Source organism: Pogoniulus pusillus, chromosome 1 (assembly GCF_015220805.1).
Source record: "Pogoniulus pusillus isolate bPogPus1 chromosome 1, bPogPus1.pri, whole genome shotgun sequence".
Lineage (NCBI taxonomy): Eukaryota > Metazoa > Chordata > Aves > Piciformes > Lybiidae > Pogoniulus > Pogoniulus pusillus.
In genome coordinates this window covers 14,683,118-14,755,206 of record NC_087264.1, presented here as the reverse complement: position 1 = coordinate 14,755,206, position 72,089 = coordinate 14,683,118, and positions in this window count along the sequence as shown.

Here is a 72,089-nt window from a genome sequence, read left to right as displayed (position 1 = left end):
TTATTTTGAAACTCATTACTGTGGTGCTGGAAACAGAGCACAAAGACCTACTTTTCTTAAGCCATTGCAGCAGTCAGGAGACAAGAAAACCTTAAATGCAGTAAAATAGAACATAATAGTCAGAGTAAAGCAAAGAATATAAAAAAATGAAATTAACTTTGACAAAAATTTCTGTAAACATCTCTAGCAGAAGTTAGCTGTCATGTAACAGACAGATTCCTCATACTGAGCACAGGATATTCTCATCCTCATGCTGAGCACAGGCGATTCTCATCCTGCATTGGAAGATGCTTTGTAAAAATTAAGAGAGAATAGGAGATAGAAACAATAAAATATGATGAATACATATAAGTAACAAAAACAAAAATTCAAGTGCAACACATTAGATTACTATTTGTCTGTTGACTTGTACTTCTTGTGATTTGAAGTAATTGTAGTATTTTTATATACTGGAATGGTAATATCTGAATAATTTCAAGTTATCACTGACAGGAAATGTATATATATATATACATATATATGTATATATATGTAGCCTTATTAAAAAATAAAATGTTAGTGTTATTTCATCAAAATGATCAAACACTTTGGAGATGCAAATAATTTATGTCAGTTTTCACAGCATAATTTCAAGAAATCAAGTGAAACAGTTTAAATTTTATTTCAAACTTAAGGCAAAGTCTGAGTTGACTGAAGGCTGGATACCTTGTAAACCTTTCTCATGTGAAGAACATAGACGATTCCTGTGTAGTTTTCTGGTACAAACATTTTTTTTTTCATCTGTCTACAAAATAGCTGCACCATTTACAATGGGATATGGAAAAATAATTTGTCAGGCTTTTTTTTTTTTTTTATGTTATTTTCCCAAAGGCTGAAATTTAGATGCAGACTAGTACAAATACATACTTTACTGCTGATCAGTGTAAATCCAGAATGATTGAAAGAATTTGGACCACTTAAATTTAAAACTACCAAATGATTATTTCTAGTTTTCGCATAGAAAAGTCTTTTGAAGTGCTGTGTGAATCAACTTTCTCTCTCTCTCAAGAAAAAAAACCCAACCAAAAAACAATGTAAAAGCAAAGTTATCTGTTCCTCAGAAAAAAAAAAAAACAGAAGAGTACATGGCTGTCATAAATAACAATGCTATTTACACGACTTGCTTTTCCTCCAGTCAACTCTAGCATCTTTAGAATTATTTCCTACTTCTCTAGTTACTCTTTCAGCAATGTTTACCAAATTCATTGCAAAATGAGCATATGAGACAAAAGCCTCAAAGACATTAGGTAGTAATAAGTTGTTTAGTGGCCGTAGGGATTTTCTTTCCTTACATGTTTAAATATGTCCAGAACAGTCTCACGCCTACAAGCTGAGTTCTACTGTTTTTTTAACTTAAAAAAAAAAAAAAAGAAAGAAAGAAAAAAAAAGCTTCTGATAGGTGAGCCACAGCAGGGCAATTAAGATGATACAGCAGAGGTAGACATCTGCTCCTAGACAGATACAGTTCCACTGATGCTATCTATAGTTACAATCCTTCCGAGAGATAAACAATGTTCAAGAGCAACGCACAGAGGATGTGCCACACTAAGAAGGTGGTGATCATGTGGCCCCTGTGGTCTGAGAAAGAGAGAGAGGTAGCAAAAGAAAAAAGGAGAGAGAGGTGGTATGTGGGACCTGTACCAGACACACGCAGGTGATAGAAGTCATAGGGCAGATGCTCATCAAGATGCAAAGCTGGGAGATGTGTGAGAACTGACTCTGGAGGGGAGTGGAATCACAGTAAAGATAAGAGGCACAACATGACCAAGAAAGAGAGATAGAAACATCCTCTCTAAGCCCTATGCATAAAATTACAGTTAATAGATGCTAAAATGTAAAATAACTAACTAACTAACTAATCATTAATGGATGATTTATTCTTTGAGAGTTTGAGGCCTGGAGGCTTTCTCAGAATTTTGAAGATCACAATTACATTACTCACTAGTGAAAGTTGTACTATGCTACTCAAAGTCGAGTATATCGCTCTTTCATGTTACTCTCATAGCAATGCTTAGACACAACAGAAATAGGGAAGACCTTCATATCAGGTGCAGATGAAATCCAAATGAGGACCTAGTATCTACTCCATATGACTTTGAATCCAAGGGTTGACCCTGTTTAGTTTAGTCAAGATCTGAAGCAACACACTAGCTTATGAGTCCATTAGATACAAATTTTCTAAAGGTAAGACATGTTACCTCTGACAATCACTGGCAACACCACTTTTTCCTCTTGCTTCCTTGTGAAGAGTATTTGATTGCTCTCCTCTGATGCAGTGGTACAGAGTCCCCCCAAAACTGAGGGACCATCCTTCCTTCGTACATGTAAGAGCAAATATTTCTTTCTGAGACATGTATGCTGGAAAAAATTGACACTGTGAGTACTTGCAAGAAGTGAAAAAGTATGAAGTGTAGAATTCTAACATATATGACTGAATTGTCACATATAAGTGTGAAACCAGGTAACTGCTTTATTAAAATTCACCAAGATCTATATAAAAACATCAAAACATGAACAAAGAAAAATATACTTCTACTACTGTGTCTGTTATTAGTGTATTACTTCTGTTATTACAATGCAATTCATTCTGCATAACCAATAAATTCAGTTATTTAGAAGCACTAAGAAAAGGTCTGATTGGTCAAGATAGTAAAAAAAAATCTATCCTATTGGACAATATGGTTTCCTCTTTTGGAATCTCAACAGCATCTACCTATCCACAGAAAATGCAGTTTCCTAAGTTAGCAACCCTAATGGTCAGCAGAGTGCAATAATTTCTGGATGTTACAGGTGGTAATATAGCTTTGTTATTCCCATCTATTAACTCCTGGGGACTTTGACTGGCAAATGTGGAACACATTCTGTATACTTCATCCTGCAATATATACTTGATTGATAACTATGTTGATTTCATTACCCTACGTCCCTGCTTTTTAAAGTGTGGTCCTAAAAAGCTGAATTTTGTGAAAATTTTGGAGTTTTACTATGGCAAAGATGTTTCTTAATGTAGAAATAGATGTGATTTTTAAAAAGACAGTAGACATGTCTAATGTAAGAAAAAAATGTTTCACTGTATATTTTTTTTTACATTATTTGATTCTAACCCAATATGCTGCTGTTAGGTGGCAGATTGTGTTACGACTGTACTTTGTGTTTTCTCTCGATTCTGCCACTTTAAGATTGTCCCTACCCCATTCCAGCTTTGCTTTGCAAGCTTTTTTATCTTTTCTACCTTGCTTGAGGCATTATTAGGGCAGTTCACCTTTGACCAAATGGGCAGACGAACATTCATCCTCTGGAGCCACTACTAGTGCTGTATGGTAGATCAGCTCTCAAATGGTACTGAACTGTGACCTCTTCTTCTGTTCAAAGACTAAATACATAAACTTGAGTTTCCATTGGTGCCAAGCCTGGGAACCTGAGTTGCTCCCTAATCCCAGGTCTTGCAGTCAGCAGCACAATGGGAGCTCATCATGCCAGCCGGCCAGCCTGAAAGAATGTCTTTATTCTCTCTTCCTCAACAAATTGCTTATTGTTTGGCCCACAGGCTGCTAGATCTTGTGAGCTCCTCTTTTGCCTTTGATTTTGTTTATAAATAAAAAACTAACAATTTCTATTTTCATTACTTAGTAATATAATCTTAAAAGATGACTGCTACTTTTAGTCTTTTTTTTCAGAGTATATCTGCCTTTTGAAATCCTGTAAGAACCACAGAAATAATACAAGACTTAAAGGTTTAGACTCCTTATAAAAAGGTCTGTGGAAATGTTGTTACAATAATGCAACACTTAATGTTAGTTAGAGAAAAATGAAACAGAATTCTTAAGAATATTCCAGAGTTTCTACAGATACACACTGTTTCTCTGCTCTTGACCTCGTCTTCATTGTGGCTGTACTGTGCCCATTGTGCAGAGAGTGAGTGTAGGACAGAATATTTATCTTAGAACCCTCCATTATGGAGGTGTCCTGGGGTAGTAATCTTCAGAATAAGTCAAAGTAGATTGTCTGGATTTGTCAACTATTTACCTCTTGAACAATCTCTGGGAGCACTTTTTGTCTTCAGCAGAAGCGTCTGGGAGTGTTGCTCCAAGACCATCCTTGTGAATATTAGAGTTAGGCAGCATATCATTGAGATAAAGTTGATATTGCAATATTCAGCCAGATAACCCATGGGAAAAGAGCACAACATGTGAAGAGTACACAATTGTTCCTCATGAACACGGACAAAAACACAGGACACTTCTTCAGTTACCTCAATAATTCTGTGTTGAGACAGGTTCATGTGTTTAGCAGGGGACCTTGTCCTTGTTTGGAGACAGGGAACATTTTCTCTGTCTGGAATTGGGGAACTAGGAAAGGAATATCCTTGTGAACAGCAAAATAGGTTCTCATCACATGCACCTCTCAAGCATTTTTGGCACACATTGTTTAGAGAAGCACACAGTTTTCTGGAGCCATATGTGATCTAAGAATAACAGAAACTTCTAAAAAGTGTATGCACGTGTGTGCATGTGTGTTTATATGCATATATAATTTAATACCTTTTCAAGTATGAGAAAGACAGCACAAGAGTAGAACTGCAAAAATGAAATGTTCACATTAAGCTGATGCATAGCACATACCAGATGATATATATACCATCTTATTGTTCAGTTGCATCTTGGGAAGCTAAATGCATAATTTAAGATATGTGTATAGTCTAAGGGTCAAATGCTGTCAGTTACACAAGTGTAAATCAAGAGCAATTGCACCAAAGTGACTGAAGTTGCAGTACCCTGGATTTACACAAGTGTTGCTGAAAGCAGAATATGAGTCAATACATGCCATCAATACAGCTGAGTTAGTGGTACTGAGGGAATTTTATGACATGCATGCACCTAAATCCTTCACTTCTTTTTTTTTTTTTTTTTTCATTTTTTGTAATATTACATTTTGTGTTTCTGGTTTTGTCTTTTTTAAAAGGAATAAGAGATTCAAATCCTGATTCTGTAAGTGAAGTATCCACCTCCCTCATTTACCAAACTTTCTCAACATCAGTTCATAATGTCATGACAAACATGTCAGAATTGAAGAAAGCTTATTTTCCCAGTTTATGTTTACAGAAAACCTTAATTCACAAAAATGCATAACAGCCTCAAGTTGTTCCAGGGGAAGTGTAGGCTGGGTGTTAGGAGGAAGTTCTTCCCAGAGAGAGTGATCTGCCATTGGAATGGGCTGCCCAGGAAGGTGGTGGAGTTGCATCCCTGAAGATGTTCAAAACAAGCCTGGATGAGGCACTTAGTGCCATGGTTTAGTTGACTGGCTAGGGCTGGGTGCTAGGTTGGACTGGATGATCTTGGAGGTCTCTTCCAACCTGGTTGATTCTATGATTCTATGTTTCTAAACCTCAGGGAGGATACTGCTAGGCTCTCTGTCTGACAGCATGGAGCAATGTATGCTTGATGGTCAGAGGTTTGCATGGTTCCATTAGGGATTGTACAGGCTGCAATGAGGGAGTCAGGAAACCATTTCTTAAAACCTGTAGGAGAGCAAGATTTAAATGCAGAAGGAAAGGCTGTGGACCTAGATGGTGTGAGTATATAGATGGCAGCTGAAAATAAGCTCCAGTGAAAGATCACAGGATGATTTACTTAGCTGATGCTTCCTGGGTTTGCTGTTGAGAGGCTAAAGGGAAAAAGGAGTATGGCTTTACATGGGACATTGATTGCAAGATCCAAATTTACAGCACAAAACAAAAACGTGTAAAACCTCATAATCTGCTGAGAGACTAGCAGAGTACCTGTCAGATATACCTGCCCTTCAATGGCCTTGTTTTGCATGGAGAAAGAATGTATGATTTTCTGGGTTGAGAGGAGGCTTTTAATTCTGAAAGAAGGTTATATGTTAAATATATGGTAGCACTCTACTCAATAATGGAAGTCAAATCCCTCACTTGTGGAGGCAGAATCATATAAAATAATGCCATTATTTCTTAAGATAATTTTAAATTGAATGTATCATTGCAAAATAACTTTTTATTATATTCTTGAATATCAGAAAAAAAGCTCAAAAGTGTCTAATATTAATGCATCAAAAATGGATAAATGACTTTGGGAATACCAAAAAAAATCCCAAAAAACCTTCACAATCATCAGCTGAGAAGACCTACTGCTTCAAAAGAAACAGAATAAATGTGTCACTAGTGGTGTGCCCCAGGGATCAGTGTTGGGCCCAGTCCTGTTCAATATCTTTATTGATGATCTGGACAAGGAGATTGAGTCCAGCATCAGTAAGTTTGCAGATGACACCAAGCTAGGAGCAGCTGTTGATCTATTGGAAGGTAGGAGAGCCCTGCAGAGGGACCTGGACAGTCTGGATGGGTGGACAGAGGCCAAAGGGATGAGATTTAACAAGGCCAAGTGCAGGGTTCTGCACTTTGGCCACAGTAACCCCAAGCAGCGCTACAGGCTGGGGACAGAGTGTCTGGAGAGCAGCCAGGCAGAAAGGGACCTGGGGGTACTGGTGGATAGCAGGCTGAAGATGAGCCAGCAGTGTGCCCAGGTGGCAGGAGAGCCAATGGCATCCTGGCCTGTATCAGGAACAGTGTGGCCAGTAGGGCAAGGGAGGTCCAACCAGGTTGGAAGAGAACTCCAAGATCATCCAGTCCAACCTAGCACCGAGCCCTACTGAATCAACTAGACCATGGTACTAAGTGCCTCATCCAGTCTTTTCTTGAACACTTCCAGGGACAGCAACTCCACCACCTCCCTGGGCAGCCCATTCCAAAGCCAATCACTCTCTCTGGCAAGAACTTCCCCCTAATGTCCAGCCTATACCTCCCCTAGCACAACTTGAAACTGTGTCACTTTGTTCTGTTGCTGGTTGCCTGGGAGAAGAGGCCAATCCCCACCTGGCTACAACCTCCCTTCAGGTAGCTGTAGAGAGCAATGAGGCCAGCCCTGAGCCTCCTCTTCTTCAGGCTAAACAACCCCAGATCCCTCAGCCTCTCCTCATGGGGTTTGTGTTCCAGGCCTTTCACCAATTAAATTTCAGTGCCGTGTTGATAATTACAGTTAGATTACAATTTCTAAAATTTAAAAAAAAAAAAAGACAACAATAATGAATTGTGACTGGTTTAATAAGATGAAGACAAATTTATATGTTGTGTGGATATATTTATACAGAAATAAATGAATAAAGATCTAAGATTTAATTTTTGAAAGAAAATATACATCCATATATATGCTCAACACACATAGATACCTCAAGCCAGGTAAAATACTGTGTAGGTAAAGATTTGCCAGGACTGTTCCCAAAAGTATTCATAAAGAAAAAACTCCTTCTCTTTCAGGGAAATCATTTCTCTGGAGACTGATGGTGATGACACAATAGACTGGAGCAGTTATTATTAAAAAAAAACACCAAAAAAACCTACTTTTTCTGCCCATGGTTTGTTTTTTTTTCACCAGTGGGATTCTGATTCCAGACATTCTACCAGCCTGACATCCACTGGGAAAGTGATGACACTGTAAATTATTTAAGGGTTTGAAAACCTCAAGAACTACTGCATATAACCAGATTGGATTGACTTTTAAACTCTTTTGATTAATAATACATAAAGCCTCAGATAGGTGAATTGGTGAAGTGCTAACCTGTTAACAAAAGGAGGAGAAGAGATGAATTCTAACATTCCTCATAAGTTATTCCACTTTGCACACTGGCCAAATGAAACGAACAAATGGAGTGCTCTGCCTTAGTCTTATACTTTCAATGCACCATCAATATTTGATGACTACCTAATATCTCTATATATCTGGCTATAGATGGTATTTTGATCATCTGGCTTGCCAATTCCAAGCTGCCCTGCTTTCTCCTCCATTCTTCAAAACATTCAATACCCTGGAGGGTTTTTTTTCCTGTGATTTTATTTTTAACAACATTAACTACTCAGAAGAGAAAAAAAATGTATTTCTGTATTTATCAACAAGGAAGGGCTAGAATTTCCCAGCTTGTGACATTTTGTGCTCTCCATCAAGATAGAAGTAGATACGTATGCCTCTTCAAAATGATGTCATGTTCTACCCTTATGCTGCTGACTATTTTAATTATTCCCTGGTTTTGTAAGTCTTGTTCTTTTACATGCTGCTTTGAGAGGAGCTCAAAGAAAATAAATGTTCTGTCTTTCCTCCTTAGGCACAGATGAAGATGCATGGGACAGCTTGCAGTTATGAGCAACAAGAAAAACTCTGCTGGAGACCATTTTGCTTCTAGGTAGCCTAACTGATGCTTCAGTAGACAGAATATCCATGGTGATTTGATATGATGTATTAGTTTACAATAACTACTACTGGTTTTTAATGTGAAATAGGCAGCTACTATCCTTCTGGATTATTTTCTGCTATCCCAACTGAAGCTTGATTCCTTTACATGTAGGAGCAATACATAATCTTTCTTTATGTATTTTGCTTTAATCATTTCTGTGCACACCAATGTGCATGTATTCATACAATGTGCATGTATCCATGTAATGAACTTCCTTCTGTGCCAGATACTGATTCCCCACTCAACCTGCAGAGTGTCCAGTCACAGTAATTCTGACCAATTAATTTTGCCTCCTGGCATGTCTATGAAGCCATTCTTACTTAGTCTCTTTAATGACAAATGTCTGTGGCTGCCTTTGGTCCACTTTCATATCTTTCAAAGTTTCTTTATTAACAGACCATCTATCTGTCTTTTCAATGATAAATATCTTGCTGTTTCCTAATAACACTGAATAAATGACATTGCACATTGCTAAATGATCCTGAACACTGGAAATGATTAATAGAATAGAATCAACCAGGATGGAAGAGACCTTCAAGATCATCCAGTCCAACCTAGCACCCAGCCCTAGCCAGTCAACTAGACCATGGCACTAAGTCCCTTAGCCAGGCATTTCTTGAACACCTCCAGGGATGGTGACTTCACCACCTCCCTGGGCAGCTCATTCCAATGGCAAATCACTCTCTCTTTGAAGAACTTCCTCCTAACATCCAGCCTATACCTCCCACGTGCCCCAGCACAACTTGAGACTGTGTGTCCTGGAGTCCTGTACCCCTAAATTCCTCTCCTGCCCGGACTTCGGGGGGGAAGGGGAAAAGCCGCCTGGTTTCCCCCCCCCTCGCCTGCCCTGCAGCCGTGAAGGGGGCGGGGACTGCCCCGTGAGTTCCCGCGCTGGAGCCAGGCTGGGATTGGCCGTGCGCTTTCGCGCCTAAAGTGTGGTAACTCTGCCCTTTGTCTAGCGAAGGGTATAAATATTGGGGGTCTTCCCGCCTTTGGGGTTCCCGCTTTGGATTTTGCCTGTGCCTGGACGAGTTCGCTCACTCTCCTGTGCCTGCACTGCAGAGAGACCAAAGGACTTGCCTTGGTGTTAGGCACACCTTTGTCTGCCTAACGACCCTTAACGACTCTTAACGACTCCTGTAGCCGCTGGAGGAGGAAGACCGACTGCACGAGCCAGCCTGAGTGAGTTATTTGGCTTAGCTTAATTTAGTAAGAAACCGCTATTAATTAATAGCTAAAGCCTTTTCCAAAAACTGACTTCCAAATATATATAGTCAGATTATTAATGGTATCCTCGTAGAATTCTCATGCAACTTAACCTGTTTATCAAACGAAATTAATCTTTGTATATATAGTTGTGGGGGCGGGTTTTGTAAAAATAAAAAATATCTATTTTTGATAAATTTTCTTCTCGGCCACGAATTATTACTGCCCTCCGCAACATTATGGCGCAGTGTATGCTGGGTAGTTCAATCATAGAATTTCTACAAGAAAAGGGATGCCTAATCACAGGTCTTGATTTAATTTGGGCTCAGAAAAATTGTAAAAATCCGGAGAAAATCCTGGAGAAATTAGCTGAGCGCTCAGACCCTGTGATTTCTGAGTCTCCAACGGAGCATTTCTCTGTTGTTCTGGGGTCAGTCGTGACCCAGACTCTGGCCGAATTTGAAAATTATGAAAAAAGAATTCAGGCCTTGGAAAAGGATTTATTAGCCGAAAAAGCTAAATGCCAAAGTATATGGGAAAGCATGCTGGCGCAGACAAAGAGCCTGACCGCGGCACTGACTGCCCGGATGAAAGAAAGGCTTGTAACGCCTGCAGACACCACCTCTTCGGTCTCCGTGTCTGAATTTGAATGGAGTGATTCGCGGGAATCAGGGAGAAAGGCAGAGAATGCCCCGAGGGGCTCTTTGGGGGAGAGGAGTTCCCCGAAACCAGGCACAAAAGACTCTGCCAGAGACTCAGAGAATTCCTCTGCACATGCCTCTGCGCGGCAGAAAGCCTCAAAGCCACGCAGAAAGCGCAGGTCCCGACCGGACTCCCCCGTAGACAGCGGTGAAGAGAGCTCCGGTGAGGAGGGCGCCGCGGTGCACAAGCACGTGTTGCCTGTGATCAGGACTGAGTCCGTGAAGGGCAGAAAAGGCGGTGCAGGGACCACCGTGATCAAAAAACAGTTTACAGATGCACAGCTCAGTGACTTACAAGTCAAATATGCGAGAGATCCTGGGGACTCAGTCGCTGACTATGTGTATCGAGTGTCCCGAGCCGGTGGGGACCGGGTCCTTCTAGACTCGCAGGAAGCTGCTGGAGACTGGGGGGACGATGTGTTCCTGACACGTGAACCCGAGGGGACACACAGCCTCACCGCTCGGATAGCCTACTGGGCAAGCAGTGTCCGCCCAGCCTACCGGGGGGAGCCGACGGAACTAAAGGTCACCAGCTCCTCTGAGCTCATCACTGCTCTCCGCAGACTTGCCTGTGTCCAGGCTATCTATGATAAGGGACATTACGATTGCCCGTTTTATGCCCCTGTGGACCCGGAGAGACTGCACCCTATTATGAAGGGTTTGCCAGCAACTCTGCAAATCCAACTAATGAAGAATGTTGAGAAAATTGAACGTGTGCTTGGAGAAAATGCAGAGAACGATGGTGCTAAAGAGCACGTAATGACTTGGGCTGAACTGTTAACTGACTTGAATGCCCACGGGCTGCAGTTTGGGTTTGGGTCTCCTGAAGGAAAAGGGGCTGGGGAGAGACAGTCTCGTGCTTCTCCCCCAGAAAATCCCAGGACTCTGCGCAGGCAGGTCCGGCCAGTGCAGGACTGCCCCCCCAGGGGGACCGGTCCTTCAGGCTTCTCCCCGAGGGAAAGGGGCAGAGACCAACAGAGTGACTGGAGACCCAGAGAAAAGAACAGTTGGTATAGACAAGCCCTGACTTTAGGGGTACCAAAAACTGTTTTAAGGCAGCTGGCAGACTGGCAGCTGAAGGATCTAGTGCGGTGCCTTCAGAAATCGGCTGCAAAATCCAGAGGCAGCCGCGAGAAGCTCAGGGCCAGCAAAAGCGGCTCGCCCAGCGGTGGTTCCCAGAGCGGCTCGCCCAGAAGCGGCAGCCCCCCCGCTGGGAACTGCAGCTCGTCCCCAGACAGAAAGGTTAACCCTTTCTCGTCTCCCACACGGGAGGCAAAACACTGAATTACCGTAATAGTGGCTCGGCAGCTTTTAATGGTCAGCAGTCACGGGGAGAGCTACAGAAGCCCCCAGAATAAAGACCTGCTGCCTAGGTGAGCCACGTGGTCACTGACCACCTGCCCCAGTACAAAAGGCCACCGGATTAGTGCACGGTGGATCGTCCCAAAATATTAATTGTCAAGCCTGGCCTTTATAGGCCGAGGCAGGTTTTATCTCCTTACAGGTTAAGGTCGAGGCAGAGGACCAGTTCCTGACCACCTGACCAGCACCTGGGAAGGGGAGAGCCGGCTACACGAGAGATGGAGTCATATCACCGGGGTGGCCAGTGGATGATGGCATCCGGACCCACGGACTGTGACCTCCAGCCATGGACTCAGAGCATCTAAGGCTCTGCCATGAACTTGGTTGCTCTACCAGGAACAGAGCAATCTTCAAATGGACTGTGTAGCTTTATTAATACTGTTTGGGCTATTGTTAAGCCTTGTTAAGTATTGTTAAATATTGTTGGGGCGATTAATGTATTGTTAATGTTGGAAAAGGCTAAGCCATATATATATATTAATAGGTTCCTAAATTGAAGGGGGATCACCTCTCACTCAAGTTCTAGACAAAGATGCTCATTACCACCGGGGTGGGATGTCCTGGAGTCCTGTACCCCTAAATTCCTCTCCTGCCCGGACTTCGGGGGGGAAGGGGAAAAGCCGCCTGGTTTCCCCCCCCCTCGCCTGCCCTGCAGCCGTGAAGGGGGCGGGGACTGCCCCGTGAGTTCCCGCGCTGGAGCCAGGCTGGGATTGGCCGTGCGCTTTCGCGCCTAAAGTGTGGTAACTCTGCCCTTTGTCTAGCGAAGGGTATAAATATTGGGGGTCTTCCCGCCTTTGGGGTTCCCGCTTTGGATTTTGCCTGTGCCTGGACGAGTTCGCTCACTCTCCTGTGCCTGCACTGCAGAGAGACCAAAGGACTTGCCTTGGTGTTAGGCACACCTTTGTCTGCCTAACGACCCTTAACGACTCTTAACGACTCCTGTAGCCGCTGGAGGAGGAAGACCGACTGCACGAGCCAGCCTGAGTGAGTTATTTGGCTTAGCTTAATTTAGTAAGAAACCGCTATTAATTAATAGCTAAAGCCTTTTCCAAAAACTGACTTCCAAATATATATAGTCAGATTATTAATGGTATCCTCGTAGAATTCTCATGCAACTTAACCTGTTTATCAAACGAAATTAATCTTTGTATATATAGTTGTGGGGGCGGGTTTTGTAAAAATAAAAAATATCTATTTTTGATAAATTTTCTTCTCGGCCACGAATTATTACTGCCCTCCGCAACACTGTGTCCCCTTGTTCTGGTGCTGGTTGCCTGGGAGAAGAGACCAACCCCCACCTGGCTACAGCCTCCCTTCAAGTAGTTGTAGTCAGTAATGAGGTTCCTCCTGAGCCTCCTCCATGCTAAACAATCCCACCTCCCTCAGTCTCTCCTCACAGGGTTGTGTTCCAGGCCTCTCACCAGCTTTGTTGCCCTTCTCTGGACACGTTCCAGCACCTCAACATCTCTCTTGAATTGAGGGGCCCAGAACTGGACACAGGACTCAAGGTGCTGTGTACAGGGGAAGAATAACCTCCCTTGACCTACTGGCCACACTGTTCCTGATGCAGGCCAGGATATCATTGGCTCTCCTGCCCACCTGGGCACACTGCTGGCTCATCTTCAGCCTACTATCTACCAGTACCCCCAGGTCTTTTTGTTCCTGGCTGCTCTCCAGACACTCTGTCCCCAGCCTGTAGCACTGCTTGGGGTTGTTGTGGCCAAAGTGCAGAACCCTGCATTTGGCCTTGTTAAATCTCATCCCACTGACCTCTGCCCACCCATCCAGCCTGTCCAGGTCCCTCTGCAGGGCTCTCCTACCTTCCAACAGATCAACATCTGCTCCTAGCTTGGTGTCATCTGCAAACTTACTGATGCTGGACTCAATCCCCTCGTCCAGATCATCAATAAAGATATTGAACAGGACTGGGCCCAACACTGATTCCTGGGGCACACCACTAGTGACAGCTGCCAACTGGATGTGACACCATTCACCACCACTCTCTGGGCCCAGCCCTCCATCCAGTTCTTCACCCATACCAGAGTGAATCTGTCCAAGCCACAAGCTGCCAGCTTTGCCAGGAGCTTGTTGTGGCAGATGGTGTCAAAGGCTTTGCTGAAGTCCAGGAAGGCTACATCCACAGCCTTCCCCACATTCACCAGGCTGGTAACCTGATCATAGAAAATCACCCCTGGGAAGTTCATGTAACAGCTGAGATAAAAAGTTGTCCCCCATACACTGTAGGAACCTTCTATACTGCCTCTTCTCTGCAGTGTTAAAGTCCCAGCAGATGTCTGGCATGTTAAAGTCATCCACAAGAACAAGGGCAAGTGATCTCTCCTGAACCACCAAATAATTCCTCACTAAATATTTTTTAAAGCTTAAATTCAATGAGATTAATCTCTGTAAAAAGAAAGAAATGTTTCAACTCAAAGACACACCCTACAATTATTGTGAGTCCATCTTCCGATGAGGACAGACTGAAAGAGTTGAGGCTGTTCAGTCTAGAGAAGAGGAGGCTCCCAGGTGACCTTATTGTGGCCTTTCAGTATCTGAAGGGAGCCTACAATTAAGCTGGGGAGGGACTTTTTAGGATATCAGGTCTAAGATAGGACCAGGGGGAATGGAGCAAAGCTGGAGGTGGGGAGACTCAGACTGGCCATGAGGAGGAAGTCTTTCACCATGAGAGTGGTGAGAGGCTGGAATGGGTTGCCCAGGGGGGTGGTTGAGGTCTCATCCCTGGAGGTGTTTAAGGCCAGGCTGGATGAGGCTCTGGCCAGCCTGATCTACGGTAGGGTGTCTGTGCCCATGGCAGGGGGGCTGGAACTAGATGATCCTTGTAGTTCCTTCCAGCTTGACTGATTCTATGAATTTATGATTCTTCAATCTGATCAGCTATTCTGGTGTTAATTTCTACTTGATGTCACTAGGAAGTAAAATGAATTTGTTACAATATGAGCAGAATCAGAATAGCGTCCCACGTATGAAGAAGAAATGAGGTTCAGTTTCTAACTAGAATACAAGTTTCAGAAAACTGTAAGAGCCCACAAATTAACCTGAATTGAGTTTCACTTCTAACACCTATCATAATTATAAATTATTTATCAGCATTTATTAAACATTAATGATCCCCATCACCTAACTTTCGTAGTAAGTAATTACTCTGTGGCATCTGTTGTCAGCTTCTGTTTCTCTTTCTTACTCCAAATATCCTCCAATTTGTTCATAGCTCCCCAAAAAATAATAGAAGTACTTTCACATTCTATTAAAAATAATAAGAACCTCACATACATTTAATTCATATGCACATCTGTTTTTTTTTACTTATATGCCTGCCATATCAATTGCAGTAGGCACATTACATTGCTAGCTGTTGTGGTTATACACATCACTTCAACAATGCATGCCTGTTCTACATAAAATTCTATCTACAGTGTTATTTTTACACATTTTCTTACTGCATTTTAAGGCTTAGCCAGGTGACTGAGACCAGCATTTGACTTTACCAGAATAGCAAGTATCTTTCCCATAGAATCTTTCAACTGTCATTTATAAAAATAAAGCAGTATTTGTTTTCTTTTCCATCTGGGATTATGTGACAAAATGATCTCCTGCATCTCATAAATTATTTTTTTCTATATCTTTTGTATTTTTCTGCAGAACTATTTGCAAGTATAACAGAAAGATCCTTGAGAGATAATCTGGTGATTATTACAAATTCAACCTTGGGCACTGCAGGCATTAAAAGATGAAAATTGCCTGAAGTCCACTGTTGTAAAACAAATCTGTACCTCTGGACTTCTGTCTTGAGGTGAAAATACAAAGCAGAGAGATATTTATAATCATTTTGACAGTTCATAAAATTAAACAGGGATTAGGGATTCTCCCAGAAATAAATAAAAAAAAATATAGTGCCACGGGGCCTGAATGATGTTAATCACATTTCCTTGCAACAGGTATTACTGTAAGCAACTTTAAGGAAGAAAAAGAAGTCATAATTGACTTAACATGCATGATGCCAGTTGAAAAATCTGAGCATGTGAGTTTAACATTTTAATATATGCATACATACAGACATACATATATATGCAGACACATATGTCCACACACACAACTAATGTATAAAGGATTCAGTAATTTGAAGTTTATACAGTTAATGATTCATACAGAAATGTTGTATATATTGTGCATTCTATTTTCTTCTCAATTTTATGCATTAGCCCTGATAATACAAATACTTTAATGTCAGGCTGGATGGGGCTCTGGCCAGCCTGATCTAGGGTAGGGTGTCCCTGCCCATGGCAGGGGGATTGGAACTAAATGATCCTTGTGGTGCCTTCCAACCCTGACTGATTCTAAGATTCTATGATTCTATGATATGATTAACTTTACATAGTGAGAACATCTTGCAGGTTTTAGCATAACTTTCAATCAACATGAATTGAAGCAGAAGTCTAAGAGTCTACTGGGAATGTAACCTATGATGCCAATCATTTGAAACACACATTTAATAAGACAATAATTGACAAAACTACACTAGGCATAGATGACTTTGATCCCTGTTGTGTTTGCATGATAGGCGTACATCATAGTTCCATACACCTCTCACACTGATTTCTTCACTTATAGAATCAACCAGGTTGGAAGAGACCTCCAAGGTCATCCAGGCCAACCTAGCACCCAGCCCTAGCCAGTCAACTAGACCATGGCACCAAGTGCCTCAGCCAGTCTTTTCTTGAACACTTCCAGGGACAGTGACTCCACCACCTCCCTGGGCAGCCCATTCCAATGGCATCTGGGGTAAGGTTTGAGGTTTACAGTCTCCCTTACCAGATTTCCCTATCCATCTTACAAAGTTTTCAGTATGACTCAAAATGCTTCCTTTCTTAGCCCAAGCCAAAAGGCAACATTTCGATAGTAAGCAACATCAGGCTGCTTACAAGAGCATGCATTCTTTCCTTTCTCAATAAACTAACTCTAATGCAGGGCATTCAAACACTATACAAAAATCAAGTACAAAAATCACTATACAAAAATCACGGTATTAGGTTAGTATCATACTTCATTATTTTGGGAAAATATTCAAGTCATTTTACCATGTTTCTACCAAACTGGAAAGCCCAAAATAGTATTAGATGAACTGGATTAAAAATTACTGTTCTTAATTAAAAACAACAACAACAAAACCCAAAACACAACAACAACCTGTTGTGGAGGCAGGGAATTAATGCGGCCGAGTCAGGAATATATAGAAAAATAGAGTTATTTTATTTTCCCAAAAACCTGCCCCCAAAACTATATGCAGAAATTAATTTAGTTTTAATTACCAGATTCAGTTAGGTTGAAAGGACCTATAAGGATACCATAGGTAGATTTGACTATTTTGGAAGTCAGAAGTTGGAAAAGGCTGAGCTACTAAATGTATCATCCTCCACTATTAATCAGGCTGAGCCATTAATGTTTACTCACAGGTGAGTCAGGCTGGCTGAAAGGAAGGGCAGTCCAGATGCTTGTCTGCTTGCTCTCTTTCAGAAGTCTTCCAAGGATGGTTAAGAACTATTGAGCCTGCATAAAGGGTGCTAATGGTGGAAGCTGTCCAAAGCAGAGACAGCCCTGTCCCCCAGGAGCTTGTCCTTTCGAGCACCAGGGGACTCTTTCTTGCAGTATCTTTCCAGGCAGGGGGAGAACTCTAAGGAGGGAACCCCAAGGCAGGAAGTCCCCCAATATTTATACACTTCCTAGACAAAGAGCTGAGTTACCACTTTCTAGGTGTGAAGACCACAGCCAATCCCCAGCCAGATTCCAGTGCGGGCCCCTTGCTCCCCTTCCTTCACGCCTGCAGAGCGAGGGGAGCAAAACAGGTCTTTTCACACCTTTTCCTCTCCCATTCAAACCACAGAGGGAGAGGAATTTTGGGGTATACAGGACTCCAGGACACAACCGAAAACAACCTAACCGATCAACCAACCAACCAACCAAAAAAAAAAAACCAAAACCAAAACAAACCAACAAACCCCAAACAAACAATATGTTAGCAGCCTGGATATATTTTTGAAGTTTTCTTTACACTAGCATTTTTCTCACTTAATTTAAGCATTTTATTTTAACCTTTTTTTTTTTTAAGTGTAAATACTACTTTGTAATAGATGCTAGCAAATATCCAGATTCAAAAAAGAAGAAAAAAATATTTACTGTTTACATAGCATAGTTTCAACACTTTAATTGTAATTAATTTTCATCTTTAAAAATTCCTTATTAAAATGATTTTTTCATTCCACCCTCGTCCAGAACACAGAATGGAGCTGGAATAATACATCACACAAAGGTTGATTTAAATATTTAAACAAATTCACTTATTTTGGATTTACATCCCCTTTGAGTTCTACTTTCCATGAATACTCTGACAAATAAACTTACTGTGAAGAGGATCTGCTGGGAGGACAAATCATAAACAAAAAAGTGAAGAATACATGTGGGATATGAATTTTTGAATTAAAAAAATCAGTTGTTGCACTAGCAATTAAATCTGACTGGAGAGCAATAATTCCATGCTACGCTAATTTCTGAGTCTTTGTGTCTTCATGTCTGATTTTATTTGGCTTGCTTTTGTTTCTTTTTCTGGAGAAAACACAGACACTTCACACTGTTTTGATGAAAATGCCTACGTAAAGTAGTGTATGTCTGCGTCCCACATCCCAGAGTACTGAAAGAATTAACACAGTTTAGATTTGTGTATGTGTCTGCCTACAAAGTTGTTTTCTCTCTGGTGTTCCTACTTTTAAAGAGGGAGCTAAGCAAGTATTTCTCTATTTTGTCACTAGTTTGACATGTAGTCATAGAGCCTTCAAGTACACCAACACTTCTGACAAAGTTGCTAGCACGTGCCTAAGTAATTTGATCCAGAAATTGCATTACAGAATCATAGAATCACAGAATAATAGGGATTGGAAGGGACCCCTGGAGATCATCTAGCCCAATTCTCCTGCCAAAACACAATCATATAGGGCAGGCCACATGGGAATGCATTCAGACAGGTTTTGAAAGTCTCTAGAGAAGGGGAGCTCTGCAACCTCTTTGGGCAGCAATAGAAAGTTCTTCTTAGAGACAGCTGGAAAAGGAGCTTTGATTTATTTTTATTTCTGACCTCAGGATAATGATTTCTTACTTACTTATTTCAATGGTCAGTGGCATTAAAAAAAATCCTTCATCATGAGAATATGTGTATCATTTTTCAGCAAACTCTGTCCTTTTGAGGTGAACCAATATACTGCCACTTATTTTCAAATTCATGTCTCTCCTGGTTGCCAAGGCATGTTAATTTGCAAATTGGCTTTTTACATGAAGCTTTTAACCCAACCCAGCTAGGGAATGGCTGCCATTGCCATGTAATTAGTGTATAAAGCATTTAAAATTAGGTAATTTGAAAAGAAAAATCAGGAAATCAGTAATTTTGCCATGTACATGGCCACAGACTTCTTTTTTTATGACTGAATAGAAGATCCAATATGATCAAAAAGTTAAAAGGGTGTACACACAATGACAATGGTAGACTTGAAATGAGAAATGTGTAGCTTCACTCTTCTTCAGAAAAATAAAACGCACACTTACAAATTGTGTGACAAGAGTAGCAAGTGACAGTGAAGAAGAAAGTAATTATTGCAATTGGATTTTGAGTCAGTTAAGATAGGGTGGTTTTAGCACAGAATTGAACCTGAAACTGGTCTAAATTTCAGATTTTGGTTAGGAACACTGTCAAGGTCTTCTGGTAATTCTTTTGGTGTGTGACGAAGGCAAGGTCAGGGGAGAAATTTGTTTTGAGCGAAGCACATTCCTTTTTGGAGACATCTGTCAATTGGAAGTTCATATATCTTTAGAAATAGTGTTTGTTTTTTGTACCTCTGGCTTTGAAATAGTTAGGTACCAATGAGAAAAAATAGGAGAAAAAAGAAAATAGGTTATGTTCTAGAAGATAGTCTGTTTAGAAGAGAAGCATGCAAATGGAGAGAAATAATATGGAAAAAAAAAAAAAAAACCACTGCAAAATTTGCAATAAACTACATGTAGGCCATCTTTTTTGGTTTCTTTTCTCTGGCCTTTTCAAACCCAGAGCCTGCATTATAGGAAGGACATGGACCTGATGGAGCAGGTCCAGAAGAGGGTCATGGAAATGATCAGGGGTTTGGAGCACTGCTGCTATGATGACAGGAAGAGGGAACTGGGGTTGTTCAGCCTGCAGAAGAGGAGGCTCCAGGGGGACCTAATAGCAGCCTTCCAGTACAAGAAGGATGGAGAGAGATTGTTTACAAAGGCCCATGGTGACAGGACAAGGGGCAATGGCTTCAAACTAGAGAAGAGCAGATTTAGATTGGATGCTAGGAACAAGTTCTTTGCTATGAAGGTGGTGGAACACTGGAACAGGTTGCCCAGGGAAGTGGTTGGGGTCCTGTTCTAGTGGGTTCTTTGAGGACCAGGGAATGCATGCATACATGGGTAACACCCTCTGGGTACAGTTTCAACACTTTATTATAGCTCAAATATTAAAATCATAAAGAGAAAGTTATACTGGAAACTACAATGCTTATAGCTCAAATACTAAAATCATAGAGAGAAACGTATATGACATAGAATGCTGAGTAGCTCTATTGAACAAAGAACAGGTTACACTCACCCTATCCAACTGACCAGCAAGACCCCTGAGATGCGTAGATCGCAGAGCTGACAGGCACTCATCCTCTTAAGGTAGGCATCCCCACCGGGAATCCCACCATCATGGTGGTAAAACTGGTGACACTCCAGATCAGCTACCTAGGCTTTCAGTATTTATGGGTTCAGAATTCTGTGACTTGTGGCTAGGACATCCCAGAAGGCCAAACAAAGGAGAACAAAGCTCTTCCTTTATTTTGGAATCTGTTACATACCATCTTTCCCTACTGCTCATGTGCATACTTGCAAGCCTCGTTTTCCCCAGGGCTTGTCTTTTAGTAAAATAGTGACCACTGGTCTGTTGTAACTTCTGATCAAGCACAAACTAACTCTTCCCTCTTACAGGCTCCAACTCCGGAGATATCCAAAGTGAGGCTTGATAGGGCTCTGGGCAACCTGATCTAGTTGAGGATGCCCCTGCTGACTGCAGAGGGCGTTGGATTACAGTATCACATAGTATCACCAAGGTTGGAAGAGACCTCAGAGCCCCCTTTCAACCCAGACAATTCTATGATTCTATGAATGCTGGAAAAATGCAAGCTGTCTAAAATCTCTGAAGCAGAATTAAGGGGAAATTTTTCTATCTACTGTTTTATTTGCAATTTAAACATTTCCATGAGGTAAGCTAGGGGGAGAACTTGTGTCACAATTGTCACAAACATCTGTCCACTTTTTCAATACGTAATCATCTAGTAGCATTTGCCAAGCTAGCAGTGCAGACACACCAGATACTGTAGAGAGGCTCTCCAGTTCTCATTGACAGACTAACTGGGCACACACTGAGACAGAATCCCGGGAAGGTGTTTAATGATTAATACTCAAGAGCATCACACCTAAGTAAGCTTTAAACCTTTGTTTTTTAAACCTAAGTTATCTCTATCTGAAGAGCACACACAGTTTCAGCCCCTATTGGGCAGATACTAGAGTTGGTAAAAGGCATTAAGCCTAAGAAATATCTCTTTCTGTCTATATTTGTTCGTAATTTGATATTTCCACTTAATAATCAATCCCTGTAAATATATCCCAAGCTGTTTTAATAACTTTGCAATAAGAACCGGATCTCATAGAGGTTGGGGGTGGTATAAATTTGTAAATATTAATTTTAATAAATAATTTTATAAAAAATCAAAACCACCTCAAATTAATTTCTCACCTCCCCCTAACAGGGGAGGAATAGAGAAATCCTCTCCACAACAAGCTGTTCAAGGCAGGATTGGATGTGGCACTTGGTGCCATAGTCTAGCCTTGAGCTCTGTGGGAAAGGGTTGAACTTGATGATCTATGAGGTCTCTTCCAACCTTGGTGATACTGTGATACTGTGATGTTTATAAAGAAATTAACAGTACAGTTCAAAGGATCTCTAGTAATAGTAAATAGTTCCAAAAATGGAGGTTCACTAAGAAGTATCAAGTTTGATACCATTAAGGAAGTTCTATGTTTTATTGTTAAAATGGAAGGGATTGCTAAATAACAGTTAGTTCATGTTAATTTGTATATTTCATACATGAAGCCAAAACCAAAATGAGTTCATTGGTCACATCTCTTATAAGTGCTGTCAGGATAGAAATCCTTTTATTCACTCACAAAGAATGGTATCCTTATCTGTTTTGTGGCTCAGCAACTCCTGTGGCTGGTGTTAGAGTGGAAGCAAACTCAAGGTATGAATCTGAAATACTAACTCTGGGAAAGTCTAAATCCAAGTCTGGGCAGTATGTCTTGTTCCTCTTTGTTTTTGGTACTCAAAAAGACTGTGAGGGAAGAATGAATTTGAGTTGGTATTTTATGGATTAATAATATATGTGCTCACTTTGCCCTAAAGAAACAGACAAGTCTTATTTGGTATTTGTGAGATTGCTTAAATATTCCTCAAACCAGGAGTCCATATGTACCTCACATAGATAGCATCTTTATCTTCATAGAAAAAATAATCTTAAGATATGTTTTTTCACCAGTAATCTGCCAAAAGTTACCCTAGCAACTACAGTTTTTACATGATAATGAAAAGCAACGAGGTGCAAACACCAGAGTGAAGTTCAACAAGATAAATGCCTCTTGCTGCCTGGCATGGCCACTCTAGTGAAGATGTCAACTGTCACTAGTAACTTCTGATGTACCACGGATCTCAAGGTGTGCATAAGAATGCGAGAAACCTACCACAGTAAATCTAGCTGCATATCAATTAACTAAAGACAGAAATAGAGAATAAAAAGATAGTTTAAAAAAAACTCACAAAACATCATCAACTCAAATTGTTTAAAAAAAAAAAATCAACTCCTCTGAGGACTTCTTTCAAACAGCTAAAGTGGGATCAAATGGAGTCATCTCTTGAACAAGAATGATCTGCATAGCAGTCTCATAGCAGCATCATAGCAGCACTAGTTGATCTCAGCATTTCCACCTATTTGTAATACTTTAGCCCTACTTCTAGTCTGCCTTCTCAGGTGATGAGAGGCTTTCAGAGAAATAGCAAGGGCCACATTCGGCTCATCAGATATACTGAAAGGAGGACAGTAGATAGAATGGCTGCTGCTAGTCACAATACACTGTGTCAGGTCTCAACCCATTGCCATTGCTTCTGTTCCATCGTAATTTTGGCCTGTAAAAAAAATGTAGTTGATCGAATGAAAATATATTGTGAGGAAAACACTTGAAATGAGCTTCTAATGTTGTCTGTCTGCTTTTTACCATTTAACAACTAAAAGTACCAGACTCAGTTATCCTGGAGTTCCTAACCAGACACAATAAACAAAACTCCCTGTCAAAAGTACCTCACACTTCCCAAAACCACCTGACATCAACAATTTTGGAAATGACCCTTTGCCCTTGTGGCATTAAGAGCATGCTTCTCTGCCCACAAATAATCCAGGATATTAATGATAAAGAAAACAGATACTAAGTGGCAGTGGTTCAGAAGAAACATACGGGTTGTTCCATACTGTTTCTCTCTCTGCCCAACAAGAAGTGACAAGCACAAGCTCTCAAGCTCAGCAAAACTTCATAGACAAGATCATTGAGAGTCTAATTCTCCTTCATGTCATTTGACCATTTGCTCTGACCAACATATCTAATTACTTGAGATAAGAAGCTGAGAGCTCCCACACTATAGTAAATGAATGAGTTTCTACAAGAAATGTTGACTCCTCAAGTAGACAGAACTAGGAGGCTTCAAAGGTAGTTACTGACTCTCTGAATCCAAAAGTGTATGTTTTTTCTCAAGTCTCCTAGGGTTTACAAAGTGTAATGTGATTCATTCTGACAAAAGAGCAAAGGGAAACACTAAAAACTTTTTTTTTTTTTAGGAAAAATGTTCATTGTGGGTCAAGGATGTGGTGCCCTGGACAGACATAAAATAAATCCATACCACACCTAGCTCGTGTAGGATGAAACAATAATTGTCAAGCACAACTAGCTGGAAGATGTTTACCTATTAAATGTGGACATATTTTTTCTCTTCTGCCTGCTTGTAAGCCTCTGCTTCCCAGAGTGCCCCATACACATTCATTGTCTTGTTCTTTCCCAAGTTTTTCTGGGTGCACTTTTATTAGTCTTCTCAATTTCCCATGCTCTGCTGACTTGGGTTTGAGTGGCAGAAAGGAATCTGTAAGCAGGTGTTGCAGAAGTGAAGCGTGCCATTCGGCCAGTACATTAGGTAAAGTAACATTCTCGGGGGAACTCTAATGCTTGCAACTGCATCAGTCACAACTGTTCCTGCAAGAGGAGGAAGAGGCAAGTCCTGACCCGTTCTGACCAGATGTTTTGGAAATGTGTCCAATTATTTTTCAGATACAATAGCTGCTAATTTATCAAAAGTTTAATAGTTATCAACAGAGCAGACTCTTTAGTTGCAAAGTCGTAAGAAAATGTGAGAAATTAGAGATACAGAATATGTTACATTTGAATGCATAGGACTTTATTCAATACTAATTTTAGAAAATTTTGAAGCTACCCTGTTCCAAGTAATAAATATGATATGAATAGTTTAGACATGAATGAACTAATATATATATATATATATATATATATATATATATATATATAATTTATCATTAGCCAATGCCAAAATTATTCAGGGATCCACAGAGACTAGACCCGTGAAAAAGGGCAAGACATCTAATACAAAGACTCATTCTGCAATGACAGCAATTTAGTTACAGCTATTGAGGCTCATTTCAGCACCTAGCACTGGAAAAAGGGAGCATGTATTCCACAAACAAAAGGAAATTGTGTTTATGTTCTTTTATTAACATCCATTAAAAGTATTCTACTTTCGTTCTTTCACTTACCCCTAATTTATAGCTCGCTAGTAGCCCACAAATTGTCTTAAATATTTTTTAATTAGTACCTTTTCCCAGCATAAATATATGAAGGTAGTAATTTTGAAGTGAAGGATTCCATCTTTTTTTCCCATGTCCCAAAGTAGTAAATGCATTTATTTCTCTACAAGGATCAGTGGAATTACAGTGAGCTTGCACTCTGGGATATGAGAACAGATTGGGGTGCTGGGGGGGTTTACAGACTAGAATTTACAGATTTCTGAGAAATTTATTCAAGCTTTTTCCTTTGAAATTATTAAAAACAGTTATTGCCAAGAAAAAAAAAAATAGCCAGAATCCTGTGTTTATAATCAGTATGTATTTTTCTTAATTTGGTGGTCTGGTTGAACAAAAAGTTGGGGTTTTTTTACACAAAATAAAAGCACTTCAACAATAATGATTATAATTAATAATTGTCTAAAAAGGTAAAGCTGTCATTTAAAAATAAACTTCTTCAAGTAGTATTTTGTATTTGCTCTTTCTGACCATAATAGAAAGATAATAAATTTTTTTACTTCATCTTTTTTAGCTGCAATATTCAAAGGAAACATTTCTTATACAGCATGTTTTTGCAGTGTACAGTGCCTATCTGTGCATACAAAGCATCCCATATGGTTGAAGTAGGCTGGAGGGGTTGCTACTAACCATATTTTAAAAAGCAGATGTTACTAATCTTCTAAATATTATCCTCAAATGATGTCACTTGTGACTGACAATGGTTGGACTCATCAAACCTATCTAACATCCTTTTGCATGTAACATGTAAAGGAAGGCAAATTTTGCTTGGGAATTGTGCCTCTAAGAGAGCAGAATATTTTATTTTACTATTGAACTGTTGGGTAGAACATCACTTCTTCTGGGGAGTTGTATTGTAGGCAATAGGACATTCCAGAAAACTTCCAGGGCAGCCATTTAAGAGTCAGACTGCACTGTGACAAGCAGAGGTTTTTAGGCCAGAGAGCTTATCTGTGCCATGCAATACACAAAGGCAACTTTCCTTTACATGTACAAAAGGTTTTACAGGTCTGCACATAAATATAGTTGTTGCTTCTGTATACAAAGTCAATGTCAGTTCCATAGTTGTTTTTCAGTCAATTGCACTTGCAGTAGTGAGTAAAAAAAAGTGAAGGGTAGGACTGCACATATAAAGCATAAATGGCACAGAAGTGAAACATCTGCTAGTAGTAATCCAGAAATAAATTTAACATCAATGTATTAGGAAAAATTAATCTTTATGACAATAACAGAATGATTTTTCATTATTGCTATGAATCCCTCTTGCTCCAAAGCCCAGAGACTACTTGTCCCAGTACAAATGTGAATTATCTTTCCTGGATTTTAAGAAAGCAGAAAATACACAAATATTTCTATCAGGAACCGTTTAATATATTAGCAATTTATTGAACTGATGCATCTCAATCTTCATCCCTTCTGCCCATAATAGTATGTTTCTTCATTCTGCTCTAGAACAGATTTCTTTGCTAAATTCTCTGTGTTCACTTGCAAGGCCACTGTAGGATTTTCCATCCAATTTTTTGTTGTTGCCATCTAAATATTCTTCCTCATAGATATTGCATGTTTCTGACTCTGCCACTTCACATACACTCTTGTTTCAGATATTTTCATTGATAATAACCTGTATAATTTTTTCTTGATTATTAAGACTTTTTTAATCACTTTTGAGCATGTGGCCTTAAAATACTTATGTCCCCATTTTACAGGAAGTAACTGAAAGAACATCACTGCAAAACTCCTTCAATCTTTTATTTTGCATTTATTTTAAAGTTCTTCATGGAAAATTGCATTCGCTACCCGTTTAGTTACAAGCAGTGTATGGAATTCTAGTCCTCTGAACAGAGGAAGATATTCTTCAATCCTAACTCTACAGAGCCCATCTTTACCTAAAATGAGACCTAAAAGCCCAGCTTCATCAACTTTTGCATACCCATACAATCAGTACTTCTTTCTTAGTTTTACTTTTCATGTATCTCTCTTTTACAGTCAGTGATATGAACTCTTTCAAAGAAGAACTGAGCAAAGACATTTTACCCTCGTGCACATTTTCCTTGCATAAACCAGTTATCTATATATTGTTTGTCCCATTCTGAAAGTGAGGACTGACACTCTCTCTATATATATACACACATATACATATACACACACGTCTAATAAAGAGTAACTGTTACGTCTATCATTTTCAGCAAAGTCCAATGTAATTTGTAACAGTGTAATGCAATTCTCTGCACCACACTTGCCTTGTGAATTTATACTTTTGTCTTCCATAATATGTATGAAACATTTACACTTTGTTTAGTCTCTGCTTGTTGCCAGCATGGGCTTTAACCATTTCAAGCAGAAGATGCATAAAAGTTAGGGAAAACTTGAGTGATTGGCAGCAAGCACACACAGTTAAATGTCAGCGTTTTGGTATGTCATTTAATGGTCAGACACTTCAGTATATTGCCATCCAACAAACCTACAAGACATATTATCAAGGAATATATGCCAGCTCTTTTCCAGCAAACTGCTTGATGCCTGATGCCAAGTACTGGTGGGTGTATACCTTTTTATGTTGTCACTGCATTCAGCCTCCGGGGTGTTTCACGAAAGGATCACTGGATGTTAATGAATAACAAAATGTGTCATTTCCCTTTAGAATTTGTCTATCTATCATATACAGTGAAAAAGACATGTTTGTTTTCTTCTGTCTGTATTTACATGTGTGTCAAAACACGTACTGTTAAACCTGGCCACATGCTTAGAGAGTATGCTGTCTTGTTAGTCTTTTTTTCATTATTATTATTGCACATGATCATACGTCCCATTTCACATAAAGGAATAAAAACCACTTCAAAACAAATTAGAACATAAAGATCTGTGTCTTGCTTCTTGCAGTACCTTGCATTTTGCACTACACTTTCCTTAGAAAATGAATTTGTAAGAAAAGCACTTAACCCATTTGAATATGCTGCCATTGATATGTCACTAAAACATGCCAGAAAAGAAAAAATGTGAGAACCACTATTAGAGCTCAAACCCACAGCTGAGTCAATAGCATGATAAACCGATTTGTGAGTATCTTGTAAATTACATATTGGTGCTTGTCGTGATCATATTCTCTTAATGACATAACACCATTGCCCAATTTATTTGCTAAACTTGATTTCAGACCTGCAGGCAAGTTTCAAATAGTTTTGGGAGAAAACATTTTCACTTTGGACACAGGCCAAGGCAACTTCTTGAAGCCCAAACAATTCACAAGCCAGCATCAGGTCAGTGAAGTCTGACCACACAAAAATTATTGTGGGCCACTTTTTGAACTGCTAAGAAAGGGCTGTAGAAAGCCCATTTTTGAAAATAAGATTTGAAAGAAGTTGTTTATTATAAATTCTTCCTTCAACCCCTCTCACAGCTTTCCTGACTTGCAGATTTATGTTTCAAGCATTTGCCCACGGGTTTCTCTCAAATAGACCAAGTTTAAAGCATTAGGGTGTGATAAGCACCCTAAATATGTATCCCAGTGCCAATTCTAATACTGTTTTGCCTCTGTACAAGAAGATCAGCATAGCTCTTACATACTGGAAGAACAGTTGTGGGTATTACATTGTACTGCATGCACCTAATTTTATTAGACAATTGAGCAATTAGAAAACTGTATTTGTTATTTTCATTGCCAATTCAAAAAGCTATCTGTGGCACTAATATTTTCACAGATAACGTGTGCTGTTTCCCAGAGAAAGAGATGTGGGTTTGTGTGTATATACAGTTTTAATGAAAACTCAATTCACTGTGGGTCTTTAATTGTGTTTTTCAGCAAACTGATTTAAAGTTCCCTGGGGCACACATACTGTAGGAGTGTGACATATCACACCAGGTTAAGTCAAACTCAAAATGTTATGTGATATGACAGCATGTAAAACACATGATTAACGCATCCACTGGGAAACTTGGCTTTATGAAAAATGCTGCAACAAGGAAACTCAGGACACTCTATGATAAATTCTACTTTTAAAAAAATTAAAAGTACTCAAAATGTTAGCTTCTATTTGATATCCACACCCTTCTCCTTTGGCTGAAATGTCATTGTCAGAGAGCAACAAATATTTGCGGTCAGTGCAAATAGCATTTGTTGACAATTCAGAATATGATGACTGGGACAAAGAACCTACTAAAGAACCTACTAAGAGATCCATCAACACAGAACCTCACTTAGTGATTTTCTGAAATTGTGGCTAGATACTACATCTTCTTTTAATGAAGGATGTAAAGTTGTTATTATCAATACAGGCAGAACAGGTCTCTTTTCTTCTCTGTGGAAGAGTAACCATGTCATGTGTCTACATTTGCTGGACAGAGAACACAGAGTTAGAGAGAGAAATCATGAGAGAGTGCTATGAAGTCATGAAGTCTGTATGAGGTAGGCTTGAGATCCAGTTTAATCCTTCCTGCAACACTGCTGAAATATCTCCTAAAATTAACCATTGTTTTGATATGTCCACCTCAATTTTTCCTATACTTGATAATATGAAATTGTGATGCTATTTGACAATTTTAAGAACTGACCTTTTATTGGAGTCTTAGAGTTCTTCCTCTCCTCTCCCTATAAGCTTTGAGTTGAATGTTTAATTCCAGTTCTTGCCAAAATAGGCAGCTGGCATAGAACAGCGATATTGTTTGTGTACTTCTTAGAGAAAAGCTTAAAGGCCTCTCGAAGTTTATTAGACAGAAGAGAATCCACACTGCCACTCATCTTCAGGACTCACTAGGACTGGAAAGAAAATCTAAAACTCTTGACACTGTTTGCTTGGCTTTTTGCAAAGAGCCTGACAATACTCTAGCTGCCTACTTTACTACCTGACTATTTCCTGAAATCAAGTAGAAACTGGAAATTCAAAAAGTCTAGAAAATACTATGGGATCACAAACATGGGAGCCTGTGTACCATTACTAAGTGGCAGAGCTCAGCCAAGCTGTGCTCTGTGTGGACAGGTCATCTGCAACAAAGAGGAAGTGACAAATCATCCTGCTTAGTTTCGCTCACATGAGTTTCAGCTTGGAGTGGGAGTCTAGGATAGCTCCCAAACTGTCAGCTGGTGAAGAAGAGAGACATGGATGCTTACAGGAGAACAAGAGTCCAGCTTGTGCTACAGCCTCACTTCTGTGACTGTGCTCTCTGAACTCTGGTCCTGAAGATGATACAGAGGAATATTTGTTGAGCTACTAACCTACCTGGTCACAACTATGTCATAGCAGTAGGCCTAAACAGGCCCAAGTAGGCTTATACATGTCTGGCTTGCCCAGACATGCTCTTCTGCTCTCCCTACTTCTGTTATGGGGAGAAGCAACCATGGGAAAGAGGATGAAGAACCTGGAGCCATTGAGTCTTAGGACCCTGTCTTGCCCAGACTTTTTTGTGTCCTGTGGCAAACAAGATACACACATGCTTGGCTAGCACCTGCCTTGTGCAAGGCCTCTGTTTTTCCCAAATTTGGGTAAAGCAAGCCTATAGCTTCACCTACTATGGCCAAGCTCAGCTAATTGCCATTCTGAATGGCTAACCTGAGTCCAAAGGCTCATTATTGGCTGTATTGATGAAAAGAGATGAGTAGGTAACACAATGGACTCTGCTGTTGTATTCAATGCCTGCTGCTGCCTGCTGCTGCCTGCTGCCGCCACTGCACCCTGCCTCTGGACGTGATTCTGCCATTGCCTTCTGCAGAGTTATGCTAAACTATAATCTAGCTTTGCTGAACTGTCTGGAAACTGTCTGCCTTGAGTTTACCAGGAACAGGCTCTAAATGCCTCCATGCAATTGGCCTGCATAACCAAAGTGACATTGTGCTAAGTCTGCACATTGCAAGACAACCTGCCTACACCTGAAGCCCTGCAGAGGGACCTGGACAGGCTAGATAGGTGGGCAGAGGCCAACGGGATGACATTTAACAAGGCCAAGTGCAGGGTTCTGCACTTTGGCCACAACAACCCCAAGCAGCGCTACAGGCTGGGGACTGAGTGGCTGGAAAGCAGCCAGTAGGAAAGGGACCTGGGGGTACTGATAGATAGTAGGCTGAAGATGAGCCAGCAGTGTGCCCAGGTGGGCAGGAGAGCCAATGGCATCCTGGCCTGTATCAGGAACAGTGTGGCCAGTAGGACAAGGGAGGTTATTCTGTCCCTGTACTCAACACTGGTCAGGCCACACCTTGAGTACTGTGTCCAGTTCTGAGTTGATGACATGCTTGATATATTAAACAGTTATTAACAAATATACACATAGAACAATAAACATACTGTATTATTCCATTTCTTCATGTGAATAAAGGCATTCTGGAGGCCTGCACAGTTTTCTGCAGAGTGCCACAATGCCTAATACTCTTATGAAAACTGTGCATAAAAAAGTATACTTAGTGCTGAGCCTGTCCACAAAGTTTATACCACTCACAGACAAAGCTGCCTTTTCATTCTGCAGGCACAAGGTAAAGGTCTCAAATGCTTTTGTCACAGGCGGGGGTACTGAAGAGATCAAATCACTGTAAGAAAAAACCCAGCCAGAAGGAGGATTTGTGATGGTTGCACAGGAGCCTCTCTAGACTGCTACTCCGTGAAGCCACAGGAGCAGCAGGACGTTGCTCCCGCACGGGCTGGCCATGGACTCAGGTTCCTCGCCTTGAGCCAGAGAAGCAGGGTGTGCTGCAGAGGTCACACATGCTGTCTTTAGGAAGAGAAGAGAAAAGGTCTGCGAGGGAGGTGTGTATGTGCATGTCTGTGTGTTTGTCCTTTTAATGGCCTTCTAGGAAGGAGCCTCAGATTTTAGGAGATAGACACATTTTCATTGCTGCACTCTCCCGGCAAAGTCCTGTGGAACTAAACAGGGCTGAAGCCAGTTGGATTATTTTGAAATATAATATAACTCCACAGAAAGGATTTTTTAAAAAGGGTCCAACACCTACAGAGTGTGATAACAATGGTCATCTCCTTATTACATTTTAAACCAAACATATGCATTTTTAATAGAACAGTTCATCTCTGCTCTATATTCCTTTGGGTTTTCTTGGAGATGCTGTAGACAAGTTATTATTCTTTGCCCAGTTATATTGGATTTTTCTGTGAGGCAGCTGATGTGATTGAATAGTAATAGAAATGGACATCTCTATTAAAGTATAAGTAACTGTACAGTTGTACTGCAAAAGCAAATCAGTGCTCTTGCTGGCCTGACTCTTTCTTAAAACAAAATGGTTCAAATGAAATTCTGGCCAGGTCTTAGTGTACTTGGAGTATACCTGCTTTTTCCTAACTTTATGCTTTTGCTTGTTGCATAGTATGAGATCAGTGCTGAACATAAGCATAAAGGGAGAAGATCTACCATAGTTCGAAAAACTTCCTATCTGAAAGTACAGTTCATCAAAACATAAATTATATATTACATTAAAACATCAGTAAGAAATTTCATTTATTAGCATGTTCTAAGTGATTCTTGTGAAAAATTGCAAGATTCACATCTGCTATTACAGAGAAGCTTCTGCTAGCGTGGATATATCACGCCTTTATCTTCTGGTCTGCCAAGATCTTCAGTGTGAACATGAAGGGGAAAAGGCTTGCTACAGAATTTCAACAATTTATTACATGATAAAGGCTTCTTTTTTCCCATTAATTCCAGACTTCTTTCAAATAAAGACATAAAATTATGCCAAGTTATTGTGTGAATTTTGGTCTTGCCAGCTCTTAAGTGAGGCAAGAAACCATTTTAATGCATTTCTTTTGAGAGCAAGAAACAAACTTGTTCTGTAAACTTGCTCTCTTCCTTAGTCATCCGCTCAGTTTTCATGGCTTTTGGCTATTAGTTGTCACTTTAACAGCTGAACTGTGAGGCCAACAAGATTATTAAACATAGCTTTGAACACTGCTAGTGTGAAAAAATTGCATCAAAGATACAGTCTGTGGCCAAGAAGCATAAAATTAATTTACTTTATATATAAGACTGAGAGAAAATTTTGTAAGAGCAGTTTTCTGGCTAGAAAATATGTTTTATAAAGCTCTCAATGTTTAAGATGTTTTAGTGGAAGACTGTTTTTTTCATAAAAACCTTCAAGAAGGTACTGCTCTTGCTAATGCAAGAGAAAAGGCAGAAGACTCTAGACCAGGGAGTAAATTAAAATAAAATCTTAGTGTTTCTTATTAAAGCAATAAGTAGATCAATAGACATTTAAAAAGAACACCGATTGAATATATTAAAACAACATTCAAACAACTGAGAATTGTGAACACCAAAACCAAGCAACTCGGTAGGTGAAGTACCAGAAGACAGAGAAATTAACTGTTATCAGTAAAAGAGCAAATGATTTCAAAGTAAATAACTAGTCCTGTGCACATCTGAAAGACTGGAAATCCTACCGATTTGCACATCTGTATAAGCAAATAAAACATGGACATGGAAATTCAGATCTGCATTCAAACTTTGTGAAACTAATAAATAATAGATTCCATTAACTGAACCTGTGCTAAAGAAACAACAAACCTCGTTGTACATCCCTGAAACAAAGCTCCCCCTGCAAATTACTAAGCCTTGCCCTATTTACTGTCTGACTTTTCTTTACATGGGAGTTAATACACTCACCTCTCACCTTTATTTTTTTTTTTTCCAGCATTGAGGGATGTTCAGTTTGGATGTCAGGAAAAATGTCTTTACTGAAAGGGTGGCCAGGCATTGGAACAGGCTGCCCAGGGAGGTGGTGGAGTCGCCATCCGTGGAGGTGTTCAAAAACCATGTAGGTATGACACCTAGGAACATTGTTTAATGTCCATGGTGGTGTTAGGACAAAGGTGGAACTCAATGATCTTAGAGGCCTTTTCAAACTGAAAGAATTCTATGATTCTTTATATCGATGTCAAAAAAAGGAATGTAATAAAAAATGAAAAAAGAAAACTTTCCTATCTGTTTTCATTTTCCTTCCTGAAACACTTAGTTCAGCTCAACAACAGTAATAAATAGCTCACATTAGATGTGCAGAACTGAAACCTCTGAATATTTTTGTTTATTTTTTTTAATGCTGAAGCACCACAAGCTCTTTATTCTATCCATTTTTAATTTGCTTCCTTTTCACATAAAGATGTTGTCTGCTCAACCACACAAAAGATTTTTCCCAGCTATATGTTTCTTTTCTTTAGCTAGGACTTCCTCCAGTGAGATTTTTAGTGAGTGGTATTTCTTGCAAGACTTTTGAAAAGCCTGTCAGAATCAAGCTTTTTCTGTTGTAGGACAAGTCTCAGGAAGAACTGGCCTGGCTTTCACAAACATATCATGCAAGTGCTCTCTCGGTCCTTTCCCCACAGCTCTCAGATGAACCTTCTCACCAGCTCCTGTGTTCTCCTTCTATTGAGTCCTTCCTTTGTGCTCGAAACACAGTCTCTACAGAGCAGTCTGAATCACTGCTTTACAGCAGTTTGACAGAAAATCCTGAGGTTTTCTTTGGTACTTAAGTCTGGGACTGAAATTAGGATAATCCTGCCTTTGGTAAAGGACACCCAGATTAGCCTTACACCAGCCTTATTAGGAGATCCTGACCCTCCACCAGAAACATTAACCCTGTTTGTGGCAGGCAGCCATTAATTTGTATGGCATTTCATTGATGCTCATCCACAACAGATTCTGGCTCTCAAAAGTAGAAAGCCACAGTTACCCAGTCAATAAAAGTTTCAGTTGTAAGGTAACATCCAAAACCTATTGTCCTGTTCATGCAGAAGGAGAAATTCAATGTGTTCTAATTAGGCTCCAACTTCATTAAATTGTCTAGGAAAAGTGTGTCCATTTTACAAGGTAGGAAATATTTTTGTCTTGATTGTTCTTACTTTCCAACCGGGACCCAAACTGTTCCTGTGAGAGATGTGGTCTCCTTTGGCAAAAAGATGAAGACAGCTGATAAAAAAGGAACACTGTTTCCTTCAAGTAGCCAAATAGCGTTGGAAGTCTTGCTTCTCTTTAGACTCTCTGTAGTTCTTTTCCTATGTTCATTTCCAGTTCTGGTTTATTAATGAACCAAACCTGTGTAATGGGTATCTGCACTGAACTCTTGCTAAACTACAATAATTTGAATTTAACCTCTTGACCTATCCAGTAAGTCCTTCACCTGCTGTGGGAAAGGAGAAAAAAAAAGCTCTTAAATTAATCATGAATCTGGTTTGCTCCTGCTGGTGAGACAAAGCTCTTTGGCAGATATACTGCACAAGTACATTGCTTTCATCTGGCCTTTGAAGAACAGTGGGGACTTTAAAGCTGAATGGGCTTAAGAAACATTTAATGCTGAACTGTCATTCACTAAAGGAAGAAGCCAACCAACATATACTTGATTTTTAACTGCACTTGTTCTTGTTTAGAGAAACAAAAAATAGTTCAACTGGATCATCCACCAAGAAGAAATCTGAAGTCATGACCATTTGCAGTCTGGTAGCTCACAGTGTTTTGATCTCTTTTCTCATGAAATGAAAACATGTCCTGCTTAGGGTAACAGTCAAATAAAGGGTGGAAGGGTTTTAAACAGAACTACAAAATATTAGTATTTATTGCAGCAGATTTACAGCTAATTTTTGTAGTACTACTGACACATCCTATCATATTTGTAGGTTTCCAACTATTCTCTCACTAGAGTTTTGAATCATATTAGCGGGCTCACATGTATAGTGTTATTGAATTTGTTTGCTGATATTATGTGTGGAATTGTTGCAGTGTCATTATTTCCAGTAATATCTGCAGTTTTAAATCCTTAAAACATGCTCCTACTGTATTGTAACCAGAAATAAGATCTATACATTAATTTTAGTATTTCTTTCTACTACAAAGCTGTCAAGTTTTTCTAGTATTGATTAATTTTAATTGCCCCTAAGATCTCACTAAGTTATTAGGATGTTTATGTTGAAATACAGGGGGAGGAGGAGGAGGAATATTTTATCAATTTACAAAGAGTTTACAAGACTGGATATTCTGGAGTCCGGAAAACAGCTGAGGGCAAAATCCTGCTGTTATGCAATATGCTTGCTAAGGAGGAGGGGCGTGGAGAGGTCTTGGCAGGAAAACTAGACTACTTGTGCAAAACTGGGTAGAGCAAGACAGTTAAGGAGAGAAAATGTTCAGGGAAAGTACCCTGTGGTATCCTACATGGTAGTCTGTGCCTAGCAGACCACAACTGCTACTGGTCTCCTAGGTGCTAGGTGGAAGGATAGCAGGTCCTGGAGGAAGCAGAATTCTACTATTTATGATATGCATTATAACAGGAGATATTGTTTATCTGATTCCCACAAGAATCTTCTAACATTCACTCGTTTATATGTTTAATAATCTAATGACACTAAATATTTATGTTCTGGGGCAGCTGAGCTGAACTTTAACAAAAGGCTTTGGTCTGAGTTGTTTTTCTTTCCCAGCAAGTGTCAGAGTATGCACTACTATTCAGATCTAAAAGCATGCAATAGCATAGAATCTGGTAAAGAATACTACAGCCTGCAAAGTAAGAGAACTCACAGGGTAAACAATGTCTTCAGGAGAAGATAACACTTTACTCAGAAGTTAATTTTTTTTAATTACGAAATCACTTCAAATAGTTTCAAAATGTAATGGAAACAATATGGTGTGGCTCTTGATGTTGGCTTCTACAATTAGTCTGTTATTAATTAAACTCTTGAGTAATATAACAACTTGACTGTTGGAACCTCTCTTTGCATTTAAAATACATGCAGACTGAGGCTCCAATTATAAATAGACCATAACTCTAAAAGCTTAAAACTAAAAATTAAATTATTCACATACAAATGGTTAAATTTATGTTAGTCTCGAAAAAATATTTTTGTGCATATTTGTCTTGTTCCATGTACTATATCCAAGTATCCTTTTTCACCAGCAGTTTTTTGTTGTGGTGAACATGAAATCTTCTCTATTGACACAACTGAGGGGAGGCCTAATTGCTCTCTACAACTACCTGAAGGGAGGTTGGAGAGAAGAAAGGGCCAGCCCCTTCTGTTTGATGACAGGGCAGAGGTGGAGTCACCATCCTTGGAGGAAATCAAGCAGCATCTGAACTTGGTGCTTTGGAACATGATTTAGTGTTAACTCTTCAGTGCTGGGTCAAGAGTTGAACTGAATGATCTTAGAGGTCTCTTCCAACCATTCTGTGATTCTGTGAGCTCAAATGCTCCTGCTTTCATTGAATCAACAGTACTATTCCTGCAGTTCAAATAAGCTTTAGAGAAGGTTTATACTTTGATAAGAAATCTTTCTGTAACTCTCAAAAACCACATTGTTTTCTGTCATGAATTAGGAGTTGGTATGGGAATCACTGTTTCATCATCTACCTGCAATAAAATAAATTTATGAAGATGATTTGTCACACTTAGCCTTTGCTCATGGCCACACTTACTATCCACCATTAGTGGAAAGGTTCCCATAGTTTGAAGTCAGATTAAATACTTTACACTGTTGTTTCTTTGGTCAATGACCTGGAATCTCCTAGCTAAAAGTGACCAAAGGGACTGGGTATGTCTAGAAACAAGTGTTATTGGGTTATATACTTCTGACAGCCTTCTTTTAGAACATTTGTTAAACCAGCTATAGCTACATGCTGACTAGATCTATATGGAAAACGCTGACACAGAACATTTTGTTAGAAAGAATTATTTCAAGACAAGTGACCATTTTTTTCTCCCCCAAGGATATATGAATATTATTAGATTTCCTGTAAAAAAGAGAAAACATTTAAACAAACAAACAAATAAATAAATTATTTTTAGACTTTAGGGCAGATGCTACTTAGTACTGATTGAAACATTCTGCTTGATCTCAAATGTTACAAGTTACAAAAGCAATGAATCAATGAAAAGCAAGAGAACATTTTGATCAATGCCATACTATAATCCGTCAGCAGATTATGCATGGCTCTTTTTTTTTTAGCATTCATTGATATAATATAAAAAGACTACAGGAATATAAAATCAACTTTGAGACAAAATTCCTGCACTTCTCAAAATAAACATTTCTAAAATGCCTTTTTCCCCCCTTTTTTTGAAAAAAAAAAAACCTGTTATTTTTTCCATTTTTATTTTGGAAAGGTTGGATACTCTTCCATATTAACTTTGGATTGATTATATAGCATTTCAGAATGGACTATTTGCATTTTATTTCACCTGGTTTATATTTTTATTGTTAATATTGGTAATGGTGTGAAAGAGTTCATCTTTATAATCTGTTAAGAATATGCATAGTGTACTTCAATGCTTTATATCACATTACAGCTGAAAGAGAGATAGGACCATTACCTTAATTTCTTCCTTAAACATTTTAAAGGCCTTCTTGTAAACTACACCACTTAGAATCATAGAATCAACCAGGTTGTAAGAGACCTCCAAGATCATCCAGTTCAACAGAACTTTCAAAAATGTATACAGCAGTTCCATAAAACTGTAACAATTGTATGCAGCACTTTCCCATGTTTGCAGACAAATTTCAAACAGAGAATATAGGCTTTAAAGAGATTTTTCTCCATACATACATGAACTTGCCGTGTTACTCATTCTAAACATTTATAGTGTTTAAACATTTCAGAGTGTATAGACTGCAAATAAATTTTTGAAGTAGATTTAAAAATATTCATGATGATTAGGCCATAAATAGATGCATTACTAACATTCATTGGTCCCTGGGTCAATGACTCACCAGGGAAAAAAGTAGAGAAAGATGAAAGCTGATTTAAGAAAGTTACAGGGGGAGAAAAAAAAAAAGCGCAAACTTAATGAAGATATAGTGTAGTCAGAGATGTTACAAGGGTAAAAAAATCACCTAATTAAAGGATAATCTCTTTTACTTTTGTAGTATTGGAGCAATAAATGACTGCAGAGATTGAGTAATCAACAAAGCTAAAATGGGGTCTTTAAACAATCTTCAAACTTGTTTAGCATGCTTGTGACAAAGCAGGCAGGATTATTCCAAATTCTCTGGTGATGTAAATAGAACTCACACCATTGATGTCATTGCAGCCTCTATGTCAGCATGTATTTTAATCCATTTTTCTTCCTTCCCTTGTCAGAAATTATTTTGCAGTGCCATCATGTTGACTGCATCAAAATTGGTTATTCAATAGACTGGCTGAAGAGTGACTGAAGTATTGCAGTTACCAGGTACTGAACAAAATCACAGCCCCATCAAGTCCACAGAGAAATTCCACTTTCCTGGCATTAGATCTGCAGCACTGATTGGCCTATTTGTGAGGTATGAAGTTCATACCTAAGTGCTTGAAGACACCCTTCTAAATTAGTAATAGAGGCATGATATTCCAAGAGGGAGAAGTATTCACATATCCAATTATAATCCAAAATATCTATTACAGTTTGAAAAGCAGTCACATCTTTATTTTAAGAAACATCTTCAAGGAATTCAGTTTTTTTAAGTGCTGGTCTCTGCCTTCCTGGGTCAACTGGCTATTAGAGACTGGTAGCATTGTGGGAAATAATGATATTATACAGAAAATACCTTCCCTTCAGTGAAAAATCCTGCAGTTTTCCTTCTTTTCTTTCTTAATTGAGGTTGGCATATGCTAAAACATTAGCTATGCCTCCAACCAGCTCTCTGAATCTCTGGCAGCTTGAATCTGACTCCAGTTACCACGACAGAGAATTGCACATGGTTTGTTTTCCTTTCTTTTCCAACTAGGCTAAATTTCTCTTTACTCAACAAGAAATTAATTATGCTGAGAAGTGTCTTAATCCAAGTGTATTCCTACAGACTCTACTCTGAGTAAGTAGTGCTACAGGTTTGTCCTACAGATAATTAGAGTCTATTCTAATAACCTATCAGCACTCATCAGGCCACACCTTGAGTGCTGTGTCCAGTTCTGTGCTCCTCAATTCAAGAGAGATGTTGAGGTACTGGAAGGTGTCCAGAGAAGGACAACAAAGGTGGTGAGAGGCCTGGAGCACAGCCCTGTGAGGAGAGGCTGAGGGAGCTGGGGGTGTTTAGCCTGGAGAAGAGGAGGCTCAGGGAAAACCTCATTGCTGTCTACAACTACCTGAAGGGAGCTTGTAGCCAGGTGGGGGTTGGCCTCTTCTCCCAGGCAACCAGCAACAGAACAAGGGGACACAGTCTCAAGTTGTGCTGGGGAAATTATAGGCTGGATGTTAGGAGGAAGTTCTTGCCAGAGAGAGTGATTGGCATTGGAATGGGCTGCCTAGGGAGGTGGTGGAGTCACCATCCCTGGAGGTGTTCAAGAAAAGAGTGGATGAGGCACTTAATGCCATGGTCTAGTTGACTGGATAGGGCTGGGTGCTAGGTTGGACTGGATGATCTTGGAGGTCTCTTCCAACCTGGTTGATTCTATGATTCAATAAGTCTTCTACATGAAAACAAGAGTACATAGGGAGAGTTTAATTAAAAATCTAATTATTCTCTTATCACATGACTGTGTGCATACTAGTATTAGTTTTTTTTTAATATATATAGTTGTTGTTTTTTCTGTCATGAAACCTTGTTGTACAGTTGTGTCAATCACCACTACATTTTGCATCAGTTGAATAACTTCTGATAATACTGTGAATCAATACATTCCTATGGAGATAATGGGGAAGGCAATATCTTGGAGTGATGTAATAATAAGGGAGCATAATTATGGTCCATGGTTAAAATCACAATCAGGTTGCTTGATAAGCTCTTATTTAGTGTCCCTGTAATTTAGACAAACTCTAACTTTAGTTAAAGCATTGCCAGGGTTATTTGGAAGAGACTGTATTGAATCATGGAATCATACAATCAACCAGGTTGGAAGAGACCTCCATCATCCAGTCCAACCTAGCACCTAGCCCTAGCCAGTCTGTTCTTGAACAACTCCAGGGACCATGACTTCACCACTTCCCTGGGCAGCCCATTCCAATGGCAAATCACTCTTTCTGTGAAGAACTTCCTCCTAAGAGGAGAAATTGGAGATATGCAGTGTGAAGGAAGAAGGTTATGGCATGAAATCCCTTTTGAAGTTACTTTGTCATGCTGGAGTTTGGATTTACCAATTAATACTTGATACAACTTAGGACCTTTCACTAAAATTTCCTTGGGTTTTGAGAAAGTGTGAGGCAAACATAACTCTATTTTCCTTCCTTTAAATGAATGGAGAACTGGCCTGGTTTTTTTTAGACTTGAGATAGGAAACTGAGGCACAGCCAAACCTGAGGGAAAAATAAGTTAATCTAAATCATATGTTCTCATTGCTATTTAAGCCTCAATGTAGAAGTTCCTGTGTCTCAACACATGGTTTTTAAGCAAGTAAAGAATGGTATATCATGTTCACTAAACAATTTAATTAGAAGAATACCCTTAAGCATTTTAAAATACAGAAGCAAAAATTTTTTTTGAGAGGATACAAGTGCCAAAACAAACAAATAAAAGCAACTATACATTTGGCAGTGAATCAGTGAAGTACTTCCTGAAAAAATGTGATAATTCTTTTTTTTTTTGTGTGTAGTGTTATCTCTAAGTATCTGAAACAGTGAATGATCTTAGACATGCAAAAGCTAGGCATGGTGGGCTGTCTGTAGGAATACTATCAGATCTCAAAGTTGAAGGTAGTCCATACTAATGGCATTTATTTTGACTACCTTGTGTGAGCTTGTTCCGTTAAACATCTTTTGACCACAGACAAAGACTAAAGTCTCTGTTAATTACAGAAGGATGGATATGTTCAGCCATTGAACAAATGGCAAGAATGCAGTTTTCTTCAAAAATTGTGGATTTATGTTATTTGTAAAACCTGCATAGTGTATGACTGAGAAACCCAGAAGTGTAACTCACATTTTCATGGTACTGTGGACCAATGTCCAGTCAATTAAATGGTCCAGGGCATAATTGTAGCCCTGTTGAATTTTATGGCAATACTTCTACTGAGTTCAAAAGAGTTAAGAATTAAGTGTATTTGTGAATGTTAGCTCTTTCAAAATAGATATCTCTTTGGCACAGATTTTTTTTTATTTCTTTTTAAAAACTTTTTTTTTTTTTTTTAAGAGAAAGCACTGTTATTTTTGAGTGGCATTAGCAAACTTTCAGTAGTTTGAAAACTCTGGCTTTTATTGCATATTTTACTTAGAAACAGAAACTCCTGCAAACTTCTTCAACATGTCTTCTAATCCCTATGCTCCCTCCACTGGTTTCCCACAGAAATCTGTATTTCTCTGAAGGTCTCTATCCACAAAGCCTCTAATTATTATATTACAGTGAAATGCCAGTCTCCAGACTGCCTTTGCAACTTCGCTCCCCTGGTTGCTTGGGTTTCTCCAAGAGAATAATGTGCAGCTGTCATCTCTATAGAACAAGAAGCATCACACAAAACTAGTGCAAACTGGCCCAAAGTCTATCTTCCTGTATAAATGCAAGAAGCCTGACGTTAACCTTAGCTCTTGTAGAACAGACGCACAAGTATAAAACAATGCACTCAACTTCAGAAATGTCTCATCTGACAAAAAGAAGATAGGCAAAGCTGGCATATGTTAGAGCTCTTTAGCACACCACTGTAAACCACAGACATATGAAATGGAAGCTGGCACAGGAGAAAGTAGTGGAAGACAAGGTGGAAGAAGGTCAGTCAGAAGGATTGTCCTTTTTCTCCGAGGCAGGATGAGTAGAAAGCACAGAAAAGACAAACAAACATTTCTGCAATAGGCTAAACCCTAACCACAGTGAAGTCAAAATTTCCAACCCAGTATCCTTCCTGAAAATAAGTCTTCCTGGAGGCCCTTCCTCTTCCAAGGACATGCATGATGATCACTAATTAAACATATTCTGTCAACTATCAAAATGAGGTTTTAGTATACAACTCTGTACAGAAAAGATTCATCATTGCTGACATAAATCAGCTTTTCTCCATCAAACAATAGGCTCAGAGCATGGCCAAAAAGACCCACAACAAAATTAGCAATGAGAGTGTTGACCAGGGTAAGTATTCTGCTTTGTCTCAATGGAAACTGGCAATAGTGTGAGCTCCAGAGGCCACTGGTTCTAATCGAGCTTGTCTCAATAGTTTCCTCCTCCTTGTCAGCAGCTGGACAAAAGCAGAATTAATGCCTAAGACCATCTGTACTAGTTAAGTACTGGGAAGAGGAGTTTCCATGAAGCCATGAGATAGACCTTTGGGAGTAGGCAGGATACTATAATAGGCAGTATGCTGAAGGCAAGAGACAAAGACCTGGGGTCAAAAAAGGAGTTGTTTTTGTGGCTACAGGCATGAATGAAGTCATGTCTTAGCTGAGGATTTTCTGTGTAGCCATGCTCGTTTTGTCATCTCTGAGTGAAAAGAATTGATATATGCACAGTGTACTAATAATAGTTAAATTCTTCACACTTGGTCCATGCTTATAGGCCCAAATCCCATATAGATTTTGACATATGCTGAGGTTAGCACATAAAAATCATCTCATTCAATTCAAAGGTTTGTTTGGAAGTGCCTGGAGTTAAAAGCATATGTCTACAAGGACTCAGGATATTATGTTCTTAGGACAAGAGCTGTTCCTCACGCCATGTCTGTACAGCACCTAGCTCAAGGAGACAATTACTGTGGAATAATAGTTATGATGTACTAGAGCAGAAATTGCTCTGAGTTTGCCTTCCAGTAAGAAACTGACCCCATCTCCAGTTCCCAGCATTATCGTAAAACAATGGAATGAGATTATTGTTTCCTCTAATTTAAAAATTGGTGGCAGGGCCCAAACACCCCTACTCAAATTCAGCATGATAGGTATTGCATAGCAGAGAGTAATTTTTGTGTCTTCTCCAAAGACTTAATCATCACTGTTGGTGGCACAGGCACTAACCACTACCATCAGCTAAAATGTTTATTATGGATTGCTTCTTGAAATAAAACATAACTTTTATTGGAAGTTTAAAGATAAATAAAAACAGCTGGAGGGAAAATACTACTAAATACTCTGATTGGCCCCATGATGTTCCACTTAAAGAAAAAATTCCTCTTGCTTCATTTTGAGGACTCTTGTCTGTTGTGTTAAAGTTAGCTTTTCTTTCATGTGGAACAAGTGAAGCTGAAAAGGGAATTTACTTAGAACTGTGTATTGAAATTGCAGCTTACAGGAGCTTATGGTCAGTGCAGTTCCAAGAATCCTTCACTATTTCTGTAATAGATGGTCCTTCAACTTATGCTTCCTCTATTACTTTTATGTAGCTTTCTAATTAGATTTCTTTAAAACGTTTTAATTGTTTGCTTTCTGTGGACAGACAGAATGCCAAGCGTTCACAATACATTCATCTTTAAAAGTGACACTGCTCTGTTCTGGGGTCTGGGTTTAAATTATTAACAGAAGATAAGCTCATATACACAAATAAAGTCTGGCTGAGGCCAGTCATGGAATGAGAGTAGAAGAAAGAGCTCATGCTAGCACACCCCGTATTTTCTGCACCCTGCACTGGGCCCATGTTTCTGGCTGTAAAACCAGCTGCCTCGAATTGAAGAACCACCCAAAGAGCCCAGAAACAAAGAAACTTAAATGAAGTTATTTGGAGAGAACACACAGATAGGGAGAGTATTTACAGTCTACAGAGTTAGTAGCAAGCTCTTTTAAGGCATCGTTCGGCATAAGGCATTGTCGGTGACATGGACAGTGGCATTGAGTGCACCCTCAGCAAGTTTGCTGACAACACCAAGCTGTGTGGTGCAGCAGACATGCTGGAGGGAAGGGATGCCATTCAGAGAGACCTGGACAGGATGGAGAGGTAGGCACAAGCCAACCTCATGAGCTTCAATAAGACCAAGTGCAAGGTCCTGCATCTGGGTCGAGGTAATCCCAAGCACAAATCCAGGCTGGGCAGTGACTGGCTGGAGAGCAGCCCTGAGGAGAGTGACTCAGGGGGGAGGTGGTGGTGCTGGTGGATGAGAAGCTCAACATGAGCCAGCAGTGCGCACTTGCAGCCCAGAAAGCCAGCCGGAGCCTGGGCTGCATCAGAAGTGTGTCCAGCAGGTGGAGGGAGGTGATTCTCCCCCTCTACTCTGCTCTGCTGAGACCCTACCTAGAATATTGTCTCTTCCAACCCTGACTGATTCTGTGATTCAGGTGGAATAGTACTTGTTGAACTCTTTTGATTCTTCCAGGATGCTTTTAACTGTCACATCTAAACATTTCCACACAATACACTGAGTGCTATGAAAGGTTCAGTTTTCCAGTTTCTTGATGGTACCCTAAATATCAGACTTGCCTTTTATGCAGATGGCAAGCCCAAGAGACCTGCTTCCTTTGCGGCCAAAGTGCAGTCTGGAGTATGTGTGAGTCTGCAGGCTGGATCATGCTATGAAATATATTCAGATAAGTTGGTCCAAACTAGTGGTGAGTCAGCAGAGGATAGGGTGGTGAATATGCCAAAGTCACAGCTGACCAGAATCTGCTCTTCCAGGAAGAATTCCAACCACCTCTCAGCAAGGGCAACAATTATCTCATGGTGAAATCTATTAGAAGCCCAAAGGATAATGAAACCATGCATCACCTCACTTCCTATTCAAGTGTAAAGCCTCACTCTTTGAGCCTTGGAGAATGTTTAAATTTCAATAAACTCTCTGCAGCTCAGAGAAATTTCTAGCTTTAACTGGAAGGTTTTTATGATTCAGAACATTGCCTCTGTGTATGTCCTTAATAAAGAGAAAAATGAAACTGGTTTGGATTGCTAAAACCAGCAAGGATTTTTCATCTTTCTTTGGGATGGCTGTGTATTTGAGAGAACTCGGGTAGATTTCACATCCATGTGGTATATTTGCTACTTTATAAAGACCTGATTACTTTTGACAATAAGGGGTCAAGTTTCCTTCAGGCTGTCCAGAATTCCTACAGGAATAACTCCCCTGATGTTTGATGCCAGTGTCCTGGTGGCTGGAGGACAAAGAAAGCCTGGATCTGTGTGGTTTAAGTAGGGGTCCCAGGCGTGCTGTCTCTTTCACAGAGGAGCTATGACAGCTTATCACAGCTCATTGTTCTCTCTTCTCGTGCAGGCTGTACTCACGACTAACAAAGCTACTTACCATGCCAGGAGGATTTAGATATTTAGGTGGCAGCTGAGAAAAGGGTTAGCTGTCTGAAATGCAGCCTCCCACCACAGGCCTTGGATAGTTTACTGTGTAGTCAGCTATTTATATTAGTCTTCTTCTGGGAAGTCCAGCTACGTGACCATCCCAAGCAGGGTTTTTTAGGCAGAAAGAAGTAGAAAGAAGGTAGTAGAAAGCAGACAGACCTAATAAAAATTAAAAAATCACAGAAACACAGAATGTCAGGGACTGGAAGGGACCTCAAAAGATCATCTAGTCCAACCTCCCAAACAGAGAAGGATCACACAGGAACACATCCATGTGGCTTTTGAATACCTACAGAGAGGGAGACTCCACAATCCCCCCAGGCAACTTTGGTTTTGTGGTTCTTGTTAATTATTATTATTAATTATTATTGTTGTTATTATTATTGGATACGTAGAAGTCCTTCTCAGAGAGAGTGATTTGCCATTGAAATGGGTTGCCCAGGGAGGTGGTGAAGTCACCATCCCTGGAGGTGTTCAAGAAAAGAGTGGATGAGGCATTTATTGCCATGGTCTAGTTGACTGGATGGGGCTGGGTGCTAGGTTGGACTGGATGATGTTGGAGGTCTCTTCCAATCTGTTTGATTCTATGATTCTATGAGCTTATTTATAATTAAAATTATGTCTACATTTATGGTCAAATAATAAGTAAATAATTAATTTCCTGATGAATCCTTTCACCACTTCTGCTATGCAAATTTCACTTTGGAAGGAATTTTTAGTTACTGTTTAAGCATTTCTTACATGAACAATTAAATAAATTAATAAAAACCAAATAGAATCAAAACTGTAATAGAAAAAAAATCAAACTAAATACAAACATTTCAGAGTTGGGTTTTTTCTTGTTTTAGCTTACAGCTCCTCTCACTCTCCCAAATAGTGTCTTGGATATTTTCCCTGAAGATGCCATGTGCTCAACTTTGAGAAAACATACTCTTTTCTTATAAATTAAATACTTCTATTAAATTTCCTGTAAAGTCACTTCAAAAAGAAATCTTTCCAGTTTTAAGAATCTTCAGCAGCATTTCCCCAAAGCATTAATTTTTACAAATACTTTATTGGATCTTATAGCACAAGCCTCAACTCTGTCTATATGCATTTTTTATTTCTTATGCAATTCCTTGAAGCTTAGATTTTTAAAGGGTTTGCTATCTATGAATAATAGTAGCAATTTAAAATCTCTTCTTTCGGGATTAAATTTCATAGCCATTGAAATCATATGGGAAATACCAATGTATTTGGTGAGGAAACAGGGAGGGGGTTACTGTAAAGCTTGTAAGGAACTTGAGTGAAAACCTAGGCTTACCGCAATGAGTGCAGGTTTTGCCCTGACTTTCTAGATTGCAGGACTGAATTCTACCATAGAATAGATGAGCTTTGTGTTTAATTGTCTGATAAAACTGTCAGAACTAAAAGTGTTATTTAGAAGGTGTATTTGCAAACTTCTTCTCCTCCTCGTAGATGTGACATGATGGAGTGACTACACCCTTCTCAAAACACCAAAAGGTAGCTGGGGACAGAATATCTCCAGGGTTCTGCCACAGCAAAAAGGGGAAATATGAATATGGTAAGGTGGAGGGAAGGATAATGAAATGTCTCTGCCAAAATTGGAAGATATACTTTCTTTATGCATCGAAAACTACAGGAGTAAGCCTCCTGAAGGATGTTGGCTTCAATAGTCTTTAGTGAGAATTTAGCCTGGATTGAGTTCAATACTGGGCCTTGTTTCTAAAGGCAGAGAGCAGTGTAAACGTGTGTCTCCATTAGACACACTGCACACAAAGAGAGGGGTAAGAGTTATAACAGTACCATGGTCTCCTCCTCTCAGCTGTGTGATCAGAGAGGTCAAAGCCTCCCTGTTCACTGTGAACAATGCCTTGGAGCAGCAGTCAGGAATCTGTCACTCCAGAGCCACATGCTGCTTTTTGGAAGCAAAATCCTTCCAGCCTTTGGCATCAGAACACTTGGGAAAGAATCTGGGGGATGGGAGAGAAGTGGGGAGAGGAGATGATGGAGAAGAAAAAAAAGAAAGGAAAATAAATAAAAAGACATTAAGATAAAGGAAGAAGTGAAATCACCATTTTTGGCAAGTATTTATTACACCTAGGCTTTGGTACCATCTTCTACAGGATCTGTACAGTTCTTTAGAATAAAGCTAACAACAAAGTAGAACTGATCACAAAAAATATTTCATTCATCTGCCTGAAGTGCACATGTTTTCAATTCATTTGATAGCTGTGATTGATGCCACCAAAGAAACATGTTCAGAATACTGGCCTTAAAAAAAAAAAGTATACACTTGGTGGCAAAATGCATTTTCATAGTTGGTCCTTCAGTGAGAGTTGAGTAAATGGTGCATTTCATCATGGTGAATTCATTAAGATCACAGAGGCAGTCTCAGAACTTGGGGGAAGAGAATGGAGTTAAGAAATAACAGACTGGAGCAGCTTTAAGACACCTGGATTCCCTCCTGAGCCATTTGTCATGTTGTAATGGAGAGGTCCCAGTCAGGTACTGTTACAAAAACCCAGTTCTTGCCTTTAGTCAGAAAGACATTTGTAGCCTTATTCAATGGATTTATGTAGGTTGAAGGAGACCAGAACTGGCCCCTGAGAGACTGAACTGTGCATAGACTGCCTCACTAGTGGCAGTTAGCCAGTCGCAGTGCACAGAGAGAAGTGTTATTTACCATATTTGAATCCTGATTTGGTTTCTGGCACTTACTTCATCCAAAGTTTGGGGGGTGGTCGGGTGCTAAATTGTTGTTGCCAGCTGATTTCAAAGATTTTTTTTTTTAAAAAATGGCTAGACAGACATTAGGCAACAAAGGTCATTGACTTTCCACTGCCTTAAAGAAAGACGCATCTGCTTTGTTTGACTGCCAATAGATAAGGTGCGTATGAAATTCCCCTTGTAAATTAGAAAGATAAAAGTGATTCTTGTCTCCTTGGATTGATCCTTTTTCCACTCTTTTAATCATGTTGAAAGCATAAACTTATTTTGGAGTCGGTGGGGAACTGTGATACCCAGGGGAAAGCCCCGGGAAAAATTCCTATGCCTTCCTTCCTGGGCGAGAATCCAGGAAGCTCTCTTGTGTCTGCCTCTTGCATTTTGTCCACAGAGTATCCAACAGTGCAAAGGCAGGAAAGCAAAATGGCTTTTTTATGTCTGAAATGTAGGGATTGAATTTTGATCCTAGTCAGGAACCACTTTCTAACATCATTTCCTCTGTTAAGGCCATCCTCTGGCCCACATCCCAGTAAGATGTCAGGACACACTGGTCTTAAGATAGGTGAAAAGTTTCACTTGTACAAGTGTAAGAGCTGTAAAGAGAGAATACTAATCATAGATACCAAATGCTATCACTTATGGGAGCATTGCAAAGCACAATCTAAAGTGGAGAGGGATCCATATACAGCATATAAGGACAAATTTATCTGAAGATTGTCCTTAATTTGCCAACCCTTATTGGCACATTTGATTCTAGCTAAGATGACTGCAACTCCCAGTTAAAAAATGTTTTGCAATTGAAATGTGATAAAATAGCTTATTAATGCCAGAGAGAGTGGTCTGCCAATGTTATTTATTTCAAGTCTGAAGTTTCTAACAAAAGAAAGAAAGAGAGAAAGAAGAAGGAAGAAGTAGAGGGAGCTTTTTTGCTTTTTTCTTTCTTTTTTTTTTTTTTTCTTTTTTTTTTTTTTTTTTTTGTGTGTGTGTTTGCCTTCACGGCTTTGGAGTGCTCACTAATTCCATCTGTCCACAACAGAGCCATCGGAACGGCGAGAAAAAGCATTTCCATATGTGCAAATTAGCATCCAGCCTCTCTTAATCTGTGCAGTGCTCCTCTGAAGTAGATGGCACGGATGGCTGCCAAACCCACTAATGGCATTCAAATAAAGGACTTTATTGGCTTTAACTGCCACTTTTTCTTTCTTTCTTTCCTGTTTTTTTTTTTAGAGAATGCATTCTCCCTCTCACTTTGTTTTGGTCTGATATTGTTACTTTTTATTTTTACCATTAAAAAAAAGAAGAAGACCTGGTGCAGCTCTTTAATGGGACCCATTTTCTCCTGGAGATGCCTTTTTTTTTACTTTCTAATGAAATCTCACCATTAGTTATTGCACTATAATCAACACCTAAAGCATATCGTTCCTACTCTCAGCCAGCTTGTCGTTCCCAAGGAAGTTCTTCCTCTTTTCTCTCCTTTTCAACAGCAGAGACAAGGCTGAGATGAGACACATCTTGCTTGGGATCTTGCCCACACCGTGAGTTCATATAAAAAGGAATCTGTTTGGTTTCTTGCTTGCTTGCTTCTCAAATTGTTTTTCAAGCTTTGGCACATTTGCCAAAGCGAATGAGGACAACTAGAGGTACCAGCAGTATCCTATTCAGGATTACTGTCCTGAAGGGTGGCTCTGCACCCAGCAAGGGCTACTGTTTGGGGTGTGTTGTGAATTTTGAACCACTTGATTATTTTAATGGAAAACAAAGGAAATTACTTAAGCCTAAGGAAAATCTAACTCTTGTAGCAAAAGTTCACTCTCGTTATATTAAATCTATCTCTATTTTCACCCATCAATATCTGTCCTGCTTTTGGCAAGGGTTAGGTAGCCATACCTGAGGCCTTGTGATCTGAAATGTTGCTGAAAATACCATGGTTGCTAATCCTGACTTGACTAGTGTTGCCAGCAATAAAACCACAGTCTCTAGTGTGTAGCAGACTCCATATGTTAGCCCCCTAGTCTGCTAAGTCACCACGCCAGCCTAAATTTGAAACATTTCTAAAGTGTTATACAATGTTGTAATAATGTTTTTACAAAACAAAGGCTGAGTTACTGGAAGCCATATTCATCCAATCAGCATCTTATTGAAAGAGGAATCTTGATGGTAGCAGTGGTGACACAAGCTATAAAAAATAATTTAAAAAATTGCACTCTTTAAAAGGGAATCATTGACTTATTAGGGAGTGGAAGTTAGAACTGCTGCAGAAAAAGAAGGGAAGTTTGTTGAATGTTATCTCACTTTTCTGAGGAAGAGTGTGCCCAAAAACCTTCAAGTTGAGAACACAGTTGACTTAATTAGAAAACTCCCAATTGCTAAAATGCAGCTTATGAAAATAAGAAAACCTTCTACATAAGCAGAACTTTCTCAAAATATTATCACTGCTTTTTGTTGCAGATTTTTTCCCATGTGAGAAAAAAAAACAAACCAACAAGCAACAAGCAACCCAACCCCTCCACTCAAAAAAAAACCCCCAAACCACCAACAAGAAACCAAAACAAACATTACAGATTGATTCTGCACTTCAAACTTGGGTCTAGATCACAAAGAATGGCCTGAAAGGTAATCAGAGGAGATGTGTTTAACTTGGTTTTAGGTTTTCCACATGATTTCTAACCTACAAATATTTAAGTAAGTATTTACATTTGGTACCTGGAGAGTGTAGCTCTCTTTAGTGATTTTAGTAGGTACTTACGTGTGAAGATAGTGGAAAAACAACAGCTCATGGCTTATATGAATCCACATCTATCACATTGTTTTTTTAATTTATATATATCTTCGAAGCACAAAAAGCTTAGAATCTCAGTTCCAATCTTGAGATAGAAAGATCATCAGACTTAGTACCAAGGAGCTAATTATAGACTGCATATAATTTTTTTTATATATATAACCTATATTTCATACAATTTTTTTTATGAATAAAAGAAATGTAGACTAAAAGAATACAAATTATTTTACAAATAGAGGAGATGTTTACTATCCTTTGTCTTTTTTTCCTCCCTGTTTTGCTCAAAGAATGGCTGTTATATTCAACAGTTACAGTGCTCATTTGCAGAAATTAGTTTTCCAAAAGTTTTGTCAAACACCTCTAGAACATGTTAAGCAATACTTATTGTCCAGAATTATTTGCATTAGAAATTTGGGGTTTGTTACTGACTTGTATAAGAAAGTTAATTATTTAAAAGAGCACGGGGCACCATTTTTCTGGGCATTATATGCAGGTTGTCTAGAATGTAGTTCTTGATTAAAAGGAATTACAGTTTTAGCTGTCAAGTCAAACATTATGTAAGCTGTGTTCCAGTAATCAGGACAAAGAAACAATTCCTTGTGTTTTTAATGGTGATTTCACTACTAAGTAATCAGGCCTATGATGACAGTACTGAGGATCACAAGAAAAACATGCTTAAATACAGAGGGAAAAATTATTCAATTAACTTACTTGCTATGAATCACTCATTAATCTCTATTTGCATTTCTTACAGAAAAGAACCTTAGCTACCTGAACTGCATGTGGAAATAATAACCATTATTAAATAGTTAAAATAGTGCAATTATTAAATAATGCAACAATATCAATCATTACTCCTATTAATAATAAATTATAGTAAGTCTCTAGTGCACGGCCCCAAGCTGCAATGTTCAAACACAGACCTGAAACAACTGTTTGGAGTTGGGGTCCATACATATCAGTCAGAGTCAAGTTCAAAATGTATATTCTTTGGCATTTTGGACTTTGATTCCCCTCCAAACTTATTCTTACCCTGGTCCATAACTAGGTCTGAAATAGTGACGAGGAACTCTTCATGAAGCATGGAGACTCCAAATTCAGTGTGATGATGAGTAATTTAGGTGTTTGTTAGGATCCTCATTTTACAAGTAAGGAGATGAAAGCTGAGAGAACAAACAAGAAAGTCGGTGTCAGGAAGAGTAGTATGTTGTCTGAGTATTTTTTATAAAAGCAGTATCTAACCTGGTTATGACACCATAAAAGTGCTTTAAGATGAATAGAAAAAGAAGGCAACTGAAACTGCTTCAAAATATTTTTTAAAAGTCATCTCTTCTGTAAAATTTCTTTATTTATTTGAATTTGATCGCTAATTAGTTTTGTTTGTTGGTGTTGTATAAGTTGCTAAGGGTCAGGGCAAGAAGAAAGGAAGAGAGGAGAAGAGTAGTAAGTATAGGTAGTTTTACACAGCTAAACATAATTTCTCATGGTCCCTTTTCAGATTCACAAAAACATCCTCTCTTCTGACATATCACCCACAAAGACTGATGTACAGGCATTTTTCCACAGAGCACAATTCAGATGAAAAAAACCCCAACAATTTCAGATCTTCATCTGTGCAAAGGTAGAAAGACAAGACTCTTTTCCTGTTTGAAATGAAACTTAACTCTCGTAGCTTCTGCTTGTCTCTCAGATGAAGCTGGTATAAATTTTGTCAGCACTGGTGTCTCTGCAGCATGCACATCCAAACACATGCACATTAACCCACATAAATGCTCATGCATAGATGAACAATGGCAGCAAGAACAGAAAAAGAAAAAAAAAAAAAGAGTTTTAAAATATTGCAGCTCCCATTTTAAATCCAAGTCTCTTTGACTCCAGTGGAGCTGATGTAATTTACACCAGCTGAGAATCTGCTCTTGTATTTATTTTAGAAAAGATGCAATTTTGTCCTAACAAGCAGTTTGCAAGGCCTACTTGATTGATTTAGTTGACTCTGGCTTTATTACAGCTTAATGTGTTCACATCACTATTGTTAAAATTGTTTCAGCACTTCTATTATTACTGCCTAGTTTTTGGCATTTAGACGTTTATAATAATAATAACAGCATTTTGTACTTTTATAGTATCTTTCTTCTGAGCAACTTAAAGGACTTTGCAAACAATAATTACTCCTTACAATCCCTTGGTATAGCAGATTGTATTGTAGCATGTTTCACAAGTGGTTCAGATTCTGATCTCAGTTCAGATGGGTGCATATGCAAACTATCTATTCTACAAATGTGGCTTGAATTCCTTCTGAAAGGAAAACAAAAGCAGAAAGTCCCTTTATAAGAGCTGCTGCTACCCTAGAACAAAACTACCATCCTGATTCCCTCTCCCTGGTACTAATTTCTAAAACATTGGGTTTATGTCAGCACGTGTTCTCCTCTGTGTTCACTGTAGCAGCAAAGGCATGGGGAGGCTGGATTAAACAGAGGATGAGCCATTCCCTTCTATAAAGAAAATTTCTCCTGGCTCTATGAAATCACATTTTCTTATTTCTACTTAAACGTAATAAATAAATAAATAAATAGAAATATAAGGGGGCTGCTGAGCAATCTGGAGCAAGATGCTGGTTATTTTTAGCATAAATATGAGGGAGATTCTGAAGATAGTTCCTTTTACACTAGTGAACAATGTAGTCCTATATTTGGTGCTTGGAACTGAGGAATAGATAGCCAAACATGCTTCACTTAGAAATTCAACCACATGTGGAAATCAGATTGTTTTTAGGACTACATGAACTGCTTAGCACTCCGTTTATGAGAAAACATCTAATATTTCATCATACTGAAGAAAAAAAAATGCAAGTGCATGTAGAAAGGGCTGTTAAATTTTATTGGTTTGGGGTTCTTTTCATTCATTGATGTAAACCACACCAAAAAAATAAAGCAATAAAAACATTCAAAATATTGAAGCAAGCAAACAAACAAACAAGGCCTCTGAATTCAACTATCCAGAATGAGAACTGTGAATAATCTGATTTTTTTTACACAGTGCAAACAGTTAAAGAATATGTTCATTTCAGGCCAACTTGAAATTCTTGCTTTAAAATTACTGACACATCCTAAAGTATATAATTTTGGGAGTTTTGCTTTGTTTGTTTTAGTCTATTTAAATCTAACAAATGGCAAGTTACTTTTCTTTTTAATAAAAGAAAATATACATTCTAAGAAGAAAACACAATTTTACAAATGGCTCTAATGTGCTGGGAAGTACATTCTTTTTCAAAAATAAAGAAATAATCTAAAAGAAAAGCCTTCTGTTCTGACTAGAGTGTGATCTCATCACTTTCATCATTCTAAGAGATATAGTTCAAAATAAATTCCCTAATTTTTTACCCCTTGCAATAAAGTGTTTAAAGACAGGATAATGTTTTGAGCACAGATTTGAACAGTATGGCCCTAACTAAGCTTTGCTAATTTCTATAGATTATTCTGCTATTAAAACTGGTGTCAGACAAGACCCTAAAGTGCATCAACAATTTCAATGGCAAGGAAAAAAAAAATCAAATACCCTTATGCCCTTTTTGCAGCAATTTGACAGCAGACAATAATTCAATTAATTATCCTACCATCCTCATTGCCACTGGAAAGAAAACATCTTTGTTGGACTAGTAAAGAAACAAGTGCATTTTCATTGAGTAAAAACCACAGCTTCAAGGCTGAAACTAGTAGATGTTGTGGCCTCTATTTCAAAAGCTCCTGAAGCAGCCATCTAAACACACAAAGTAGTATGTTGGCTCCCAAAGAAGCAAGTGGACATTTTTCATTCCCTTACATGAAGTTGAATTTTCGCATCATCCTAGATAGAAGTGCAAGGGTGGTTCCACTGAATTTTGAATTTGAATTTCTAATTTGGATAATTAATACATTAATAAATATAGTTATCTAGATACTGTATATTACTAGGTTGTGCTCAGACCTGGGAGACTGAAGTAGCCAGCTGATCTGAATCCATGGGAAAGATTTACCTGAAATCTGGTGACATAAAACCTTGTGAGTAGTGTTGACTAGTTTTAAATATAATTGCTTCCCTGAATTTGGGAACACAAAAGAACACTTGAAGTAGGTATTAAAAAGAATATTTGGTAATTATAGATTTTTTTTAAGGTAAATTTAACAGAAAACAGAAAAAAAATAACAGGAGAGAGAGAGAAGAAAGAAATATCCATAAACAAACAAAAAATTGCAGCGCAGTTGTTTAGGATTGGTCTATTTCCTAGTCCAAATAGTGACTTGAGTGGTAATATTCCTATAATCTAGAGGAAAAGTAACATAACTCAGGCTTCAGATTGTTTGTATTTACACACCAAAGAATGGTTGCAGTGGATTCAATTCATAAGAAACATAGAGCAATCTTAACTCTATCACTTCTGACTGGAGTGCAAAACTCAAATCAATTACTCATAAACATTTGTGATAAGATTAATTTAATTTTTTTTCTTAAACAAAGAGGGTAAATTAAAAGTATCAGCTTATTCCTTCTTTCTCTGTAGTGACAAGATTAAAAATTAAATTTATACATATTTCATTTCTACATAATAAAGCCTTTTTGCAAAAAGAAAAAAAATACCACAGTTCATCTAATTAAATCAAAGAAAATTGCCTGCAGCGATGCTACAGTATTACAATTAGATGTCTGCCAAAACCAGCCGTTTGAATTCTTAAACACCACTCCAGTCTTAAATACAAAACATGGTTTTCATCATTTTGTGTGATATCACTGAAATGGAGCTTTTTTTTCATCACTGTTACGTCAGCCTGGAATGTCTTGCCAGATTCATCACATATTTTCTTCTCTTACCAAAATGTTGGATTAAGTAAACACAGAATAATTTTGCTTTGTTCTCTCTAAGTCTAAATATTAATTTTGTTATATAATGTTATGGAAATAAAAGAGTATATCTTTTAATACAATATCAGTATTAAAAACTCAAGTTTTGTGTAATTAGTATCTCACATAATGATTAAATTGTCTTCAACAAGTAGTTGAAGATGATTATTTACGAAACTGAAGCTCTCCATATAGCTATTTTTCACAGCCTGATTAGTAGATCTATTTTAGTATATACTTCAGAACATCCAGATCTCAAAGGCCTTCACCAGATGATTAGCTCACCTGTAGACTTCTTCTGTGACCTTAAGTCCCACTTTTCCCCATGTCTGTAAAATGGAAGAATAATGTTTCCTACCTGACAAGAGTGTTGTGAGGCTAAATCCGCAGAAGAGGATCAGACATTCAGATACTGGGATCTAACAAGGGATGGATAAAGAGACAGGCTGAAAACAGAGAAGACTGGATAAATAAGTTGCTATGCTACAGTAAAGGCAATTTGTTTAAACATCGTTTCATGGAAGCAGAGTTGAGTTACAAGTTTCTATTGACTGACAGATGCAAAAATGTACTCCAAAAGCCCTAAGTTAGATTTCAGAAAAACTATCAACCTTCTATTTAAGGAACACTCGTATTTGCAAAACTTTGTGGAATACAAACAGTAAAATAATGAACATGAGTCGTGATTAAGATTGCCTATGTTAAAACATTCTTATGCAACTGTATTTTACGTGTAACTGTGAAAACTACAGCAGTGTTCACCTTGTCATTTTCTTTCTGTCTTACTCCTTTCTTCCAAGGTCTTATGCTCCATAGAGCAAGTATGTCTGTAATCTCTGCTGAACTCTCCCAGGTCACATGCAGGCATATTCCCTTCAGATTCTTCCAGTTGACTCAACTGAGCCTGGGCTGAGGTAAAATTGTATTCAGCCCTCCAGGGAAAGTTCCCATTGACCATCTGATGATACCACTTCCACTGATTTGTATTAGAGTAAAAGGTTCATACTACACTTTCATGCTTGCCTGAACTAAGATCCGTGCCACGTACAGGCTCAGGATCATGAGAGTTTTTCAAACCACGTTGTACAAACATGTACGTTCCTGAAATCTTCATCTAGTTACTAGACAGATGTTCTGTGCTCTGTGCACTTACCTTCCACTATCCTACATATGATCAAAGCTGTTTAAGGTGAAAAAGATCTATAAGAAAAGGAAGTACAAAAATAACCTGGCAAATCGATTTTTAATTATTTTTTTTTTTTTTACTAGACTGGATGCCATAGGCAGGTGTCCAGTACTCTGGTCAAGTGATCAACTTCTTTCAAGTAATTCTGTCAGGTACAGTCCTCTTGCTTTATTTTGGCTCCCTGCTTCTACTGTCTTATACAGGATTACACACACCATGAATGCGTGGGGGATCTATGCTCAAGTTTAAAAGCAGACAGAACATGAAGACATTGGACACATTTTAATAGCATGTTTAAATGAGACTTGGATGTAGATACATGGCATGGCAGGATACCAAAGATGTTGCCTCAAGCTGGACACTTAAAGAATAATAATATCAACATTATTTAACTCTATTTTATGCATATTTTTTCATCCATACTTTATGTTCATGCACAATGAAATACATGAATTGTTGGACCACAAAAGTGAGTATGCTAGGATTAATTAGAATTCATTTATGCATAATTGGATAAAAGTCTTCAAATAGGCAAAGAACAATCCTGGGCCTTACTCAACCATGGGATTCCAGTTGCAAAAAAATGTTGGTAACACTAGGAAGAATGGGAGTTGTAGGATACTATCCACATTATAAGTGGACGCCTGCAATTTGTTGAGTAATCAATAGCATACTTTCAGAAATCCATTACTCTTGACATTACCATGAAAGCTTATCATTTAATTTCACCACTTACAGCTACTTAGCCTGTATACATGAGGTATAGTCCCGGAAGGATCCATCCGCTAGGTTTGCTTACAACACAGCTCACAGATCAAGCTCTGACTCAATCATGGCTGGAAGGCAATAAGGCCTCCTATTACAATCCCAAAGGACAAATGTTTGAAACCCAGGTTGAACTCCTTTCTCAGATTCCTTTCTGAGAGTCAGTTCCTGATTGCAGTATTTGTACATTTCTGTAGGGCCTCATGTTTCTTCATTCATGTGACAGTGAACCTTTGCAGTACAAGCTTTCAGCAGTATACCAATATCCAGGTAGGTCAGCTGAACATGTTCGAGTTTGACAGAAGGTCTATATCCCATTCACTGTGCTATTCCATCACATTCTCCCAATCATCACCACTCATAATTGAAAATTTTAACAGGTATTTCTATTGAACAGGCAAAAATTGGCAAAATAAATCATCAATATTTATTTATCTTGTCCCCATGTTGTCAGCTCCAAGACATTTGAAAATCAAACACTAACAAAGAAGGTAAAGAATGGTAAATTCTATTTCAGAAACAGAGAACAAAATCTATTCAATATACTTGTAGAGAACCATGCTGTCTTTTTTTCACTTACCTTTTGCTTGTATTGTTCTGATTTCGAGAGAAGAGTATATTATTATTCACATCTTCATTAATATTTATGTAAAAAAAAATGAAAGCAAAAAATTGTTTTTTTTAGCAAAATTTTTGTAGCTGGAATTTCACTGTTACACTGTGCTTGTACAAAACTACGTCCAGTTCTGAGCCCCTCAATTCAAGAGAGATGTTCAGATACTGGAACGTGTCCAGAGAAGGGCAACAAGGCTGGTGAAGGGCCTGGAACACAAAGCCTATGAGGAGAGGCTGAGGGAGCTGGGGTTGTTTAGCCAGGGGAAGAGGAGGCTCAGGGGTGACCTCATTGCTGTCTACAGCTACCTGAAGGGAGACTGTAGCCGGATGGGGGTTGGTCTCTTCTGCCAGGCAACCAGCAACAGAACAAGGGGACACAACCAGCAACAACAAGTTGTGCCGGGGGAAGTATAGGCTGGATGTTAGGAGGAAGTTCTTTCCAGAGAGAGTGATTTGCCATTGGAATGGGCTGCCCAGGGAGGTGGTGGAGTCACCATCCCTGGAGGTGTTCAAGAAAAGACTGGATGAGGCACTTAATGCCATGGTGTAGTTGACTGGCTAGGGCTGGGTGCTAGGTTGGACTGGATGATCTTGGAGGTCTCTTCCAACCTGCTTGATTCTATGATTCTATGACTGCAGAATTTGCATCACATTACAATTATCAAATTTTGTAGTAATTACTGAAATTCAGTAGGGGTTTTCTTAGAACTTACAATAGCATATAGGAAGTTCTTTAAAAGGAAAATATCTGTCAGTTAGTTGCTGGCAACAGCTGTGTCTTAGTAAGGACCAGAGAACATATTTTTGCAAATAAACCTTTTGTATTTGCAATGCATGACATCACTGAGTTCTGCTGTTACCTGGATTGTGGACAACTATAGTCCAAGAAATTTGCATCAAAAGCAAAATTTTGGTGACAGAATATTTGGCATAGGTACAGAAATCTCTTTTTTTTCCTGGGCCTCTAATGCAGGCTTTGATAGGATATACACTAGCAGTCTATTAGGTCTCTAACTGAAATTTTCTCAGCAGGTGTCATAGCGCATAATGATTTCCAGTGCTATGAAATTATCTGTTTTCCACCATTTGGATTAGTCTTAAAAGGATGCATACTCATACTGGTGTTGTCTATCCTCCTCATCAAAGATCACTTTATGAAGAGACTAGATCTTTTCTGATCAATCCTTGTCTTTTTCAGTGTTGCCTATCAAACTGCCAGAAATCTCTTGTACATGCTTATTCAAGGCAAAGTTTATTTCTTTGCCATGCCCAGCTTTCTCTGGGTAGTTGGAGAACTCACTGCAGAGTTGCCAGTGAGAAGTCTTCCCTTACCCTTTTGATGAAGGGTTGTTGAGAGCAGTATGAAACATGAACCAGACTGTAAGTTACAAAAACAGTGTTTAGGGTTAAGTATAACACTTGGGGAGACCAAACAATAACAGAAATAAAAGTGGGCCACGTTGTTATGTAATAAAGCTTAGCTTTTTTCATGAGTTAAGGATTACTATTTGCACATTAAAAATAGAGAAGACCATGGAGACCACTAAAGCTGGAATTAGAATGCGTAAAGCCCTGAATCCCAGATCTCGCCTTCAACCACTAAACCACATCTTCTATAGTTAGACCTTTAAGTCGTGGAGCTGCTCATTACTCACATTCTGAAGTACTTAAGCACCCTGCTGAATTAAGGCCCACCTCCCAGAGAACAAAGCCTGCAGTTCTTACTTAGACATTTATCTTTGCTAATGAAGTAACTGGAATCTGTCTGTGGGAAAATGCATGTTTTTTCTACATTGCAGAAGTAAAGCCAATAGACCCTTCAGAATTCATTTTCTTCTTTTGTAATGTGTCACTCTAGTTTCAGGCCAGAATAACTCCATTGCACTCAGAGTTAGTATATTGTTTACAAATGAGAGTAATGTGACAGAGAATCAGGTCCAAAGTCCCCAGTTAAATGGCCTCTACTACTCTCCTGCTGTTAGATTTTAAAGGCATGGACAACCTCACCAAGAACCTTCCCGTGTAGCTGTTTTCCACTTGATTATACTTGATTTGCAAGAAATAATATATTATCTTGTGTTGAATAGTTATCCACGAGCTGGACCCTGGTCATCAGATTCTGATATATATGAGGGTCTAGTCATGCTTACCTGGCTATAGTTTTTCATCTGGAGGGCATCTTCACTGTGCAAACTGGATGAACTGAATATTTTATGTTAGATGTCCAAGAAATATCCATCATTTGCTTTTAAAAAAATAAATAAAGAAAATGTATTGGCTTATGCAGACTGTCTTTCACATATCTGTCTACTCAAGAGCCATTTAAAAGTCTCTTTGTGTGTACTCAGATGGCTGGCTGGTCTATGCATAATGAAAGTATTTTGACAAGAGTAAAAGGTATTTGGTAAAAATGTGTGATTACTTGTGTGAGATTCAGTTACCTCCTATGTGTTCATGCTGCGTTTCTTGGGTTCTGTCCACAGTATGTATCAAACAGAGGAGGCCATAGTGGTTAAAAATAAAGTTTAACCTCTTCAGCATGCTTGTCAGTGCAATGGTAAGCAAGCTCAAACCTTATGTTATTCTAAGACCTCTTAGACTGGGCAAGAGACAGATTTCATTTAATATTGAATGGCTGCAGAGTGAAAAGAAATTTTTCCACTAAGACTACTTCCTCATCTATAGGATCCCTACACCAAATTGCTGTTGTATGCACCATGGTAAGCAGGTGACTTGTGTTACCAAATCCAGGAAGGTGGCCTGCCCTTACCTTTCCTTCCACTTGTGCAGATGCCGTTCCCCTATCAGACCACCATGTGTTGGGGGTGGGGTCCTGGAGGACAGTCTTAGTGCTATTTAGGATTTATTACTGTTTCTCTGGGCAAATTAAATCATAGGTAGACAAGATAGAAGTCTAAAAGTCTGGATGGTCTGCTGTCCCATTGTCTGCTGGATGATGAGCATACAGAAGTGTCACTGTTTCCTTCAATTCACCTAAAGGACAACAGCCTCACACATCCTGGCTCCAGCAAGTTTTCTCAAGCATCAGAGGAGGAAATTAGACCCAGGAAGAGGACATCTGAATTTGTCACCTGGATCACTAAATAAAAGGAATAACCATCCAAACTCTTGTAAGATTATAAACAGGATCTCACATCCTTTTCTAAACATACAATACATGGCAGATCTCCCTCAGTGCCACCCCCACCCACACAGACATACACACACTTGATCCATGAGCAGTTTCAAAAATGTAGGTGGTAGAAACCTTTGTCAGACCCACAAGCTATAACTGTAAGAGAGGAATGGGAGAAAAGCCATCCATTTTGGCTTCATGCTAAATTATCAGCTTCTTGGCTTTGTGCCAGTTCAGCCAGCTTATAATAATAACTGGCTCTGGGCCAAGGATTTTTAGCATGAGAGAGCAAGCACATTGCTTTCTCTTTCTTCAAAAATATTTGTTAATAATCTCTATATTACTTAGAATGTGTATAGATTAATTAAATAAAAATGTCTACTTTAAATTCTCTTCTAACTTATAACTGGAGGTGAGATTAAATTACTGGGAGTCCAGAACTATTATGATTTCCATCATGAGACATTGCACAGACTGTTTGTAGCTGCCTTTCTGGTTTGGGCCTTTGCTAACCAGAGACTTGAACAAAAACACTTACAGTTTGATCACGGACGGCATGAAAACAAGATAAAGAATTAAAATCTACAATGAAAGCATGCTGTTACATTGGACCCTGTCTTGAATCTTGACCTGTTATCCCTGAAGACATACCAGAGTATCTCTACATGATACAGTAAACTTTAAGAGGATTGACTTTATCTGAAAGACAGAGCTATGATGATGCTGACATGATATCTTCCCAGTTTTAGAATGAACCCAGTCAAACTGCATTCTTAATTGCAAGCACTGAAGAATAAGCAAAAATCCTTTAATTCAAATGTGTGTAAGAGATGTCAGGTCTCACTTAGTTAAATTCTATTTCCTCTAGTTTCTTTTCTGATTATACTATCATTATTAAAATCCTTAGACACTACTTGCTTTAACTGTATAAAAAGCCCCTCACATCTGAGGTGCAATCACAAGTAATAATGGTAACCATAAACAAAGCCAAACTAATATTGCATGCCTTTTGAATATAAGATACAGCAAAACCAGAAAGAACACATACTGAAGAGGTTTCCATTAAATTTCAGGAAGAGTTCCCAACGTCAATATAATGATGGATAATACTTCTAGATATTTTTCTTAATGTCTTATAACATTCATTTTTCAGGTTAGCTAATATTTTACCTTTCTTCTGCAGTGCAAATAATGTTCCTAGGAACTGTTCAGATCCAGAAGTCCTTAATTAGTGTTTGTTTGGGGTTTTGTAGTTATTTATTGTTTTGATAGTTACCTATTGTTCTGATTTGTATTGGATATTAAGTATATTACTGCCTTATGCTGACCTGCAGTAAACCTATCAGAAGGCATACCTCAAGAACAGGGTGAAAATCAATTCATGTCAAACATGTACTCAAATCCCTGTATGTTGGAGAAATTCTTGTTAGCAGAGCACACAAGAATTGATAAACATGAGCAACCTGCACTGAGAACGTCCTTGGAGCCCAGTTAGCCCAGGAAATCGAGCTGTAAACAACTGAGCACCCCACACACAGCTGCAGTGGGCAGAGACTAGATAACCAAGGGGGCTGGAGTGGGTGGTGATGGAGGCTGACCCTTAGAATGTTGTGATAAGCTAACCTATGCACGCATTACATGTAACTCTGGACCCTCTGACTGTAACCAATCTTGGTGGAGCACGCCTCTTGCTAGAAGTGCATACAAGTCACTGTATCATGGAAATAAAGTGGATTTGACCATCTAGCCATATTGGTGAACAAAGAGTCATTTTCCCATAGCGCTCCACCGACGTTTCACAACACCTGTATGTTGAATTGTGTTATCGTTGACCTTCTTTAAGCTTCTTTGCAGCCAAAAGCTGCCTAACTGGGCTACAAACCCTTCAATAACATGTTTCATCTTCAAATTTGCAGCGCCTCTTGTTTTCTTTCTTCTTTTACAGTATTTTTAGTTCTTCTACTTTGGGGATTGTCACTAAGGGGATGATGATATCACAGGAGACATTCAGCACTTCACAAGATTAGGTCTTTGATTCTTGCCAAAAAATTTGAGGGATTTGAAGACTCATAAAATGAAAATAAAACTTCCTTCTATGAAACTGGGCAAACACATAGCAAGCTGCCATAACATCTTCTTTCATGTAATGTCATTCTTCTTATTCATCATTTAAATTTTTTGGATCCTATCAGATTCCATGAATGTCAAGATCACTGAGGTAGAGAAAATTTTCTTCTTCAGTGCCTTGCAGAATCAGGTTCTAATTCCTGATTAGATTGTACAAACCAATGCACTATGATAATAACCACTGACAATAACAATAACAACAGACAGTGTAGGGCATGAGTTGTTTTCAGTTTCAGAATTGTTCACATCCCATTATTGGTCAAATTTCTTATTTTAACTAGAGAAAATGCATTCATTTCTAGTGGACAAGTTGCACAAAAGAATGCTTCAGGTTTAAGGACCAAAAAGCATATGATATTTAAGATACATCTCTTGACAAATTTCAGTCTGTGTAGTTTCTCTAGAAATCTCCTTATTTTAAACTTTTCAGTTAAAACTCCAACTGAAGGTTAGGTTTTGAGTCACAGCGGTTGTATACTAAAGAGTTTCACTCCCAGGTGAACCTCGATGCTTCACTCTGGTGAAAATCTTTGTTTTATAGGCTGCAGGACTGAGTGTGACTACTTTGTGCAAAAGAAACACTTTAGAAACTAGACTACAACTTTATAATGTAGTTAATTAAGAGTGGAAGAGAGAAGATGCTGTGTATTCTGTGGTAAAAAGGCACTCTCAAGGTATAAAGGTAAAGCCTTGGTGCCAGGCCCTCCAAAGCACAAAGTACAAAGGCTGCCTTGCAGCAGTGTGTGCTGACATGGCAAAGGCCTCATGCAAGGGAGCTTCAGAAAGCCTGAGATGCTCCTTGGGATGCCTGTGGGGACAGTGTTCATGTCCAGGCTTCCTGGCACAGCTCCCACTGCGGTGTACATTAAGAGAACCAGTTCTGAGAGGGAAGTGAGTGCACAGTGCTCTCCATGCAGAAACTGCGATTCCAGTGGTGGCTTGTGCTCATTATATAGTGTGAGATCACAAATAGAAGTTTTCACACTTGCCCATCTGCCACCAACTGACTCTAAAGAGCTGGTGAATCATACACTTAAAAGAGGGCGAATTTTTCCCCGCTGCCATTGGAATGTGTTTTGAAATTAAATATGCACAGTACAAAAGCTGCATAACAAGGTTGTGCTGATCACATCAGACACTGTGTATAATGCTACAGACATGAAGGTCAGGGGTCTAGGCCAAGACCATGGCCCTTAGTCACGACATCAATGAAAGCTGATTCTTCCTTCCCCTTGGTGTCCCTTTCCATATCTGGAGGCTATTGAAAGAAAGATTTCTTTGAGAGGAGCGAGGAGAATGGAAAAAAGGGAGGGAGAGAGGGTTAAATAACATAAATATGGTGAAAAAATATTATTTTTGTGCTTGCATATGGTACTTTTTTCTCTCTATCTATAGGCATACATTTTCCATTTGCAATTTGTAATTATTGCTTTGGCTTTACAACGTATTCATCAGTGACACTGTGATCCTTTTGTTCTGCTGCATATTAAAGTGGTTCAAAAGATAGATTCAAAAGGTCTCAGGTTCCCAAAAAGGAACATAATAGGGTAATGCATGGCAAGAACAGTTTCTGCTTTCTGCAAAACAGGAATAAATAAGGAAGATATACTTTGTTACAGTACTGTACTCTTTGTTAAAGCGTTAGATAGATTCTTATCCATTGCAAATACCTGTTCTTAACCTGATTTATGTCTTGAAATCACTTTTAAGGTTCCTTGTGCTTTGCAATGAGAACCAGGCAGGATTTATAAAACATTACAAGCACATTCTTTTAGCACAGAGCAATGTTAATATGATCATTTTGGCCATTCGAAAAAGAAAGGAAAAAAATAAAAGGGGAAAGGAATGTTTTTGTTTTTCATTCCCTCTCTAAAAGCAAGTTTGCTTTTGGTGTGACTAATCTACATGAAGTATAACTGTATCCATTACCCTTTGTAAGTTTGTGCAATATGCGACAGCTGTTTGACCCTGTCACTAAAGTCCCTCTTGCCATGGAAAAAAGACAGGAGTATGCTGCAGTGAAGATAAAACAGCCTTTATTCAGGCTGCTGGACAGAATCAGACTCCTGGGTTCTCTGGTTGCCAGAGAGACTATGTATCCTGAGTCTGTATGTCATAGCATCTTTCCAACGCCTAACCTGTATAGCCCAGTTGTGGAAGCAAGTGAGTATGCTACAACTGTCAAATCTCAGCTGCCCCAGGAATTATCTTTGCCTTGGGTATGCCACCTGATTCTCTGGAAATATGACTCCAGATCATCCAGGCTTAAGGTAAGATTCATCCATACCGCAGATGAGGCAGATATGAACATAGCTGTTATTGCATGGGCTCTGCAATGTAAAAGTCATTGTGCCTGTGTTGTGTTCATATGTAGCTACATCCATCAGCCTTGAGCAATGATGAGAGAATACTCAAGTGTGCATCCAAAATCAGTGTTCAGTAGCTGCATTTAGTCTGTTCTCACAAGCATATGATTAAGCAAGGCAGTGTCTGAATGACACCTCAGCTTGCCTTCACACTATGTCTAGAACTGGAGGCAGTACTGCTAACTATTGAAACTAATTTGCTTCATTAAGAAATATCAGCTGGTGTGCCTGTAGGGTCTATCCTGCTGGCAGGACTTTGTAACTTTGTGCAGGATGGGATTTAAAACATAGCAACCTATTCCCTGTTAGCTGGGCTGCCTGTAAGTGCCTCTGAATTGCACTGTGGAGACATGACTGTAGGACTGCTGACCCTCGGATTCTCACCCATAAACCAGATGCAAACAAGTTGTCCTAATTCCATTCCTTGTTAGCCTAATCAAACTAAAAGCAGTGACAGAATTTGATAAAGCAGACCACATTACTCATTATTTCTGGAAATAATTAATATTCTGTCAGTTGATAGTCCTTATCATGCAAAAACAAGTGATTCTTCCTATCCCTTCATTTTCCAGACCCTACAAATCTGGAAGGGAAAAACTCAAATAAAAGCCTCAAAAAGTATGCAAATGAGGATGAGGAAAAGATGGGCTCAGCCGTTAAATGTAGATGTGCTGGTTAAAACATTGCAGACTCTGAAATATTTAAGCACATGCCACATTTTAACAACATGGTTATCTTTGCCAACTTTATGAAGAGACTTTCTTTGGGGTGTCTGAAGATAAAGACCACATTTACCATGTGGCATTCATGTTCAGGACAGGGAAAAGCAAGAGAAAAACATGTTTGCTTAATTCCTTTCCTTTACGTCTCTTTGGAATATAGCTGTTATATAAAGTTAATGTTGGCTGAATACCATTGACATTATGGATAGAAAGTGGTACCTCAGTTGTGAGTAACTTGCTGTTATTCAGTTACATTGTGATTTTGTTTTCTTCTCTTGGAAATTTTCACACATCTCTGAACTGAGCATTGCTAATTTTTTTTTTAAGCATTGTTTCTAGTAGTCTCAATTGTATCTTTTTCTGCTGCTAGTACAGCTAACCAGGAGACAGATAACCTACCCAGTGTTCATTGAATCATAGAATCAACCTGGTTGGAAGAGACCTCCAAGATCATCCAGGCCAATCTATCACCCATCCCTGTCCAATCAACTAGACCATAGCATTAACTGCCTCATCCAGTCTTTTCTTCAGCACCTCCAGGGACAGTAACTCCACCACCTCCCTGGGCAGCCCATTCCAATGCCAATCACTCTCCCTGCCAACAACTTCCTCCTAACATCCAACCTAGACCTCCCCAGGCACAACTTGAGACTGTGTCCCCTTGTTCTGTTGCTGGTTGCCTGGCAGAAGAGACCAACCCCCACCTGGCTACAGCCTCCCTTCAGGTAGTTGTAGACAGCAATGAGGTCCCCCCTGAGCCTCCTCTTCTCCAGGCTGCACACACCCAGCTCCCTCAGCCTCTCCTCATAGGGTTTGTGTTCCAGGCTGTTCACCAGCTTTGTTGCCCTTCTCTGGACACATTCCAACACCTCAACATCTCTCTCGAACTGGGAGGCCCAGAGCTGTGAAAGATATAAAAGCTAACCAACAAAAACATTTTCCTAATTTCCACCACCACATTCTCCTCTGTTCCTCATACACTCAGTTTCTTTTACTTTGGTCAGCCTTGCTTATACCTACCTCGGAAACACTTGAGCAAGAAACACAGATTGGTACTAACCCTTTGCTATTATGGCAAAAGTAATATCTTGTATGCTTACACTCAGACAAATCACACATAGCCTAGAGAACATGTAATTAGGTGACTGCTATCATCCCAAACAAACTCTTTCCTTCTATCTCTTACAGATTAGCAGATTGTCATATATTTGTATTTTTCAAGGATGTAGTTGACAGAGAAGTTGGATATGCTGCCTTTGTAGTGATATTGCTCAAATTTCTTTTAGCTACAAGGCTCTGCCTTGCTCAAAGGTAGGAGCAGAATCATCTTTTTAATGGTGCTATTTTACCCAACCGTGACCTAGTTTTACTTCAGTTCTGCTCAGCTCTTGATTTCAATAGGGAATTGGGAAAGGCTCTTGCCACTCACTGATGTTCATCAGCATCTCACCTCAGTGACTTCTGCAGGAATTCACTTGGAGGTGGGAGGCACTGCCTTTCTGGTGTCCTGCTTTTGAAAAAAATAGCTCCTCCTCCAACCCCTGGAGAACACGCAGGCTTTGCTGCTCAAAACATATCTGTTAACTGACAGAGGTGAAGGTATGATACTTGAGCATAGCACGTGGCCCTTTGAGAACTTACTCTATGGTTTGCTTTGTGCGTATGCCAAGGTCTGCATTCATTCTGCTCATGCCCTCAAGCAAGCAGTATGGAGCCTAAAGAAATATAAAGCTGATAGGCAGGGTATTCTGAACAAAGCTTGCTGTTTTGCTCATGCAACTTCACCGTGTCCCAAAATATTGTCAGAATAAGTGCATCTCTGCACTTCATCTACCCTTTGTAAGTTTGATGGTGAGTGAATGTTCATTCTCTTTATTCACTGACAAACACTTCATCTGCTCTTTTCTGTGCTTGTGGTTAAGCCGTATCACTATGAGTCACACAACTTTTACCTGTGGCTACAACTTCCTTGAATGATTTGCTATCATCCACCTATGCAGTATATTTAGGGTTTTTGGAAGAATTTCGTGTTTGAAATAATTTTCCATACTGGTACACTGATAGATTTTAATTCAAGTAGATACATATGCTCAAATATTGAGCTATCTTTCTTGTAGGCCAAGTAGAAGCAGTTTCAAGAACAGATAGGTGTACTATATAGGTACTATAAAGGTCTTTTAACCTCTTTAAAAGTGTGCTCCTCTCAAAAGAATCATTTCATAATTAGTTTGTAAGGCATTTACGATCTTGTAAAAGGGTTGCCTCACATACATGAGAGGGAATCTTGTTTCTCAATATTCCAGTTTTGCTATGTAGGTTTTTCCAATTATGGAGAGAAATAAGGCCCATGATCATTTGAGATGAGCATTTTGGGGTCTCCACAAAGCCTTCAAAGGGAAGTCAGAGAAATAACAAACTGAGGGAGGAAATTCATGCCAATTTAACATTTTAACTGTTGGGGATATGCAAAATAATCTAATCCAGCAAAGTGGAATTCATGTGGTTCAGGGAAAAGAGCAAGAGGTGAAAGTAGGTCTCTCACTGTCAATGGGAAGAGCAGAGTTATGAAAGCAGAAGAAAACTCATAAATGCAACAGTGCAACGTGCAGAAGAAGACATGAAGCAGCAATAAAAGAGCTGCTCCTCTTTGGTCTTTTTTCAGTTTGAAGATGGTCATCCTAGTGTGTATAGGCTTTCAAAATAGTAAGCCCTAAAAAACTGTAAAACATGCTTAATATTATATATGCAGTTTAGAGAAACTGTTATGAATTTTTTTATTACTGGTATTTGGAGAGGTTAGTGATAGAAATGACAGTAGCATGAGTAATAAGTAAAAATATCTCATTCAAACCAATATGAATTACAGCTGAGTCAATAATGAGTGTAGGATTAGGCATACCAGACTTGATTTTCCTCTCACTTGCAACACCAAACTTTAAATTAATTCAACAGGCTACATGCCACTAGTAAAAATGGAAGCATCTACTTTTAGTTGACAAGATCTGTATTAAGGAAGGATTTCTTCTTTATATAGGGGTTCAAAAAATTAGGACCAAATCCCAACTTTTATCTCAAGCCATTAATCTCTATGCCATGTCACATTCATTCTAATTTGCATGCACAGTTCATTCAGATCCAGAGCACTCCAAGATAGGGTCTTTTCTTAAAATTTGCTGACAGCATTGCACTGCAAGGTACAGATGTGGAACATGTATGTTACTGTAGGACTGAACCAAAGATTTTGGAGGAGTAGAGCAATATGAGCTCATTGCTGTCTACAACTACCTGAAGGGAGGCTGTAGCCAGGTGGGGATTGGTCTCTTCTCCCAGACAACAAGCAACAGAACAAGGGAACACAGTCTCAAGTTGTGCCAGGGGAGGTCTAGGCTGGATGTTAGGAGGAAGTTCTTCATAGAGAGAGTGATTTGCCATTGGAATGGGCTGCCCAGGGAGGTGGTGGAGTCACCATCCCTGGAGGCATTCAAGAGAAGAGTGGATGAGGCACTTAGTGCCGTGGTCAGGTTGACTGGATAGGGTTGGGTGATAAGTTACACTGAATGATCTTGGAGGTCTCTTCCAACCTGCTTGATTTTATGAGTCTATGATTCTATCTGTGCATCACTTGGTTCAGTGCTTCTTGAATTAAGCTTTGGTTTCTCACCATCTTTTGGACCATTGACCTTTTATTTACTTTTGCTTTTGTTACTTCAAGTATCTTTCCATCTGTATATAATCTCTTTTGTAAAACAATTGCAAATTTTAAAGTTCACTGATTGCCTGGGTTTTTTAGAGTTAAAAAAATTACACTTGGTGTGTTGGTAAGATGAATTCTGATGACAAGTTTGCTTACCTCTCAAATACCTGTTTAGTTTGTTATGACATTTTAGGCATGATTTTAAGCAAATGCCTTCCTGGCCATTCTAGTGATTAGTCTCAGAGATAAACTCAGCAAAAGCCTCTACCTATGTTCATGAAAATAAAGGGAAAAGGAGGGTAATAGGTAGAATGCTAAGTCTGGGTCACCATTCAGTGCTTCCCTAAGCTGCACTCTTCCTGTGCGACCTTGGACCATAACTCACTTCTTGCTATTCTGTAAAATCAAAGCAGAAATATTTGATGTTACACCTAAGTACAGTGAGAGAGATAAACATCAAAGTCTGGGAGGTGCCCAAACGCTACAGAGATAGAGACAAGATAAGTACTGTTCATAGAAAAAACTCCATTCTATGACTGAAAACACAAAACATCAGGGCTTTTAATCACTAGAGTCCCAGTTTAAATAAAGAGTTATCTTATCCCATCGTGTAGTTCTCATGAATGTTTATTTCAAAATAGCCCTGTTGCAGAGACCATCTGGACTCGTTCAGTTGTACAGTACTACTCCGGGCACTAATTAATTTCTTAAGTCATGACAACGAGAGCCTGAATCTTAGAAAATCTGATCAATCTAAGACCTGAAGGATCAGGTCACCTTGACTGATATCAAGCTCAGCTAGGAGCTGGCTTGGTACCAAATTGCTACAGCTTAAGAAGTTACAAGGCACCAACAAGGCTCTGAGACCTCTGTTCATATATGTACTTTATCCATGGAAAAAATTAAAAGTAATAAGAACTACCTTAGCTGAATTTCAGTAAAAGTTAAGAACATGTACACACTGATGAATCTTAAGCATATAATATGGAAAGATCCCAATAATTAAGCAGGTACAGTTATGTGTCTACAAAGGCTTTTTAGTGCCACCCCAGAACAGCTGCTAACTAATAGTCAACATTTCTTTCTGTCTTCCTGCTGCTGAAAAAAAAATGTGTTCATTCTCCTTTAGCTATCTAACGCACCAGATCACTGATACCTCATATTAAGCTAGGATCAAGACTCAAGATTCCTCAAAGCCTTTGTATACAGTCTGAGAGCACTGTCTCAGGACAGAAACTCTGCTATATTTAATAGCCTCTTAGCTATGAAGATCGTGCTTCCACATGGAAGTCACAATAGAAAGAAGGGATGGCAGACAGTGAATATCTGCTGCAGTAGTGTTCTTTGCTTCCAATCCAGCCTTGTTTAGTAAGACATCAATTAGAAATAAAGAT